This window comes from Lathyrus oleraceus, chromosome 7 (genome assembly GCF_024323335.1).
Source record: "Lathyrus oleraceus cultivar Zhongwan6 chromosome 7, CAAS_Psat_ZW6_1.0, whole genome shotgun sequence".
Taxonomy (NCBI): Eukaryota; Viridiplantae; Streptophyta; class Magnoliopsida; order Fabales; family Fabaceae; genus Lathyrus; species Lathyrus oleraceus.
This window is the reverse complement of record NC_066585.1, coordinates 113,203,391-113,275,479: the sequence shown is the minus strand read 5'-3', so window position 1 is coordinate 113,275,479 and position 72,089 is coordinate 113,203,391. Positions and strand designations below refer to the sequence as shown.

General features: G+C 36.3%; 2 protein-coding genes and 1 long non-coding RNA gene across 4 annotated transcripts; all 3 read right to left on the bottom strand.

Moving 5' to 3' along the window:
* Positions 1-45,183: 45,183 nt before the first annotated feature.
* LOC127104157 (uncharacterized) lies at positions 45,184-47,067 on the bottom strand. The gene is made up of 2 exons (XR_007794821.1): positions 46,627-47,067; positions 45,184-45,464 (listed from the first exon to the last, which is right to left on the bottom strand). It is a non-coding gene; the product is annotated as an uncharacterized LOC127104157 (long non-coding RNA).
* Positions 47,068-55,571: 8,504 nt separating this feature from the next.
* On the bottom strand, positions 55,572-59,936 carry LOC127108228 (SH3 domain-containing protein 3). Of its 2 annotated transcripts, none has more exons than XM_051045655.1 (11): positions 59,789-59,936; positions 59,607-59,693; positions 59,289-59,411; positions 59,116-59,185; positions 58,818-58,963; positions 58,328-58,429; positions 57,863-58,060; positions 57,706-57,768; positions 57,504-57,593; positions 57,058-57,132; positions 55,572-55,881 (listed from the first exon to the last, which is right to left on the bottom strand). In XM_051045655.1, exons 2-11 carry the CDS (start codon positions 59,664-59,666, stop codon positions 55,762-55,764), a joined length of 1,047 nt encoding a protein of 348 aa, XP_050901612.1. In that variant the 5' UTR covers positions 59,667-59,693; positions 59,789-59,936; the 3' UTR covers positions 55,572-55,761. The 2 variants fall into 2 exon arrangements, with proteins under 2 accessions (XP_050901612.1, XP_050901613.1); XM_051045656.1 differs by having other exon boundaries at positions 59,607-59,684; positions 59,789-59,878.
* A 536-nt stretch (positions 59,937-60,472) lies between these two features.
* LOC127108227 (uncharacterized) lies at positions 60,473-66,042 on the bottom strand. Its single transcript, XM_051045654.1, has 10 exons — positions 65,829-66,042; positions 65,574-65,746; positions 65,349-65,483; positions 64,340-64,450; positions 63,618-63,902; positions 62,894-63,093; positions 61,871-62,267; positions 61,339-61,449; positions 61,053-61,244; positions 60,473-60,966 (listed from the first exon to the last, which is right to left on the bottom strand). Exons 1-10 carry the CDS (start codon positions 65,974-65,976, stop codon positions 60,619-60,621), a joined length of 2,100 nt encoding a protein of 699 aa, XP_050901611.1. The 5' UTR covers positions 65,977-66,042; the 3' UTR covers positions 60,473-60,618.
* Positions 66,043-72,089: the final 6,047 nt, after the last annotated feature.

The following is a 72,089-nucleotide window of genomic DNA, read 5'->3' as shown; positions in this document are numbered from 1 at the left end:
ACCAGAGAGCAAAGGTTGGAGAAGAGAAGAGCTTGAAGCTCAAAGATTTGCCGGATTAATCAGGTAAGGGGGGTTTATCGTCGTTTAATGGGGATTATGGGTTAGCATAATGGGTAGTGATAAACCGTGGAATTGACCCTAATTGGGATTTGTTGAATGCTGAATAATTGTGTTGGATAAGTTGTGTTGAATCTGAAATTGAATCCGTAATTGTGTGAGTCGTGTTTTCCCGAACGTATAGTTTTCTACGGAATTGGAATCGGAGGTCCGGAAGTCCTCTAACGGCGGAAAATGCGGAGAATTCTGCATTCTGCTTTGTGTTAGCGCAGGAACTGCTGTTTTGTCTGCGTTAACCGGTTAACCCAGGGTGTTAACCGGTTAACACTGTTACGAATTGAGAATTAGTGTTGTTTTGCCTGCGTTAACCGGTTAACCCAGGGCGTTAACCGGTTAACGCTGATAAGTTTTGGGCAGTAAGCGTGTTTTGCCTGCGTTAACCGGTTAACCCAGGGCGTTAACCGGTTAACACTGTTGCAGTATGGGAAAATTGTTAATTTAAATGTTGTGTGCCTAATTGGTGGTTGCCTATATCAGTGTGTGATATGGTAGAGATTATTTTCCGCTGTTTTGAGCAGTATAGGTGTTAGTAGAGTGTGCTAATACTGTGTTCAATTATTTGAGACGATATGATGTTTTGACAAATGTGTTGATGATGTATGATGATATGCATAATGTTGTGAATGTATATATTATGCATGTATTTGTGAATGGACTGTTGTATAGCTTAGAGTATGAGCATATGTCCATTGTGGATTGTTGTTGATGTTGCATTGCTAGATGATTAGCGTGCATAGCATAGCCCTTGGGGTTGTAGCTAATTCCCATAGTGAGGAATTAGTGAGTGAATCATTGTGGATTTGTTGTTGATGTTGGCATGCTAGGTGATTAGTGTGCATAGTCTAGCCTTTGGGGCTGTAGCTAATTCCCATAGTGAGGAATTAGTGAGTGAGTCACGAGGTCTCAAATGAGTGGGACTAGTGAGCTTAGTAGCCGTATCTGGATTGATCGGTGAGCTTGAACTATATGTTCAAGAATAGTTGGTACCGCATGTGTGGGGTCTCATTGCATAATGTATGTATGGCGTATAATATGAATGGATGTATTCCAATATTATACGTGTGGTTGTGTTGACATTGAGTATGAGTATGATTGAGTTGATATTGCCGTTGCTGAATGTGTAATCTGATTTGGGTGATGAAATGTGTTATTTACTTAACATGACATGATAATTTATAATGCTTATTATATCGATTGAGGAACTCACCCTTACAACTATTTTTCAGGTAACGAGCAATGAGTTGAGTAGAAGCTAATGCTTGGAGTCTAGTGTAGTCTCCTTAGTGGGTCGTGCTCTGATAGATGTAACATCGGGATGGGATGTTTTAACTTGTTTTAAATGTTTTATTGTTGGTTATGAACCATTTTACATGTAAAGTCTTACATGATTGATGAGATTTCTATCCGCTGCGTTTTATGCAAATGCTTATGTTTTGAATTAATAAAAGAGCATGACCGTTATATTGGTGAATGGTGTGAAGTAACTGTGTGACACCCTTGATTGCATATTACTCTGTTTGACACATTGTTATTTTAATTAAATAATTGGGGTATTTAGAAGGGTGTTACATAAGTGGTATCAGAGCATAGTCGGTCGAGTCGAGTCGTAATTATTCTGTTTCCCCTGTACGGGATAGGTGTTGTGTAACCCTATCAGTACTTATTGTTTTAGCTTGTTGGGTTTTCAGAATAGAGATGGCTGGAAGAGGTAGAGATGATGCTGCGATTGCTGAGGCTCTGGGCATGCTAGCTGGAGTACTTGGGGGGAATCCGAATGTGGTGGGAATGGGAGCTGCTCGTCAACTGAGTGAGTTCCAGAAGAACAATCCTCCAATGTTCAAGGGAGCATACGATCCAGATGGCGCTCAGAAGTGGTTGAAGGAGATAGAGAGAATCTTCCGAGTGACTGAGTGTGCCGATAACCAGGAGGTCAGGTTCGGTACGCATATGCTGTCAGAAGAAGCTGATGATTGGTGGGTTGCTACCCGCACTGAGTTGGAAACTGCTGGGAATGCTGAAATCACTTGGGCTGTGTTCAGAGAGAGATTCCTGAGGAAGTACTTTCCAGAAGATGTCAGAGGAAAGAAAGAGATAGAGTTCTTAGAGTTGAAGCAGGGTAACAAGTCTGTTACGGAGTATGCTGCTAAGTTCACAGAGCTGTCGAAGTATTACACTCCCTATAATGAGGCTGCTGGAGAATTTTCGAAATGTGTGAAGTTTGAGAACGGGTTACGTCCCGAGATCAAGCAGGCTATTGGATACCAACGGATCAGAGTGTTTTCTGACTTGGTTGACTGTTGCAGGATTTTTGAACAGGATTCCAAAGCCAGAGCAGAGAGCTATCAGCAAAGGGTTGATAGGAAAGGCAAGAATCAGAATGATCGTGGAAAACCGTATGCAGCTGGCAAAGGTTTTCAGAAGCAGAGTGGGATGAAGAGGCCTAGTGGGGGAGACTCTAGCGCCCCTGCTAAGTGTTATAGATGTGGTCGGGCTGGACATCGTGTCCATGAGTGTACCAGTGCTGAGATGAAGTGTTTCAAGTGTGGCAAAGGTGGTCATTTGGCTGCAGAGTGCCGGTTGAAGACTGTAACTTGTTTCAACTGTGGAGAGGTGGGTCATATCAGTCCACAGTGTCCTAAGCCGAAGAAGGAGAATCAGTCAGGAGGCAAGGTCTTTGCCTTATCGGGTTCTGAGACTTCTGCAGATGATCGTTTGATCAGAGGTACGTGTTATATAAATGGTTTTCCTCTTGTAGCTATTATTGACACCGGTGCTACTCATTCCTTTATATCTTTGGATTGTGCTGTGAAACTTAAGATAGAGATCTGAGATGTATGGTAGTATGGTGATTGATACTCCTGCAAAGGGTTCAGTGACTACTACTTCAGTTTGCTTGGGTTGTCCTTTGAGTATTTTTGGTAGAGATTTTGGGATAGACCTTGTGTGTCTTCCACTAGTGCAGATTGACGTTATCTTGGGTATGAACTGGTTGGTGTTTAACCGGGTTTCCATCAACTGTTTTGATAAGACTGTAATATTTCCTGAGATTGAGGAAGGGAAGAGTTTGTTTCTATCAGCGAGGCAGGTGAATGAGGCAGTAGCGGATGGGGCAGAGTTGTTTATGCTGTTAGCGACTTTAGAGGCTAAAGATAAACTGGCGATTTGTGATCTAGCCGTGGTGTGTGATTTTCCTGATGTGTTTCCAGAAGAAGTGAATGAATTACCGCCAGAGCGTGAAGTTGAGTTCTCGATTGATTTGGTACCTGGTACTAGACCGATATCGATGGCTCCGTATCGTATGTGTCACACCCTGATTTTGACCCTGATATTCGTATCATCATTTCATTCATTTATTCCTCTAATGTGGTACTCCCTTTTCGTGAGTGTCAAGTGATCTCCTAGGAGCCGAAATTTTTGAAAGATCTCGAAGGGCTATTTTGTTGGATATTAAGTGGGCATGCTTAGAATTTTTGCTGCCAATTCCTTCTCGTGCTCTCAAAAATGGGATTCACTTGGAAGAAAACTACACTTCTTTCTCAGATGACACTCTGAGATGCATTTTCGGTGATCTCGTTTGAGGGCCGTGAAAATGCTGGAGGTCCTGTTTTATCCATGCTAAGATCACTCATAATGTTACTTGAGCTAGTTGCCAAAGTGACACCAAGTGCAGTTGTTTCCTGTAGTCATGTGATAGATGCACAGTTTACTTGGAATTTGGTGCATTCATCTTGGATATTGCATATAAATTACAACAAGCAAAGAGTTGTTTCGAGTTTTGCTCTTTTGTCATCTGTTTTACATCCTTTATTATTTAATGATGAGAGCATGCATCAAAGAGACTTTGAGGCCACCAGAGCAGGAAGCATCGCTCATTTAATTAATCATTCATGTGGGCCAGTTTGCTACTCAAGAGTCGTTAAGTGTTAACGGTGGCCAAACTTCTTCGTCAGCTGAATACAACATCTAGTTTGGGTTGGTTTGATCATGATGTTATTTTGGATGCCTACAAAATATTAATACCGATTTCTTTAGAAATGTGGGAGTGGAACATGCATCACTTATTTTATCACACTGTGCTTGACATGTCTTCAGAAGAAACAACTTTTGTTTATAATGCTCAGAGTTTCATTGCTATATTTTTTTGTTGAATTTTCTGCACTCATCCTTTTGCAAGTGGTAAGTAGAGAACAGGAGTTGAGTCTAATGCAAAACAATCATAGTTGTTGGACAAAATCATGCATTTAGCGCATTGCAGGGAAATTTCTCTTAAAGCATGTGGCAGATTTTTTTTGACAGTATAGCCAATTCAGTGATCCGTAAGAGAGTGAAGGCATTGTCACTGTTTAGAAATATAATAAGTACAAACAAATTGTCAGAATTCCTCTGTTGCATTATCACCAAGTATTGGAAAGTTAACAAATCTTCAAACTATTATGTTACAGAACAACATAACTGGACCAATCAGTTCAGAGTTAGGAAAACTGTCCATGTTTCAAACGCTTGATCTTTCTGATAAATTCTTCAATGGTCGTTGGCAAACATGACGCAACCTACTTTTCTTGATTTGTCATTCAACAATCTTAGTGGCAGCGTCATTCGGTATTGTTGGAAGCCTTCTGGTCTGTGCTACAGCAAGAGAAACAAACTGTCATGGAAAGAAACTCAAACCATAAAAAGGGAAGAAAACAGTTTGAAGCAACCTACAACCTTTTCCAATCAGAGCAACTTGGGCATGACCAATCGGTGATTGTAATGTAAATGCTCATTCTCCCAATGCTTGCACATGCTTTTCAAAATGGGCAAAAGTTGGGAAAGTTGGGAATCCTGCAATTATAAAGACAATCATAACCCTGCAAGAGTTAAACCAAATCTACAAACAAAAGCCAACAATTCACAGCAACTAGTCCTACCCCAAAGCCAAAACCTGCAAACCTGTAATGATTAGAAAATCGGTTAATAATTCACATAACAACAAAAAACTCTAAAAGCCAGGAAGTATCAACTGAATTACTCAATAATATTGGTGTCATTCAGTTTGAAAGTGGAGAATTTGAGCTTGCTAAACAAACTTTTAAGGAAGCTCTTAATGATGGAATTTGGCTTTCCTTCTTTAGCAAGGCGAATAAGTCTTCCATTGATGCTACTTCTACTCTTCAGTCCAAGGACATGCAATTATTTCACGACCTTGAAAGTAACGGTCATCTTGTTCAAGTACCCGGACTACATTGATGTGAATCTGAGGCTATGCTGCTACTGCAAAGGCTCGGAACAACATTTTATCGAGCATTGAACCGGTTAATGATGCCCTGAAAGTGAATGACAAGAGTCCAAATGCATTATCTATGCTGTTTGAGCTGGAATTGAAAAATGACGAGTGGGTGAAGGCAAAAGAAACTCTCCAGGCAACTAGCGATGCCACTGATAGGAAAGATTCATATGTTACACTTTCACTAAGAAAACCAGAATTACTTTGCTGCAGTTTGCAATAAAAAGAGAAATCCAAAGCTAGAAGCAACTCATTTGGAAAAGGACAAAGATGGTTACCAGAAGTGGTTGGCTGGTGACTTGGCCTCAGGAGCACGAATCTAAACCGTAGCCACCGGTGTTCATCGCTGAAGCATCAACCGCCTGCATTTCCGACCAAGTCAAGCTATCTGCAACCAGTACACCTTGAACCTCAACCTGCATCATCAAACCAATGCTCAATTTCACTGCAGTAAAGCACGAAATAATTACCAAGCAGTAAATTCCGAAATTTCCCAATTTGGGATTTGAGACAAGTCAGAGGAAGAAAGTAGGTAGGTTCACATTACCTTTCCGGAAGATAGCATCGAAGAGGACAAACTTGCTTCTGAGCATGAAAAGCATTGCTGAGAGCTTTCTCTTTTGAGCCAATTTCACTTCCAAAACCCTAAAAGCTGTGGATATAAAAAGGAAGCGAATCAGAGACGGAAAAAGGGGGGAGAAAGAAAAACGGCGAAGAGGCTTCAAAGAAAAAACCCTAAATTCCCAAATCAAAGAAAAGAACCGTTTGAAAGGAGTGAAGGAGGGAGGCTCGAGATTCGCCATTGTTGCCACCGCCGAAGGTAATCTCCTTCGTTACAACCGTTGGTTTCTTGCAATTTGAGTGAGGTTGAGGGTATTCGGGATTGAGAGCGCGAGAGAAGAGCGATGGTGAGCGAGTTTAGGAAGGTTGAGGACGAGTGATTTAGGCTAGTGTGAGCTTTTGATTGAGAGAGTTTTTTACGAGAGAGAGTGATGGAGAGGACGAGTTTGGGAGTCTGAGAGAAACGAGATTGAGAGCTTTGGGAGGGGAAGAGCTATGTTCAACGAAGCTAGTTTCTTTTTCATTTTTTTTTTATATTATTATTTACCTTAAGTGCTTAAAGTTTTTTTGGAAATTTAACTGACCTTTTAGTATTCCCAGGGGTTATTAATGTTGTTGGTTTAATAATATTTTCAAATTCCCAACCTCTAAAATCCAACAGCCATGCGGCTGGATTTTTTGGGGTAACCTAACAGTCTTTTATTTATTTATTATTATTGTTATTATTTTGGTTTTATTTCCTTTAAATTTCTTTGTTCTAATCCTTTTTGATTTATAAAGCCTAGTTGACATTGTAAATAACAACTAACACTAAGTGGCCTGGTGGAGAGGGGGTAGATCCATAGTCTTAGGTGGAGTGAGTTCGATACTAGTATGTAGCATTTTTTAGTATTTCATTTTCTTTTAGCATTTCATTTTTATTTCTTTTTAGTATTTTATTATCTTTTAGCATTTTGTTTCTTGTAATAGTTTTTTATGTCCATGTTTTTTATTAAATCCATCATGCATGCAAAACCATTTTAAAACTAAAAAAAATCATACTTTTCTCGATTTAATATCGAGCCCCCCTTTTTTTCACACCCTTGTAAGTCGATTGCTTTTTTTTAAAAAGCATCGCCGTCAACCTCACATAGCTTACTCTTGGGCTTTCTTACAATGAGCCGGTTCTCTTGCACTTACACTCATGCATTATTTGTTGTTTGGGCCCGATTTAATTATTTCATGATTTTGAATTCCCCTTTGACAAATGTACCCCACTCCCCCAATGTGTAATAATTTTGTACTTTTTATTTCTTTATTTGTTTGGTTGTTTAATTAGCTACTAACACAAGAATAAAATCAACAAATTTCAAAAATATAAAAAATATGACTCGATCCAACGTCGAGCATTTTCTCAATAAACGAACCAACTCATTTCTCCATCCTATTCCATCCCATCTCTCTCAAAACTTCATCAAATGCTTGATCCAACGTCAAGTCATTTTTCATAATAAAAACTCAAAAAATATTAATTCATATTCAAGACCTTTTCAATAAAGGTGGAAATGGAACATGATGTATATCATGCACTCCTGAGGTTAAGATTCGAGACGTATGCCTCGCCAATCTTAACTCTCGCCATCATCCAAATTTGTCCACTTTGTTTCTTCAAACACTTATCCAAATTTCTTTTAAACGTCCATCAATACTTGATCTAGGTCAAGTCATTTTCACAACAAACTCAAAACACCTAATTCTTACTTTAACATTTTTTCAATAAAGGTGGAAATGGAACATGGTGTATACCATGCACTCCTGAGGTTAAGATTCGAGACGTATGCCTCGCCAATCTTAACTCTCGCCATCATCTAAAATTGTCAATGCGGTTTCTTCAAACCCTTTCTCAATCAAATTCCAAAATACTTAATTCCTATTTTAACTTTTTTCAATAAAGATGGAAATGGAACATGGTGTATACCATGCACTCCTGAGGCTAGGATTCGAGATGTATATCTCGCTCATCCAAGTTCTCGCCATCACTCAAAATACGTCCAACCAATCAAACTTTTTCTCGCCGCCGTGCGATTAGTCAAAAACTTTTTAAAATAAAAGATATATTGTCTTAAGAGATACAAAACAATGTTTCGGCCACGATTGTTGAGTAGAGATAAATGACGCTTTTCCGAATGTAGATTTATAAATCCGTTCGATGTGTGGTATGCGTCCACTCCTCATCTGTTTTGGGTAAAACAATGTTTTAGTCGATTAATACAATATAGCTTTCGCTAAAATCGACCAACAAACAAACATTTTTCTACCCAGAACTACGTAAGCCTTGACTTCTCTTTTGAGATACGTAGGAGCAGGATTTTTAAATCTTGTCAGGCCCACTAATAAAAAACTTAGGTTTAGTCCTTCGTCAAAAATCCAAAAACATTTTCTCTTTTCTTTTGATTCTATTTATTCTTTCCCACCTAATAATTCGAAAAGCCTAACATTTAAACTAACACTAACGCACACAACTGACCTAATGGTTCCCGTTGAGTACAACGGACGTGAGGGGTGCTAATACCTTCCCCTTGCGTAATCGACTCCCGAACCCTGATATTGGTTGCGATGACCATATCTTATCCTTTCTTTTGTCCTGGGTTTTATCGATATTTCCCCTTTCCTTTTTAGGAATAAATAAAGTTCGGTGGCGACTCTGTTCAGTCCATCATTGCGAGCGTGCGATCGCGCTTCGCTTTGAAGTCGTATCCCCATTTTTTCGAGGTGCGACTGTATGTCTGCTGTTGAGTTAGCTGAATTGAAGAGTCAGCTGGAAGATCTGTTGGATAAGAAGTTTATTCGTCCGAGTGTGTCACCGTGGGGTGCACCAGTGTTATTGGTTAAGAAGAAAGAAGGTACTATGAGGTTGTGTGTGGACTACAGGCAACTGAATAAAGTGACGATCAAGAATCGGTATCCGTTACCGAGGATTGATGATTTGATGGATCAATTGGTTGGTGCGAGTGTGTTCAGCAAGATAGATTTGAGATCTGGGTATCATCAGATACGTGTGAAAACTGAGGATATTCAGAAGACTGCTTTCAGAACGAGGTATGGACATTATGAGTATTCTGTAATGCCTTTTGGTGTGACTAATGCGCCTGGAGTATTTATGGAGTACATGAATAGGATTTTCCATCCGTTCCTAGATAAGTTTGTTGTGGTGTTTATTGACGATATTTTGGTGTATTCGAAATCTGAAGAAGAGCATGCTGAGCATTTGAGAGTGGTTTTAGAAGTTCTACGAGAAAAGAAGTTATTTGCTAAACTATCCAAGTGTGAATTTTGGTTAGAAGAGGTTAGTTTTCTTGGTCATGTGATTTCAAGAGGTGGTGTTGCTGTTGATCCTTCTAAGATAGAAGCGGTGTCTAAGTGGGAAGCTCCGAAGTCTGTTGCTGAGATTCGCAGTTTCCTGGGATTGGCTGGTTACTATAGGAAATTCATTGAGGGATTTTCTAAGTTGGCGTTACCGTTGACGATGTTGACTAGAAAGGGGCAAGCATTTGTTTGGGACTCAAAATGTGAAGAAGGTTTCCAAGAGTTAAAGAGAAAGTTGACTACTGCTCCTATTCTGATATTACCGAGTCCGTCAGAATCATTTGAAGTTTACTGTGATGCTTCATTGTTGGGTTTGGGTGGTGTGTTGATGCAGAATAAGCAGGTTATAGCTTATGCTTCGAGACAACTGAGAGTTCATGAGAGGAACTACCCGACACATGATTTAGAGTTGGCAGTTGTGGTATTTGTTCTGAAATTATGGAGGCATTACTTGTATGGGTCAAGATTTGAGGTTTTCAGTGACCATAAAAGTTTAAAGTATTTGTTTGATCAGAAAGAGCTGAATATGAGACAGAGGAGATGGTTAGAATTTCTGAAGGATTATGACTTTGGTTTGAATTACCATCCGGGTAAAGCAAACGTAGTGGCTGATGCATTGAGTCGGAAATCATTGCATATGTCTATGTTAATGGTTAAGGAATTGGATTTAATTGAGCAGTTTAGAGACTTGAGTTTGGTGTGTGAGAGTACTCATAATAGTGTTAAATTGGGAATGTTGAAGTTAACGAGTGGTATTCTGGATGAGATTAGAGAGGGTCAGAAATCCGATATGCCTTTGGTTGATAAGTTGACTTTAGTGAATCAAGGTCAAGGTGGTGAATTCAGAGTTGATGAGAATGGTGTTTTGAAATTTGGTAATCGAGTGTGTATTCCGGATGTTACCGAACTTAAGAAGAATATTCTAGAAGAAGGACATCGTAGTGGCCTGAGTATTCATCCTGGAGCTACGAAGATGTATCATGATTTGAAAAAGTTATTTTGGTGGCCGGGAATGAAGAAAGAAATTGCGAGTTTTGTTTATTCCTGTTTGACTTGTCAGAAGTCAAAGATTGAGCATCAGAAGCCGTCTGGGCTAATGCAACCGTTGGCTATTCCAGAGTGGAAGTGGGATAGTATCAGTATGGATTTTGTTTCTGGTTTACCGAGGACAAGTAAGAATTGTGAAGCTATTTGGGTGATTGTTGACAGATTGACAAAGTCGGCTCATTTCATTCCGATCAGAATGGATTATCCGTTAGAGAGATTAGCCGAGTTGTATATTGAGAAGATTGTAAGTTTGCATGGTATTCCGTCGAGTATTGTTTCAGACAGAGATCCTAGATTTACATCGAAGTTCTGGGAAGGTTTGCAGAGGGCTTTGGGAACTAAGCTGAGATTGAGTTCTGCATATCATTCGCAGACTGATGGTCAGACTGAGAGGACGATTCAGTCACTGGAGGATCTTTTGAGGGCTTGTGTTTTGGAAAAGGGAGGTGCTTGGTATTGTTATTTGCCTTTGGTTGAGTTTACCTACAACAATAGTTTTCATTCGAGCATTGGTATGGCACCGTTTGAAGCTTTGTATGGTAGGAGATGTCGGACACCTTTATGTTGGTATGAGTCCGGTGAGATTGCTGTGGTTGGACCGGAGATTGTCCAACAAACTACGGAAAAGATTAAGATGATTCAGGAGAAGATGAGAATTGCTCAGAGTCGTCAGAAGAGTTATCATGATAAGAGGAGGAAGTCACTTGAGTTTCAAGAGGGAGATCATGTGTTTCTTCGTGTTACTCCGATAACTGGTGTTGGGCGAGCTTTGAAGTCGAAAAAGTTGACACCTCGATTTATTGGTCCTTATCAGATTTTGGAGAGGATAGGGGAGGTAGCCTATCGTATCGCTTTACCGCCGTCGCTTGCGAATTTGCATGAGGTTTTTCATGTGTCTCAGTTGAGGAGGTACATTCATGATCCGTCGCATGTAGTCCAAATAGATGATGTACAGGTGAGAGATAACCTGACTGTTGAAACATCACCTATGAGGATTGAGGATCGAGAGTTGAAGCAGTTGCGGGGTAAAGAGATTGCCTTGGTGAAGGTAGCTTGGGGAGGACCAGCAGGTGGCAATGTGACTTGGGAACTGGAGAGTAAGATGAAGGAGTCTTACCCAGAGTTGTTCGCTTGAGGTATGTTTTCGAGGACGAAAACTCTTTTAGTGGGGGAGAGTTGTAACACCCCGATAATAATATGGTAATTATTTAAATTAAGTTAATAATATATTTATTAATTTAATTAGATAATTGGATTATTATTATTATTATTTTGGAATTATTGAATTATTATTATTATTGGAATAATAATTATTTGAAAATATATATAAGCTGGAATAAGTAAAAAGAGTTCATTTTTGGAAAATAAGGTTTTCACGTGAAACTCAGAGAAGCGGCTGAAAGAGGCAGAGCAAGAGGAAGAACCAGAGAGCAAAGGTTGGAGAAGGGAAGAGCTTGGAGCTCAAAGATTTGCCGGATTAATCAGGTAAGGGGGGTTTATCGTCGTTTAATGGGGATTATGGGTTAGCATGTAATGGGTAGTGATAAACCGTGGAATTGACCCTAATTGGGATTTGTTGAATGCTGAATAATTGTGTTGGATAAGTTGTGTTGAATCTGAAATTGAATCCGTAATTGTGTGAGTCGTGTTTTCCCGAACGTATAGTTTTCTACGGAATTGGAATCGGAGGTCCGGAAGTCCTCTAACGGCGGAAAATGCGGAGAATTCTGCATTCTGCTTTGTGTTAGCGCAGGAACTGCTGTTTTGTCTGCGTTAACCGGTTAACCCAGGGTGTTAACCGGTTAACACTGTTACGAATTGAGAATTAGTGTTGTTTTGCCTGCGTTAACCGGTTAACCCAGGGCGTTAACCGGTTAACGCTGATAAGTTTTGGGCAGTAAGCGTGTTTTGCCTGCGTTAACCGGTTAACCCAGGGCGTTAACCGGTTAACACTGTTGCAGTATGAGAAAATTGTTAATTTAAATGTTGTGTGCCTAATTGGTGGTTGCCTATATCAGTGTGTGATATGGTAGGGATTATTTCCCGCTGTTTTGAGCAGTATAGGTGTTAGTAGAGTGTGCTAATACTGTGTTCAATTATTTGAGACGATATGATGTTTTGACAAATGTGTTGATGATGTATGATGATATGCATAATGTTGTGAATGTATATATTATGCATGTATTTGTGAATGGACTGTTGTATAGCTTAGAGTATGAGCATATGTCCATTGTGGATTGTTGTTGATGTTGCATTGCTAGATGATTAGCGTGCATAGCATAGCCCTTGGGGTTGTAGCTAATTCCCATAGTGAGGAATTAGTGAGTGAATCATTGTGGATTTGTTGTTGATGTTGGCATGCTAGGTGATTAGTGTGCATAGTCTAGCCTTTGGGGCTGTAGCTAATTCCCATAGTGAGGAATTAGTGAGTGAGTCACGAGGTCTCAAATGAGTGGGACTAGTGAGCTTAGTAGCCGTATCTGGATTGATCGGTGAGCTTGAACTATATGTTCAAGAATAGTTGGTACCGCATGTGTGGGGTCTCATTGCATAATGTATGTATGGCGTATAATATGAATGGATGTATTCCAATATTATACGTGTGGTTGTGTTGACATTGAGTATGAGTATGATTGAGTTGATATTGCCGTTGCTGAATGTGTAATCTGATTTGGGTGATGAAATGTGTTATTTACTTAACATGACATGATAATTTATAATGCTTATTATATCGATTGAGGAACTCACCCTTACAACTATTTTTCAGGTAACGAGCAATGAGTTGAGTAGAAGCTAATGCTTGGAGTCTAGTGTAGTCTCCTTAGTGGGTCGTGCTCTGATAGATGTAACATCGGGATGGGATGTTTTAACTTGTTTTAAATGTTTTATTGTTGGTTATGAACCATTTTACATGTAAAGTTTTACATGATTGATGAGATTTCTATCCGCTGCGTTTTATGCAAATGCTTATGTTTTGAATTAATAAAAGAGCATGACCGTTATATTGGTGAATGGTGTGAAGTAACTGTGTGACACCCTTGATTGCATATTACTCTGTTTGACACATTGTTATTTTAATTAAATAATTGGGGTATTTAGAAGGGTGTTACACCTGGAATCTTTCTTCATCTCTTGTTATGACCATCGGCAACATCTCTTCTTCTTCATGATTTGCAAACTTTGCATCATTTTCTTGATTATTTTATTTTTCAGGACAATCACTAGAGTAGTGACCATACTTCTGACAATTGAAACACTGAATGTGACTTTTGTCAAACTTTCGACCAATATCTCTTCCTCTACTTGCAACACCATATCTTTGGTTGCTTTGGTATGAGGACTTTCTTTGATTCGACCAGCAAGTCTAGAAGAGCCTATATTTCCTGGGAGAGTGAAAGTGATTCTTCAAGTGATAAAAGCTCAAGTTCAAGTGACAAATCAACCAAGCTTTGCTTCATGACCAACAAAAGAAGAAGAATGTAAGTCATTATAAACTTGAATCTGTTAATGAATTGTCTTATTCCCAATTACAAAAGGCTTTCCAAAATCTACATAGAGAAGTCGTAAACGCTTGAAAAAATTTAGCTTCAAATAAAAGAATTTTTTCACATTTAGAAGCTAAAATTTTAGAAACCGAAAAAGAAATGAAAGCTCTAAAGCAATTTATGGTAGATGTTCAAAAAGTTAAAAATGAGGATGAAGAACCATCTTGGTTCAGTTGTGAGACTTGTCATATTTGGCAAAAAGAAGTCAATACTCTAAAGGCCAAATTAAACAAGTCTCTAGAACCATAGGTCACTTTTGCTATAGATGCTACCAAATATAAAATGCCTTCTTATAATCCTTATAAAAGGTATAACTTTGTTGGAAAGGATCAAAATAGCAAAGGTCACTCTCCTCACAATTTAACTTGTCACTTTTGTTGCAAGAAAGGTCACACTATTGAAAAATGCAAGTTTATGAGACCTTTTGCTCCTAAAGGTGTTTTTCAATGTTTTCCCAAATGCAACCTTGATTTCACTCACCCTCAAGGATCCAATGAAGATCGGGTACCTAGTGTTGTACCCCAAAATTTTTCCTCACATTTCATCTTTTCATCAAACCCTCAACTTGAGGATCATCTACATACCCACATGCCCCATACATATGCACCAGTCATTCATTCATATCTAGTGGTTGATCAGTGTGGATTCAAAGTTATTGGCTTGAAGAACTAGGGTTTTTTAGTGGATGAAACCCTAGAGGTTTCACTGATATTCTTAGGGCCTTGTTTGGACTTCTAAACCCTAGTTGGGGCTCATATATTGAAGACCTTCTTGTAAGGCATCCTGAGCCATTCAAAGGCCTTGATTGATGAATATGTTTCTTTGAAATCCAAATCCCAGATGCCTGGAGATTTATGCTAATAAAGTTTGACTTGGGATCATGGATTGGTAGAAACCCTATCCCATGGGGGGAGGCTCCTGCCATACATCTTGTTAACTAAACCTACACACAATTCTTTTGGTCCTTTCAAGCTGATTCATGGACAGGTTTCTTGTCTATATGGTGTTAATCATCGGTCATTGGTTCTTGGGCCCGTGTTGGCATCTTTACTTTGATATTTCGGGCCTTTGGTTTGCTTTTGATTTGTCAAGAGTCTTGAACCATTTTTAGGTCATCTTTGTTGGTCCATCTATGATTCATTCATGTTTCTTATTCATATATACAAGGCCATTCCACACGAGGAATCCCTAGTTTCTAGCTTACAGCTGACTTTGGTCAACAATTGACTTTTTGGTTAACCAGTTGACCAAAGTCAACCATCCAAATTGTCATCATTCTAAACCTACCGTGCATTGTGTTCATATCATTATCATTTCATTTCAATAATTTGGTGATTAGAGCTTACTTTAGAAAATGGCATTAACCATGTTCGTTTCACTTGATTTTGTTCCATGAAACATTTCATACATATAATAAAAGGTGATCATAAAGTCATATTGAAATCATAAGTAGATTTTCAAGCCTTTTTTCATAAGCATTACATGTTTCAAGATTCCATACATCATGCTACAACAATCATGCCAATCTATCACCATTTGATTCCAATGTTTTTCAATTCAAGTCACTTTTAAGTGCATACAAACCAACACAATCCAAATGGTCAAGCCATATACAATTCCAATTATTCAATAGAACTTTCCATATTCAAATCAAACCAAATTCCATGAATAATTTCAAACCAAGTTACAATTTCACTTCCAATTCATTCTACATTTTACACTAACCAAATTCAAACATTCATTACACCATTCAAATGTCCAAATAATCATTTCATTCATTAACAATCCAATTACTTTACAATAACCATGTCAAAAAAATAACAAAGCAAAATCTCACAAACATGATCCATTTTCCATCCATAGTTCATTTCAAATCAAAATAATACATACACTCATTTCATAACATTCAATAATATTTAACTTTCAAACATTTCCAAACTCATTTTCATACATACATTTTCATGTCCAATTACATCCAATTACCATTGCATACATCCATTTTCAATTTACATCACAACAAAGATTACGATAATTACATGTCTAAGCAAACTCTTCCAAGCAATCCAATCTACACTTCATAGCCTTGCATCTAATTCCACATGATCAACATGTCCAACACGATTCAATACCTACAAAACAAATGAAACATAAGAAAGCCATGAATTCTATTTGGTGTACACATTCAAGACACCAAAGTCGAACATCTAGCATACCATAAATCAATCCAAATTGTTTTGACCTAGTCACCAATTCCCATATTCATACCAAATTGGAAAAGACCCTATCAAAAGCAAAAGAAATTAACAATCAAGGGTGGTCATTTCAAGTAACATTACTTGAGAAAATCTACAAAAACTTACATAATGGATTCCAACCATCAAAAACCAAAATGAGAATTTCACTTCATTCCCTCAAAGCTTCCAACAACCTCGAACTGGCATGAAAAACAATTCCATTTGCAACCTGCAAAACCAATTCCATAATAATTCACGTTTCCTCATTTAAACCATTGTCATCTTGATTTCAAGCATACATAATCCTTGATTCCTATAAAAACCATTACATTTCATTTTTATTCCAAAAATTATAAGAAATCTTAATGTCCTACATAGCACCACATGTCATATGCATTACAATAGCTAGCACAAAGCCAAGTAAAAAAAAAGAACTATTGCCATGAACAAGACCATGCCTAACATTAACCGCTTCACAAGAGCGTAAAACCTTGGTTGTTCATCGCCATGCCACAACCCTCACCTGTACCAGACCTTCACAATCATGGCCCTGCAGCAAGTGAACCCAATGAATTACACACATCCTGGCATACCAAGACAGCATAATACACAAATCACAACATCATAATGCAGCATCAAACCAGCAACAGCAAATCATTAACATGGCAAGACAATTAGCACTCAAGAAAAATTAGGAAGGCATGGTAAACAAAAGTGAGCAACAATAGCACACCTATCCAACAGTCAACATGGCAAGGCGATATCATATTATCCAACAGTTCACACCAGTAGGCATTAAACCGTTTTTCCAACTAACAGAAAATTGAAAAATAATCTACTTCGGAAAATTAACTCCATATGATGGATTAGAATAAGGAGTTATTCACCCAAATGGTAATATTCGAGAATTGTATTAGATACATTTGGAAGGAGTTACTACCTAAATAACTAAGTCATGTGTAATTATCCTATTACTGACTTGAAACAAAGTGAAATATGGATCTCGATCCACTAGATGATCTTCCAACGAGACATTCCGAATCAAATTTCATTTGATTTGAGTAAAATAGTGGAAGCATATTTAATTAAAGACATGATTGAATATGTTTTTAATGATACTTATATATTCACATTTTTTTATATGTATATTACCATGTCAACAAAAACATCAAGCAACATTTTGCAATCAATCATTGACAAGAAAAATTGTCTGGGACAAATTTTATGTATTGACACCGAAATTTGAGGATTATCCTCAAACATGAGAAAAAATTGTATGTCTTAGAGACACATGTTCTTGATGAGGAACCCTTTATTTCTGCTCCTAAGGCTAAAAGACCTACTTATAAGAAGCATGTTGATGATGTCAATGAAATAACCTGTCCTATTCTGGCTATCATAAACTCTGAGTTGCAAAAGCAATACGAGAACATGGCAGCGTTCGATATGATCGAACACCTAAAGATGATATATCAAGAGCAAGCTAGGAATGAGAGGTTTTAAGTTTCTAAATCCATGTTTTCAAGGAAATCTAGTAGAGGGAACCTCTGTAGGTCCCCATGTACTCAAGATGATTGACTATATGGAGAATCTTAAGAGATTGAGTTTTCCCCTCGGTAAGGAACTTGCGAATGTTTTGATACTCCAATCGTTGTCGGAGAGCTTCAGTGAGTTTGTCCTGGACTTCAATATGAATGATTTGGACAAGAATCTATCAGAGTTGTTACGCATGTTAAGAACTGCACAACATAATAAGAAATAAAAAAGAAAGGCCATTCTGATGGTTAATAATGGAAACTTTAAGAAGAAAAACAAAAGGCCCAACAAGCAGGATAGTAAAAGGAAGGTTGAAGAAGTTTCCAGGATCAAATATGCTATTCGTGGTTTGAAGCCTAGTAGAGGTATAGCAAATGAAGGCACATGCTTCTACTGCGGTAAGTTTGAACACTTGAATTTTTTTCTCCAAAGTACCTAGAAGATAAGAAGAATGGAGTAGAGAGTTCAACTTCAGATGTTTTTGTTATAGAAATAAATTATCTACTTATACATCATGGGTATTGGATACTGGATATGATTCTCACATTTGTACTAATGTTCATGGGCTAAAAAAAAGTAGAGAATCAGCAAAAGTTAAAGTATATCTATGAGTTGGCGATGGAGCAAAGTTTTCTACTTTAGCCGTAGGAACTTATGTATTTACTTTACCCAGTGGTTTAATAATTCAGTTAGAGAATTGCTATTATGTACCTGCAATTAGAAAGAATATTATTTATGTTTCTTGTTTGGACAGGTTTGGCTTTTAGTTTATGTCGCATCCGCGAAAAACAACCGGCGGGCTAAAACAAAACAAACAGAGCCGCCACCGTGCGTTATTTATCCCAAAGAGGGAAAGGAAACGCTCGAAGTAAACCTGGAAAAGACATGGTCTCGCGACCAAAGAGAGATGGGATCGGGAGTCGGTTATGCGAAGGGAAGGTATTAGCACCCCTACGCATCCGTCGTACTCGACGGGATCCACGCTCAAAAAGATAGAAGAAAGGTTGCTAAACACTGCTCAAAAGAATGCACACACACACACTGGAAACAACACAGGTGGGATAAGAGGGGAAAGGGCTCGCTAGGATATCGCATCCCATGCCTACGTATCTCATCTGGAATGAGAATCAGAGCTACCGTAGTTCGGCTCACGCACGCCGAAACAAAACACACGCACAGACGCTGAGACGTCAAAACAAACACACAAACAGGCAACATAGAAACCGAATGCCAATTGCTGGACTTACATCAGACTCCGAACCAACAAACACACACAGGAAACCAACTGCGAATCGCTGGGCTTATGTCAGACTCCACACAACAAACACCAATAGGATACGGACTGCCAATCACTGGACTTACATCCATCTCCTAACACACACAAGAAGGTTAACACACAAACAAGTTAATAGGGAGTCTGGAACTCGAGCCTAATAACTGTCAAGCAAACACACACAAAAAGAAAAAAAGGGTGCCCGGAGAGATCTCGTATGACCTCCTTCCTACGTACCTCATCTGGTATGAGGATCAGGGCAACGTAGTTCCCCTTAACAGGGGAGAAACTTTCTCCTAACCAGAGACTAGGAAATGACAAACTAGAAGGGAGACTGACTCGAGCCTAATAGTTATCATGTAATCCGCAATGGTCCTAGGTTGAGGTTTCTATCTAACTTGCACAGGCAGCAAGCTATCCTAATCAGGACAAACAAAATCACACAAACACAAGAGCAAGCACACACACTATATACAAACAGATGGGCTCACACAAGGTTAGGCCTAAGTCAAGGGGTAATGTCAACCTCGACAAACAAGCCACTGTATTAGGGTGATGTTAGCTCTTAACCCTAACATCGAGAGTTAGGGTGAAGTAGATGAAATGGGAAGTGAGGGGTGTGCCTCACAACTCTTATCCCTGGCCTGGGAGAGCTTCAGACAAATGAAAGTGGGAGTTCAGAAAGTTGGAACTCTTCTCCACATATGACTGACTCAACAAAGATCTTGGGTTAATATCCACAATGCATCAACACAAGGTGTGTGAGCAAAGTGGATGACACACTGAATAACAGGAGATGGACTACACATATCTTTTATCTGCCAATTGCCTTATCAAAGGACTTTTCCTGCTTGGCACAAACATAAACAAACACAAGCATTGCCTCTTAAGGAGGGCTTCAGACAGGTGCCTGCCCAAGTAACAGGACAGGTCTTCCAGACTACATGAAGTCAGTGAGTTATACCTCAAATGGTTAAGCAGCCAAGCAACAGCAAAAGCAAGTTCAAAGAACTTTAAGCAACTAATGTTCCTGAAAACAATCTAACTCAGTCAGTACACAACTAAAAAAAGGTCAAACAGACAGTTAATAGTCAATAGTCAACTGTACACAAGCAAACAATGCTACAATGTGCAAGGCACAAGCTCAACTCAAATGAGCTAAAATCCACCTACAAAACAAGTCAAGGTTAGTCAAGCATCAACCAAACAATCCAACTTAAGCAATGTGAATCAATCTCCTCATGGCCATATGCTTCTTATCCTGAAAACAAAGCTCAAACATAAGCACCAACCACTAGGACAAGGCCTAGGGTCAAAGAGGGAGAAATAATTCAAAACAGAACATGAAAATTGACATGAATCAAGCTCAATCAATTAAGAACATCCTTCAAAAGGTCTCATGTCAATAGCATCAACCAAATTCATTTCATAAAGCAATCATGGCAAGGCATGCAAGTTGGAACCACATTGATACAATAGAATGAACAAATCCACATTAATTCAAAAATGATTCAATAAATCTCAAGAAAAATCATGGCTAAACAGCACATATCACATGATCAACACACCAAAAATCAAAGCATTTGGATAAGTTTAAGCATGGTACTCAAATTCCATAAGGCAAGGCAAGCACAGACAAGCTCAATTAGGGCACAAAATGATACATCAACTTAGCACAAACCTAAAACAGAATTGACAAATGATAAAGACCTCAAACCAAAGCCACAATAAACTTCAAAGTGTCTAGAAACAATGTGCAAAATTTCACAATCATAGGATAAACAACCATCATTTCACAAATCATTGAAGTTCATGACTATTCCAAAGTCCACAAATGGCAATCCAGAAATAAAAATCCCAAACAAATCAGAAATGAATCCAAAATTTCCACAACAATTCATGATCAATCCTTACATCCAGAAGAAGCATCATGCAAAAAATCGCATCAATTGGCATTTATTTGGAATGGCAAAGAAAATCATCAAATTGAGCAAGCAAAGGTGTGACACACATTGTCACACCTACATTAATCAGATCATATCTCAACAACCAGAAATGCTAAAAATGCAAACTCAACACCAAAAGGTCGCTAAAGATGTCTAGTTTAAGCATGCAGAATTTCAAGAGCATTGGATTTAAACTCATCATTTCACAAAGCAAATGGCAAGCAAGGTACAAGATGGCACACATGTGAACAATCACTAAGGAAAAATATTTTTCATGCGTGCACAATTTCTGGAAAAATAGTCATAAAATACTAGACATGATGAGGAACAAGATGCAAAAATTCCCAGGCCATTTGGATCATTATTTATGGAGTTATGAATTTTCTAAGTGGATGAAAAATTAAAAAAAAACATGAACAAGCATAGCATGAATGGCATGGGATAACATGTGAAATGTAATTGGAAATATCCCCAAGCTAGGAATCGAACCGTGCCAGATTTTAAATGAGGCGCCCTTAAGTGAAACGCGCCGTTTCACTTAAGTCCATGTGGCAGTGGGAATCAATTTGGACCAATCAGTTTGACACGCAAGACTCAGTACAACCAATACATGGCCAGAAACATAAAAGCTCATGCAAACACGCGCTAACAAGATCAAAACCCTAATTCTGGAAAAATTTCAGCAATCTTCATACAGTTCTTCGTGTTCTTCATAGGCCAAGAACAAACGTTCACAGAAATTGAAAATAATCACATCATCTTGTAGATCTCTTAGCACACATCACTAATCTATCAATATTTTGTCCTAATACAACATATATCATGCAAAACGAATGGATCAAGTTTCATGTGTCAAAATTCAAATCACCATAACTATCACAATACTGCATGGAATTTAATGAAACAAAGCTCAGCATGCTCAGTGATGAAGGATCTACAACATCCATACAACTATTTCATGAATTAAGGAACTCGAGTTCTAACCTTCAAGAAGCTACAGAACTGGAACAGGTGATTTCAAGCCTTGAGAAGTCCAAACAATTGATCCTTAGCTCTTGGATGAATGAATGGATGAAGGTTTAGAGGTTAAGCTTGCACGATTTGTCCAGAATTGCCAACTGCCATTGATGGATGTATGATTCGATCTGCTTCAAATCTTGATGAAACTTGATGGATCTTGCTTCCAAAGTGTTCAATTATGCTTGTGGATGATGAATCAGTCAAGAACAAGGCAATGCTTTTGAAGAAAATTCAGAAAAGTGTGAGAGCAAAATTTGTGAAAATTTGTAGATCTGAAAATGTGATGATGTTAATCCAATTTTCTATTATGATTTCACTTATATATGATGCCTTAATCATGTTGCTAATCACAATTAAGCCAATGCAAGTGAATTAAGTGAAAACCAAGTGTTTATGCAAATGTGCAATTCACCTTATGCATGTAATGAACAATGCTACAGTGCACGAAATTCAATTGGAAATCCTTTCAAATGTTGTTTTGAACCAAATGCCAGTGGTGGGAAGTGAAAACAATGAGCCAGATTTAAATTACCACTTTCCCTCCAAAATTCAAATGGAAATGCACATATTTTTGTGATCAAAATGCATGGCATATGATGCATGAATTGGATAGTACATATCAAGAGAGAAATGTTGCAAAAAGAACCATCTCATTTGGCCTTATGGTGTGAAAGTTATGCCTTCTTGAAGTTCAAATTCACTTGGCAAAGATTGATCCATATCTCTTCAACCATACATGAGAAATTAATGTTTTTGGACTTTTTGGAAATGGGAGAACAAGATCTACAACTTTCATGTTCAACAAAATTTCATTTGAAGCATTTTTGATGATGTAATCTTGAGGAGAAAACCTTTCCATTTTTGGCAATTTTGAATTACAAGTCACTTTCTATTTTTGGAAAGTTTTGTCCTGACTTTATTTTCTTCAATGTTGATGTTTGGAATGTCAAATGAGACTTGTTTGAACATGAATGAAGTATTTCTAACCCTCTCCCACCTCCAAATCCATCAGTTGACTTTCAGTTGACTTTTTCAGTTGACAGATGACTTAGTCATGCACAGATGAATTTGAGCCTCAACCTCTTGATGAAATGGCTCAAAAATGAAACCCTAGCTTATACAAGCTCAATAAAATCATAGGATGATCCCCATCTTCATGAAGACCTCCTCTCCTTGCAAAACCCTGACTGGTATAATTCAACTGATTAGGGTTGACCAGAGGTCAAAACCCTAATCCCAAGGAACATGATCAGGAACAATGAACCTCTTGGTGATGATAATACCATGATGATGGTGATGTACCATTTCAACCAAGATAATGATCAATCTCCTTGAAGCACCAAGAAACCCTAATTGAAACATAAACTTCAGATGGCTAGTGACCAATTCATGAGACCCTCAAGCTTGAATCTTTTTAACTTCTCTATCTTCTGATAAAGACTTAGGAGGATGACTTGCTTATTGTTTCCATGATATGCAAAGATGCAATGACTAATGTCCTAAAAAATGAAATGCAGTATGTTAAGCTAGTCCCAAGAGAGGAGGGCAAATTTTGAGGTGTTACAGCTGCCCCTATTCAATCCACTGTGAACCTGTCGATATGAATAGCCTCGGCTTTCAGATGATCAGGGTGAAGAGTGATTGAATACCGAGAACAGACGAACAATTTGCACTCTGATGGGAAAATTATTAACAGGGCCTGTCAAAATCGGCAAAGAAGCAATCTCGAAAGAAGAATCCGTCTGGTACGGAGGAAGTCGGCCTGAGTACCGAAACAAAATGTTGACCTGTATACCAAAATAGATGGTAACACAGGGATAACCATGGCCTGAATGCCGCTCAGTAGTCTGAATACCTGAAACCTGGCCTGAATGCCCCCTTCGGCCTGAACACCGGAAACCTGGCCTGAATGCCGCAAGCTGCATCGATCTGAACTTCGGAAGCTTCTTCGATCTGAACATCGGAAACTGGTATGAATACCCACCTCGGCCTGAACACCGGAAACCTGGCCTAAATGCCGCAAGCTGCATCGATCTGAACTTCAGAAGCTTCTTCGATCTGAACATCGGAAACTGGTTTGAATACCCACCTCGGCCTGAACACCGGAAACCTGGCCTGAATTCCGCAAGCTGCATCGATCTGAACTTCGGAAGCTTCTTCGATCTGAACATCGGAAACTGGTATGAATACCCATCTCGGCCTGAACACCGGAAACCTGGCCTGAATGCCGCAAGCTGCATCGATCTGAACTTCGGAAGCTTCTTCGATCTGAACATCGGAAACTGGTCTGAATACCCACCTCAGCCTGAACATCGGAAACCTGGCCTGAATGCCGCAAGCTGCATCGATCTGAACTTCGGAAGCTTCTTCGATCTGAACATCGAAAAACTGGTCTGAATACCCACCTCGGCTTGAACACCGGAAACCTGGCCTGAATGTCGCAAGCTGCATCGATCTGAACTTCGGAAGCTTCTTCGATCTGAACATCGGAAAACTGGTCTGAATACCCACATCGGCCTGAACACCGGAAACCTCGTCATGCCCGTCAGCATCGGCAGCAATAAGGTAAAGTGACGAATGAGACGGCACGTGGGCCAACGACTTATGTTGGGAATAATAAGCCATGAGCATGCCATTCCTACTTAATCCACTGTGAACGAATAATCTGCGCTCAGCTGGGGATTATCTCCTTCTCTTTTCATTTCTTTTTGTTCTTTTCTTGGACCCCGAAACTTTTCTGATCATCATTCCTTCTCCGCCCGACAGAAGCCCTTCCTCCAATATCGCACTACTGGGGAATACTGTGGATTAGAATCACGACGCCAAACTCCTCGGAGTAACATCTTCACCTTCTGGCGAAACCACCTCTCAAACAATAACCACGGCTTGAGACTAACTTATGCTTGCAATGCTGATGCATGATATTTTTCAGCACAATGCTCCATAATCATGGAAATGCTACGCAATTAATTATGCAATATGCTATGCTTATCTACATGATGAATGCATAAAAAGTATCCCCCTCAAGGGACTCTTCTGGGGAGCTCGAGGCACTCTGCTGAGGAACTCATCAACACTCCAATCTCCACCCTGCTGGGGAATAACACTGCTGCTAGGGAAAGGACCACCTTTACCAAGGATGACCTCCACTGAACTCAACCCGCTTGGGGACTTCGCTGGGGAATAAACCCCTAACGCACTCTGTGGGGAAACCAACAATCTCTGACTTGCTGGGGATATAACAATCCCGACTCTGCTAGGAGAAACCAATACCAATAGATACCTCCACTGGGAAATAGCAACCTTCAGGCCTGGCTGCTGAGGAAACACCAATCTTCAACATGCTAGGGAGATAACCATCCCGACCCTGCTAGGGAAAACACAGGCCTTGAATCTGCTGGGGAGGTAACAATCCCAACTCTGCTTGGGGAAACCAAGAAAGTCTGGCGCAGAACACCCGTCGACTCGCCGAACCATGGCATTCACCGTCTAAATCCACTGTCAGCTTTCCAATTTTGAGAACTCCCAGACTCGTCTGGACTTTTCTGATTCATCACCTTGTATTCCCGACTCCTCCGTACTCGACGGAGATCGAACTCCTTGAATTCATACAAACTTTCCTGTCTTCAGACTTTGAAGAGTCTTCTTGATTAATATCCAGGATCGTCGTACGTCTCTCACCGTCTTTTCACCATTTCTCCATCCATTTGTCCTTGATCAGACTCCACGGGGATCTTTTATCAAAAGCTTCCACATCACAACCTGCAAGTGAGCGAAAACATCTAACAGCACCTGCAAAAGAGATCGTTAGATAAAAACGTGCCCCAGGCGTGTCAAGATTTCAACACTTGGGTCACTCAACCCTCCGAATAAGATTTCAAGTTTTCAATCTTATAAGCATGCATTGGAAAGGACCTGTATGTCTTAAAATGCAAAGATTCTTTATAAAAAATAACTGGATGTTTTTGCAATCAAAGCGGTAATGAAAACAAAAACAAAATTATTTGACTGAATATGCATTTTATTGATTGACAAAGTGTGGCTCAAACTGAGCAATACAAAGGAAGCAATTCCTGAAAAGAGGTAATTGCGCACAAAAGGAAAAATTTATCCTAATGGCAATGTGAAACCGCGATCTCTTCGAGTTTCAACTTGGTTACACCCCACATGTCCTCAGACTTTCCATGCTTTCTGCCTTCTGAAAAAGACGCTTCCGACTGATCCCTACCGGGGATTATCCTGGTGCCTTAACCAAAGCGCGAACGATCATGCCAGACGCAGTTGTTCGTTTCAATCCCTCTTTTGCCTGGACCTCCCTTTCGGGTTTTCAGTCCACCGGGATACCCTTTTTTGCCCAAGCCGCCTTTTCAGGTTTTCGACTTGTCGGGTGTATAATTTTTTCTTTTTATCCCTAATTTTTGCCCGAAACTTTTTTTAATTTTTTTTTCGGTTCACCGGGATGCCCATTCTTGCCTGGACTATTTTATTCTTTTCGTCTAGCGGGTCTCTTTTTACGAAGTATTTTTTAACTGCGTCCGCATTCACAGGGGATGGAAAATCTTCGCCATCCATGGTCGTCAACAACAAGGCTCCGCCAGAGAAAACCTTCTTGACCACGAATGGACCTTCATAATTGGGTGTCCACTTGCCCTTACGATCGTTTTGAGGAGGAAGGATCATTTTCAGCACCACATCTCCCACATGGTACACACGAGGTTGCACCTTTCGGTAAAAAGCACGCTTCATCCGCTGCTGGTACAACTGCCCATGACAGATGACCGCCAGCCTCTTTTCCTCAATCAGGCTCAACTCTTCATACCGGGTTCTTACCCATTCAGCCTCTTGCAACTTTACGTCCATCAGGACTCTCAAAGAGGGAATTTGAACCTCAACCGGTAATACGACTTCCACCCCATATACCAACGAGAAAGGCGTTGCCCCATTAGATATACGCACCGAGGTACGAGACCCAGGATACAAGCTTTATACTAAGCCACCATTGTTGGTGCATTCTAATGCTAGTCAGGCAGCACAAGGAATGTGGGGATCTCTTTGGCGTAACCAAAGCAGCACAAACTCCGCTTCCATTCATGTTAATGGCCCCATCAGACATCAGAATCCGTTCGGATTTAGGGTCAGGCCCCTCCTCCGGGATCGGTTCCTCACAATCTTTCGATTTGAGCACCTCGAGATGTCCTCATCAGGGAACTCAAACTTCCTTGGTTGATAATCCTCTACGGGTTTCTCGTTAAGGTGATCAGACAATACACTCCCATTGACTACCTTCTGAGAGGTATACTGAATATCGAAATCAGTCAAAATTATTTGCCCTCTTGCAACCCGTCCGGTCATTGCTGGCTCTTCAAAAATCTACTTGATCAGATCCATCTCGGAAATCCACAAAATGGTATGAACCAGCATACACTGTCTCAGTCGGCGAGCAACCTATGCCAAAGTACAGCAAGATTTCTCGAGCAGTGAATGTATTGTTTCACAGTCGGTAAACTTTTTGCTAAGGTAAATTGCATGCTCTTTTCGACCAGACTCGTCATGCTGCCCTAATACACACCCCATAGACCCCTCGAGGGCTGTCAAGTATAGGGTTTACGGTCTCTCTCCATAGGGAGGCAACAGAATCGGAGGCTCCTGCAACTTATTCTTTTATTTTTCAATGCCCCTTGGCAATCATTATTTCTCCTGACCGTTTGATCTTTTTTTCTCAACAACTTGAATATGGGTTCACACGTGGCTGTTAGGTGAGATATGAACCGTGAAATGCAGTTCGATCTACCTTAAAAGACCATGAACCTCTTTTTCTGTTTTCGGTTCAGGCATTTCTTGTATTACTTTTTTTTTTTTTTTTTTAGCAGGATCAACCTCGATTCCTCTCTTACAATGCACCCCAGCAACTTACCGGACCGCACTCTGATGGTGCACTTATCTGAATTCAACCTCCGTTTGAATTGTCTCAACTGGTCCACTCAGCTTGGCCAGATCTACCAGATGCCCCTCTTCTGTTTGGGACTTTGCTATCATGTCATCAACATAGCATTCGATTTCATGATGAATCATATCATGAAACAAAGTCACTCTGATACGTGGCACCGGCGTTCTGCTTCTCTAGAGGACAGTCTTCTCCTAATGGTAGCTTGCATATAACGACATTGGTATCCGACCCTGGCATATCCTGACACGACCAGGCGAAGGTATCCACATGCTCTTTCAACAGGGCTACCATTCTGCTCTCGAATCGCCTCTGAAGCGGCCCCAATTTCCACTTCCTTTCTGACCTCAGCGATACCCAGATTAACGATCTCAACTCGCTTTACGTGCGGCTGAATCACCTTCTCCTCTTGTTTCAACAACCTGGTTAATCTTCCAGCAGATCACAATCCTCTTCGGCTTCTTCTTTGACATGATAGATCGGATTGTCGAAGTCATACAGAGGTGTAACCGAATTTTTATCAACGAGATCAGGAGAATTATTTTTCGAAGTTGGAACGAGTCAAATCAAAAAAAGGGAAAAATGAAAACAAACATTGCCTTTTTTATTTATTTTTAAAACTGCGAAAATAAATGAAAAACAGGGAACACCGCTTTTAATGTGAAAAACATCCATTTATTAATGATGCAAAATGTTGCACAAAGAAACACATGAGGTGGCCCTTACAATGGACCATTACGTTTCGGGCAAAACGTATGGCTTTCATGCAAACAGAATTAAAAAACAGAAATATTACTCTTCAGGATGAGTGACAGTGATGATCTTTTAGGCCTTCCAATTCCTTGGTACGCACGATTTTATCCACGAGTCAAGTTCACAGTCACTGTCAGTCTCTTCACCCACCGCACAGACGCGATCTGAATCTTCAGCAATTGCACCCACCATCACCTGACCATGCGCCGGCATGGGATTAGCACCAACATTCAGTGACAGTGTAAAATTGAGGGCCTTGGAATCCACCAGGTCTTGGACAGCATGCTTAAAGGCTCTACAACCTTCAATGTTATGTCCAGATGCACCAGAATGGAATTCACACTTGGCGTTCTCATCATAATTAGAAGGCCTCTGATCTGATCTCAATGGAGCTAATGTCCTCAATTGTACCATTCCGAGATCTTTCAACTTCTTCAACAGAAGAGCATACGTCATGGGTGGCTTATCAAACTGACGATCAATCCCCTTTCCTCTCACTTGGCATCCAGCTCTTTGTGCTCTCTGTTGAGGGAACTGATGCTGCCGTGGTACAAATTGATTACCAGCAGGAATCGTTACCGCAGCAGTGTGCTGGTAGTAATGATCCCCACCGTATCCTCTCTGGGCATGGGCATACACAGCACTCGCGCCATCCTCCTTCTTATGCTGACCATTACCAAAGGATTTCTTCGATCCAGACGACGAAGCGTTTCCTGGTATTTTCCCCTTCTTCAACCAGTCTTCAATCCTCCCCACCTTCTCGGCAATTGCTTCCTGCCCCAAGGCGAACTCTTGCATGACATTGATCAACTCTCCCATCTTCTCTTTCAGCTCGAGAATGTCTGTGTTGGGTGGATTCATCATTCCTATGTCAATCAAACATGTTAGAAACTGACACCTGCAAAATAGAAGATAGTTATTATGACTCACACATGAATGCAAGGTCTATCCGTATGAGGAACACTCTGTCTTTCGATCCTGGCTTCATCGAGACGGATAATAATTCAGCAGCAACATTCTGACATCAATCGTCTGGTTTTGCCATACAGAGCAGGAAGTTATGATTTAGCAAAGATATCACCCGACCATGTGTGTGCTGTGTGAATGCACAGATAAGCAAATAAAGCTTGAAGATCAACCATTGAATGATAATAACCACTGTATACCAAAAGTGCACTACAAGTGCAAAAGTCATACATCAGGCTGATACAAATCAAATACAATTCTCCAGAATCAGAAAGAACATACAAGCAAGTGAATTCCGTCAACATGCCTGACGGTAATCCAACACATGATAACAACTGCGATAAAAGTCTAAGCTGAAGAAGGTCCTACAGACGGTTCTGCATCATCAACCATCCTGGTGAACTTCACAGCAAACCTGAGCTCAGTGTTCTCCTGCTGCAATTTCCCTATCTCCTTCTGGTGAATCTTCATCTGTCGGAAATAATGATCCCTCTCAGCAAGATAATGATCTCTCTCAACAATGATCTTCGTGTTCTCTGCTTCCTTAATCTTCAACTTTGCCTCCCACTCAGCAATAAGGGCTCTAACTCGGGTATCTCTCTGATTCTTCACAAGGACCTGTATCCTCTTCTCATCTTCAATATCCCTCAAGGCTCTGGCTAGCTTCTCCTTAGTGATGTCGTGCTCTTTTGTAGATGACTCCAATGCTTGGCTGACCTTGCTATAATAAGCGGTGTCTATCTCAAAGCGCTTCACCACGAGAGCATGTCTCTTATCCTGATCTTCCATTCTCCCTTTGATCTCCTGATTAGCCATCTGAATCCTAGCAACACTCATCTCCAATTCAGTCTTCTCTGCTTGCAGCTGATCTCTGGCTTTCTTCATCTCAAAGAACTCTTCCATGCTGACAGAAGAACGCGGCCCCTCAATCAAAGGACACCAAGGATCACCCCCAGGAAATGGTAGATGCGTGAACTCAATCCTCTTCCTAAGCCAATCGTCAAATGGAGGAAAAGACCTGCTGTTAACCTTACCAAAAGGAACCTTGCCCTTCCTCTGAATGTTACGCCATGCCCCAGACACTTGCCTCAACCGTGTCAGATTACCCTCAGCCGGGAAATAGAAAGACTCCTGAATCTCGCGCTCGAGAGGAGGAACCTCCATAGCAAACCCCATCTGTCTCCTAAGAAGCGTCGGGTTGTAATTAATGCAACCTTGAACTCCTATAAAAGGCACATTGGGAAAACTCCCACAACTGTAGATGAAATCTCGTCCGGCCACACCATTGTGAGTCCAAGCTATGTCCTTGGCTCGCAAACCCATCAACTTGGTCGCCCAATTCACAGTTTGGTCATGAAGAACAAAAACAAAGGCACCTCTAGAAGGCAAATACCCCATAAACCATTTATGCAACAGTTGAGCATAACATCTAATCAATCCCCCATGCCGTTTCTCATTCCGATTATGGATCGAGTAATAGACATCTCCAACCAGAGTAGGAATGGGATTCCTCTGTATAAACAACCTGATGGCATTAATGTCTACAAAGTCCTTCTGATTAGGAAACAGGATGGTCCCATAAATGCTCACAGCAATCAAAGCACAGACAACCCTCCAATTACCCACAACAACATGCTCCTTGGCCTTAGCCTCCAAGAAACTCAGATGAAAACCAAGCAGCTTTCCCTTCTCCTTCAAACCCCCCTTGGTCACCTCTGGGCTCAAATAAAGAGCACGAGAAATCTCAGCAACATCATGCTCCCCCTTAGTGACAAAGAAAGGAATCTGATCTCGGATCTGAATACCCAGGATGCTAGCATAGTCCTCCATCAAAGGTCCCAACAAGTAATCCGGGAAAACAAAGCACCTCAAGCCCGGGTCATAAAACTGGAGAAGAGTATGGATGACGCTCCTATCACTGTCTGTGAGCCTGAAAACCAACTTTAGAATACCACCATAATACTCACGGAACAACCCCACATGGTCAGGTGTAATCAATGCTATCATATCCCTCAACACATCAATCTCTGGATTGAAGAAACTGTAGACAACATCATCCTTCAAACCGGTCCTCATGTCTGGAACAAAGAAGTCTCTCAACCAGGATCTCGATCAAGAATGTCCCTGCATATGGATAAACATGTGTTAGATGCAGATAAATGCAAAATCTTAATGATGTTGATGTATGAATGCAATGCATTGTGCCATCCTCCAAGTCATCTAAACATTCACTGCACTGAGTCACGGTCTCTGAACTGATCACAACCATCTGAAGGAATATGTAACCACAAATCCGACTTGGGGTTCCGAAATAAACGGAACTGAATGATACATCACCATCATCACCAGAGATTCTCTGAACAGATAACCATAAGACCCTCTGAACCAGCCCAGGGAATCCTGAAATAAACGGATCCCCACTGATAAATACCACGGACAGAACTCCGGCGTCTCGGAAATAAATGTCCATAAATCCGACTTATAAATAGGACTCTGATCAACGGAACCATTAGTCACCATCAAAGTCACCATCAGAACATGCATCTGTAAGAATCAACCCTCCCCTCACAGGTGAATTCTAATCAGGTCATCCTAAGGCGGATAATGGTTTCGACAATCGGGCAAAGATACTCAACGGGTTTGCCCTTTCGGGTGTGCCGTTGTAGCTCTCTTAAGATCATCTAAACCAAAGATCCGGGAAAGATCGGTCACCGAAGTCAATAGCTCAAAAGAGGTAACCCAACCAAAGTGGAAAACCCCACAAAGGAAGAGCACTCTCAAATGAACCTCGTCCGGCTTGTGGTATTTCACGTTGCAACAATATGCTGATAAAGCAAATGAGGAACGTGAGACCACACTAATCCTAGGTGTATACTCGGGCCTGGGTTTTAGCCCCACTCAGAACACCCACCCCAAAACAGAGGAACCAACCTGTACAGAGGACAACAACATGATAGTATGATGCATGCAAATATTTATGCAAATATATACACAACATAATAATCATAAATGCAATAAATAACAGCAATAAAAGCAACCTAAACTATCCTAGAGAGCGCTAGGAGAGACTCGCTTAGGGAAGATGGACCAGCAATAGGTCAACTTCTTGTTATCCCCAGCAGAGTCGCCAGCTGTCGCATCCGCGAAAAACAACCGGCGGGCTAAAACAAAACAAACAGAGCCGCCACCGTGCGTTATTTATCACAAAGAGGGAAAGGAAACGCTCGAAATAAACCTGGAAAAGACATGGTCTCGCGACCAAAGAGAGATGGGATCGGGAGTCGGTTATGCGAAGGGAAGGTATTAGCACCCCTACGCATCCGTCGTACTCGACGGGATCCATGCTCAAAAAGATAGAAGAAAGGTTGCTAAACACTGCTCAAAAGAATGCACACACACACACACACTGGAAACAACACAGGTGGGATAAGAAGGGAAAAGGCTCGCTAGGATATCGCATCCCATGCCTACGTATCTCATCTGGAATGAGAATCAGAGCTACCGTAGTTCGGCTCACGCACGCCGAAACAAAACACACGCACAGACGCTGAGACGTCAAAACAAACACACAAACAGGCAACATGGAAACCGAATGCCAATTGCTGGACTTACATCAGACTCCAAACCAACAAACACACACAGGAAACCAACTGCCAATCGCTGGGCTTATGTTAGACTCCACACAACAAACACCAATAGGATACGGACTGCCAATCACTGGACTTACATCCATCTCCTAACACACACAAGAAGGTTAACACACAAACAAGTTAATAGGGAGTCTGGAACTCGAGCCTAATAACTGTCAAGCAAACACACACAAAAAGAAAAAAAGGGTGCCCGGAGAGATCTCGTATGACCTCCTGCCTACGTACCTCATCTGGTATGAGGATCAGGGCAACGTAGTTCCCCGTAACAGGGGAGAAACTTTCTCCTAACCAGAGACTGGGAAATGACAAACTAGAAGGGAGACTGACTCGAGCCTAATAGTTATCATGTAATCCGCAATGGTCCTAGGTTGAGGTTTCTATCTAACTTGCACAGGCAGCAAGCTATCCTAATCAGGACAAACAAAATCACACAAACACAAGAGCAAGCACACACACTATATACAAACAGATGGGCTCACACAAGGTTAGGCTTAAGTCAAGGGGTCATGTCAACCTCGACAGACAAGCCATTGTATTAGGGTGATGTTAGCTCTTAACCCTAACATCGAGAGTTAGGGTGAAGCAGATGAAATGGGAAGTGAGGGGTGTGCCTCACAGCTCTTATCCCTGGCCTGGGAGAGCTTCAGACAAATGAAAGTGGGAGTTCAGAAAGTTGGAACTCTTCTCCACATATGACTGACTCAACAAAGATCTTGGGTTAATATCCACAATGCATCAACACAAGGTGTGTGAGCAAAGTGGATGACACACTGAATAGCAGGAGATGGACTACACATCTCTTTTATCTGCCAATTGCCTTATCAAAGGACTTTTCCTGCTTGGCACAAACATAAACAAACACAAGCATTGCCTCTTAAGGAGGGCTTCAGACAGGTGCCTGCCCAAGTAACAGGACAGGTCTTCCAGACTACATGAAGTCAGTGAGTTATACCTCAAATGGTTAAGCAACCAAGCAACAGCAAAAGCAAGTTCAAAGAACTTTAAGCAACTAATATTCCTGAAAACAATCTAACTCAGTCAGTACACAACTCAAAAAAGGTCAAACAGACAGTTAATAGTCAATAGTCATTTGTACACAAGCAAACAATGCTACAATGTGCAAGGCACAAGCTAAACTCAAATGAGCTAAAAGCCACCTACAAAACAAGTCAAGGTTAGTCAAGCATCAACCAAACAATCCAACTTAAGCAATGTGAATCAATCTCCTCATGGCCATATGCTTCTTATCCTGAAAACAAAGCTCAAACATAAGCACCAACCACTAGGACAAGGCCTAGGGTCAAAGAGGGAGAAATAATTCAAAACAGAACATGAAAATTGACAAGAATCAAGCTCAATCAATTAAGAACATCCTCCAAAAGGTATCATGTCAATAGCATCAACCAAATTCATTTCATAAAGCAATCATGGCAAGGAATGCAAGTTGGAACCACATTGATACAACAGAATGAACAAATCCATATTAATTCAAAAATGATTCAATAAATCTCAAGAAAAATCATGGCTAAACAGCACAAATCACATGATCAACACACCAAAAATTAAAGCATTTGGACAAGTTTAAGCATGGTAATAAAATTCCATAAGTCAAGGCAAGCACAAACAAGCTCAATTAGGGCACAAAATGATACATCAACTTAGCACAAGCCTAAAACAGAATTGACAAATGATAAAGACCTCAAACTAAAGCCACAATAAACTTCAAAGTGTCTAGAAACAATGTGCAAAATTTCACAATCATAGGATAAACAACCATCATTTCACAAATCATTGAAGTTCATGACTATTCCAAAGTCCACAAATGGCAATCCAGAAAGAAAAATCCCAAACAAATCAGAAATGAATCCAAAAATTCCACAACAATTCATGATCAATCCTTACCTCCAGAAGAAGCACCATGCAAAAAATCACATCAATTGGCATTTATTTGGAATGGAAAAGAAAATCATCAAATTGAGCAAGCAAAGGTGTAACACACATTGTCACACCTACATTAATCAGATCATATCTCAACAACCAGAAATGCTAAAAATTCAAACTCAACACCAAAAGGTCTCTAAAGATGTCTAGTTTAAGCATGAAAAATTTCAAGAGCATTGGATTTAAACTCATCATTTCACAAAGCAAATGGCAAGCAAGGTACAAGATGGCACACATGTGAACAATCACTAAGGCAAAATATTTTTCATGCGTGCACAATTTCTGGAAAAATAGTCATAAAATACTAGACATGATGAAGAACAAGATGCATAAATTCCCAGGCCATTTGGATCATTATTTATGGAGTTATGAATTTTCTAAGTGGATGAAAAATTAAAAAAAACATGAACAAGCATAGCATGAATGGCATGGGATAACATGTGAAATGTAATTGGAAATATCCCCAAGCTAGGAATCGAACCGTGCCAGATTTTAAATGAGGCGCCCTTAAGTGAAACGCGTCGTTTCACTTAAGTCCATGTGGCAGTGGGAATCAATTTGGACCAATCAGTTTGACACGCAAGACTCAGTACAACCAATACATGGCCAGAAACATAAAAGCTCATGCAAACACGCACTAACAAGATCAAAACCCTAATTCTGGAAAAATTTCAGCAATCTTCATACAGTTCTTCGTGTTCTTCATAGGCCAAGAACAAACATTCACAGAAATTGAAAATAATCACATCATCTTGTAGATCTCTTAGCACACATCACTAATCTATCAATATTTTGTCCTAATACAACATATATCATGCAAAACGAATGGATCAAGTTTCATGTGTCAAAATTCAAATCACCATAACTATCACAATACTGCATGGAATTTAATGAAACAAAGCTCAGCATGCTCAGTGATGAAGGATCTACAACATCCATACAACTATTTCATGAATTAAGGAACTCGAGTTCTAACCTTCAAGAAGCTACAGAACTGGAACAGGTGATTTCAAGCCTTGAGAAGTCCAAACAATTGATCCTTAGCTCTTGGATGAATGAATGGATGAAGGTTTAGAGGTTAAGCTTGCACGATTTGTCCAGAATTGCCAACTGCCATTGATGGATGTATGATTCGATCTGCTTCAAATCTTGATGAAACTTGATGGATCTTGCTTCCAAAGTGTTCAATTATGCTTGTGGATGATGAATCAGTCAAGAACAAGGCAATGCTTTTGAAGAAAATTCAGAAAAGTGTGAGAGCAAAATTTGTGAAAATTTGTAGATCTGAAAATGTGATGATGTTAATCCAATTTTCTATTATGATTTCACTTATATATGATGCCTTAATCATGTTGCTAATCACAATTAAGCCAATGCAAGTGAATTAAGTGAAAACCAAGTGTTTATGCAAATGTGCAATTCACCTTATGCATGTAATGAACAATGCTACAGTGCACGAAATTCAATTGGAAATCCTTTCAAATGTTGTTTTGAACCAAATGCCAGTGGTGGGAAGTGAAAACAATGAGCCAGATTTAAATTACCACTTTCCCTCCAAAATTCAAATGGAAATGCACATATTTTTGTGATCAAAATGCATGGCATATGATGCATGAATTGGATAGTACATATCAAGAGAGAAATGTTGCAAAAAGAACCATCTCATTTGGCCTTATGGTGTGAAAGTTATGCCTTCTTGAAGTTCAAATTCACTTGGCAAAGATTGATCCATATCTCTTCAACCATACATGAGAAATTAATGTTTTTGGACTTTTTGGAAATGGGAGAACAAGATCTACAACTTTCATGTTCAACAAAATTTCATTTGAAGCATTTTTGATGATGTAATCTTGAGGAGAAAACCTTTCCATTTTTGGCAATTTTGAATTACAAGTCACTTTCTATTTTTGGAAAGTTTTGTCCTGACTTTATTTTCTTCAATGTTGATGTTTGGAATGTCAAATGAGACTTGTTTGAACATGAATGAAGTATTTCTAACCCTCTCCCACCTCCAAATCCATCAGTTGACTTTCAGTTGACTTTTTCAGTTGACAGATGACTTAGTCATGCACAGATGAATTTGAGCCTCAACCTCTTGATGAAATGGCTCAAAAATGAAACCCTAGCTTATACAAGCTCAATAAAATCATAGGATGATCCCCATCTTCATGAAGACCTCCTCTCCTTGCAAAACCCTGACTGGTATAATTCAACTGATTAGGGTTGACCAGAGGTCAAAACCCTAATCCCAAGGAACATGATCAGGAACAAGGAACCTCTTGGTGATGATAAGACCATGATGATGGTGATGTACCATTTCAACCAAGATAATGATCAATCTCCTTGAAGCACCAAGAAACCCTAATTGAAACATAAACTTCAGATGGCTAGTGACCAATTCATGAGACCCTCAAGCTTGAATCTTTTTAACTTCTCCATCTTCTGATAAAGACTTAGGAGGATAACTTGCTTATTGTTTCCATGATTTGCAAATATGCAATGACTAATGTCCTAAAAAATGAAATGCAGTATGTTAAGCTAGTCCCAAGAGAGGAGGGAAAATTTTGAGGTGTTACAGTTTATAATAAAGAACAATTATTGCTCTATTTGTTTGAATGATATATTATATGCTACTGCACAAATGAATAATGGATTATATGTCCTTGATCTTGAAATGTAATTTTATAACATTAATACTAAGGATGAAATCTAACGAGTTAAATCCATTTCACCTTTGGCATTGTCGCTTAGGGCACATAAATGAGAAACACAATTCCAAACTCCATAAAAATGGACTCTTGGAGTCTTTTGATTATGAATCATATGAGACATGCATATTTTGTTTACCTGGAAAGATGAAAAAGTCCCCATTCACAAAAAAAAAAGGTGAAAGGGAAAGTGATATTTTGGCCCTCATACATACTGATGTATGTGGACCATTAAACACACCATCCATAAGAGGTTTTTAGTACTTTATCACATTTTTTGATGGTTAGAGTATATATGATTATTTGTATTTAATGAAACACAAATATGAATCCTTTGATACACAAATATGGTTATTTGTATTTACTGTTGACAGTTGTAGCATTGCTCCTTGCTCTTGTCAAATCTCTTTCTTTTGCCTCTAAAGGTGCCATGACCACCATGTTTGTTGTAGTTGCTCTCACCCCTTTGACACGTCGAATTCTTTGAATTTTGGGACTCTTTTCCATAAAAACTCTGAAAATTTCCTTTGTTCTTTAAGGGTCATTTTCCTTTCGATCTCTTGTCCTTCTCATTGAAACAAGCTTGCAAAGCAGTTTCTGCCTTTGTCTTATTGGTATTCCTCTCCTCCATCCTTTGCTCATGAGCCTCAAGAGAACTCTGCAGCTCCTCTTTGCTCATCGTCGCAATATCCTTCGACTCCTCAATCGCTACAACTATGTTGTCGAATCTTGGTGTTAAAGAAAGCAAGATATTAGCAACAACATATTGCTTCGTAATGGTTTCTCCACACGCCTTTACTTGGTTCACCAACCGAGTGATTCTCGTTGCAAAATTGTGAATTGTTTCATTTTTCTCCATTTGAATCAATTCGAGTTGTCATTTTTGAGTTTGTAACCTCACGACCTTTGTTTTGTCAGTCTCTGCATAAGCTTTCTCTAAAATCTCTCAAGCTTGCTTCAACGAATCGCAATCATAAACCTTTTCAAAGTTTTCGCCATCAACACATTGATGAATCAAGAACAACGCTTTGTAATCCTTCTTCTTCTCTTCTTTATGCATTGCTTGTTGCGCTTCAGTAGCATTCAGAACAGGAGGAGTAACACCATTCTTGATCACCTCAAGAACATCTTGGTAGCCAAACAACACCTTCATTTGGTTGCATCACTTGTCGTAGTTCTTCGCATCAAGAATGGGTAAATTTGCAGGGATTCTTTCATTAGAAACGGAATTCATGTTGCACACTAGGTGTTTGTGGATCTGAACCAAACTCTTGATGTCAAATGTTAGAACAAACAACCATACGATTGGTGAAACAATGGTGGAGTAATTTTGGATGTGGAGAGTGAAAAAGGAGAATTGAGAGAGAGAGAGAGAGAGAGAGAGAGAGAGAGAGAGAGAGTTGAGGGTGAGATGTTATACCTACATTAACCAGGGTGAGATCTCACTCTAAACACTTATATACATGTTACACAATGATTGAAATGCAATTTGATCAAGTATAATAGCATAAAATACAAAAAGTCGGGTTTGTAATTGGTTACACGTTTTGGTGTAACCGATTACACCTGACACTGAAAAACTAAGAAATTAATTCAGCTTCAGTAATAACCGGTTACACCATTTCTGATAACCGATTACACCTTCGAGAACTTCAAATTTCTGCCACTGTAAAGCATATCAACATCATCTGTAATCGATTACACACCCGTAATAACCGATTATAATACTTGAATTACTTTCATAAACTTCAACACAAAGTGTGTTAGTTCATGGTCTCTCTTCTTCCTACATATTGGATTGTTGATCAAAAAACTCTAAGATACCTAAGTGGCGCAGTCAATGGTCTCACTTTGCTTCCCTCTGATGCTCATAACAAGTTCTCCTTTAAAGTATATAGCGATGGTGATTGAGCTAGTGAAATTGATTGCAGTATATCCACTTTTGGCTCATGGACAAACCTAATCTCCTGAAGCACCAAGAAACAATCTCTAATTGCTAGACCCAAGGCAAATGTCAAATATCAAGCACTAGCACACATTACTTCTATGGCTAGAATAAGGGGTGTTCATGGTTCATGAATTGCACTGAACAAAATCACATTTGTAGTTCAGTTCAGTTTATAATAACCATTTCAACAAAAATGCAATTAACTGCTAAAATGGTTTCAATTTAGTTTAAAAGTAGTTTATAATCAGTTTGTGTTTATAAACAAGTTTAAACTCAGTCTGCAATTATAAACCAAATTTATAAGTTGAACTCTTTTAAAATCAATTTTTTTAATTTCATAAAAAATAATTAATTTAAAATTGTTTTTTTATAATATTTGATTTTTTTTAATTATTTATAGAAAAAGTTATATTTTTTATTTTTCTGGAAAAAAAGAAAAATAATCGGAATAATTTTTTAAAAAATTTTTGGCAAAACAAATTCAGAATAATTTTTTTTCCAGAAAAATAACAATTTCAGAATAAAAATTATATTTTCTTTCAATATAAAAAGTTTTAGAATAATAAATTTTATAATTTATGGAAAAAAACTTTTTTATTCCGAAATTTTTATTTAAAAAAAACATATTTTTCCATAATTCTTTTTATTTAAAAAACAATAATTTTTTATTTTTTTGAAAAAATATTTTTTTTTTCAAATTATATTATATTTTTTTAGTGAATAAGCAAATTTTATTTTCATAAAAAAAATATTTTTTTCAAAGTTTATTTTATGGAATACAATTTTTTTTTCTAAAAAACTATACTTTTTATTTTAAATTTTCAATAAAATCTTTTTTATTTTTCATAATTATAAATATTTTTTAATTTCTATTTTTTTTTCACTCTCAATAATTCTTCTTCTTTTTATATAAAAACATATTTATATAATTAAAGTAGTTTATAAAAGAAACCGGGTTATTAAGTGATTTTTAAATTGAATTAGAATTATTTTACTTAAATGGTTCAATTCATTAACCATTCAAGTAGTCAGTGGCGGAACTCAGGGGGGACGTGGGAAGGCCACGACCACCCCTCAACTTTTTATTTTTTTTAATTCATATATATTAAATTACTAAAACATCCTTATTTTAAATTAATTTTTTTTTTCATTCAAAGTTAGGTTAAAATACAGATAAGGTAAAAAGCTCATACCTTTCCTTTCTTTTTCATATGGGTTTGCTACCGGCATCAGAATAGGAACAGATTAAAGTGATCGGCATCTAACAGGTAAAAAACTTTATTCATTCTTCTTTTATAAAAAGTAACAAATTAAAGTGATAGCTTGATTTGTGTTTTTGAGATTTTTAGGATTTTTCTTTCTTAATGTGTTAAAATAATCTATATGAGGTTTATTAAGGCAATTCATAACACTATAATTTACAAATATAGTTATACACTGTAATAAGGTTTATTTAATGATTGTTGCTGCTAATTTCTAATAGTGAAGTTACCGGTATTTGAAAATGGATTAAAGTTTATTAATTAAGTTTATTAATTTTTTTCTCTTTTAATTTTTATGTTCTCTAAATTGATTTTTGGATCTGATATGATATTATAGGAAGAGTAAAGATGAATAATAGGAAAATTGATTCTTTTTTCAAAAGGAAAGCATGTGAAATTGAAAGAGAAGAGAGAGATGAAGAAATTATAATCCCGACATCCGAATCTGAAACAGTTCTTGAGAATCCAACAATTGAAGAGCATCATGGTTTTGAAAATTCTTTGGAGCACGATCCAGGAAAGCGTCCTCCGATTTGGCAATATTCACCAAATCAAGTGGATGCAATACGAAGAGCTTATCTAAAATGGGGTTCATATCAAATTCATTTAGAAAACTATCATTTGTCCGGTAACGAGGATCATCCGAGAAGGTTTCAACATACTTGATTTAGCATATATCCATCATGGTTAGAATATTCACCATATGAAGATGTCGCATATTGCTTACCATGTTACCTTTTTAGCAAAAAAACTCAGTGGACGTCCCGGATCACTTGTCTTTATTTCTATGGGTTTTAGAAATTGGAAGTTAGGAATGGAAAACATTGTTCCTTTCTTAAACACATAGGGAAGGATCCTTACTCACCACACAACAATGCAATGAAAGCTTGTCAAGACTTGTTGAATCAAGATGGTCATATTAGAAATGTTATTCAAGTGCAAAGTTCAAGTCAAAGAATGAATAATCAGTTACGACTCAAGACTTCAATTGACATTGTTCGTTGGTTAACACTACAAGCTTGTGCTTTTAGGGGTCACGACGAAAGTAGCAAATCAAGAAATCAAGGTAACTTTCTTGAGTTATTGAAACTTTTAGCATCCTACAATGATGAAGTTGCAAAAGTTGTGTTGGAAAATGCTACACAAAATTGCAAGTATACTTCACATCAAATTCAAAAAGAGCTCTTGCAAATTCTTTCTAGTAGGGTGAAAAAGAGTATTCGTGAGGAAACTGGTGATTCCAAATTTTGTATCGTTGTTGATAAAGCTCGTGATGAGTCAAAAAAGGAACAAATGGCTCTTGTATTAAGATTTGTTGATAAAGTTGGTTTAATACAAGAGAGATTTTTTGATGTGGCACATGTTAAAGACACCACATGTTTAACTCTTAAGGAAGCAATATGTGATATACTTTCTCGATATAACCTTGATGTTTCTAACATTCGTGGTCAAGGGTATCATGGTGCTAGCAATATGAGAGGAGAGTGAAATGGTTTACAAGCCCTCTTTATGAAGGATTGTCCTTATGCATACTATGTTCATTGTTTTGCTCATCGATTGCAACTTGCATTAGTTACATCATCAAGAGAAGTCAAACCTGTTCATAAATTTTTTGAGAAGCTGATCTTTGTTGTGAATGTTGTTTGTTCTTCTACAAAGCGTCATGATGAGTTACAAGCTGCCCAATTAGAAGAAATTGCTTATTTGTTAGAGATTGATGAGATTGTAACTGGTAAAGATGTAAATCAAGTTGATACATTGAAACGAGCTGGAGATACTCGTTGGGGATCACATTACGATTCAATTTCTAGCTTGATAAACATGTATGAAGCAACTTGTTTAGTTTTAAAAAAAATTGCAAAAGATAGAGGGAGTTATGCTACACGTGAGGATGCAGATAGTTATTACAATTACTTGAAGGCATTTGATTTTATATTTATTTTGCACTTGATGAAAGAAATCATGGGAATAACAGATATGCTTTGTCAAGCCTTACAAAAAAAAATCAAGATGTAGTTAATGCTATGAACTTGGTTCGTTCAACAGAACATCTTATTCAAGGTTTGAGAGAAAATGGTTGGGATATATTGTTTACTAAAGTGGTATCTTTTTGTGAAAAACATGGTATTGAGATTCCTGATCTTAATGATGTTCATTCAACAACAAGATTTGGACGCTTCCGTCTTGAAGAGAATCAAGTCACAATTCAACATTACTTTAAAGTTGAAATCTTTTTCACTACCATTGACAAACAGTTACGAGAGTTGAATAGCAGATTCAGTGAGCATACAATGGATTTGTTAACTCTTTCTTGTTCTTTATCTCCTAAGGATGGATATAAAGCTTTTAGCATTGATAATATTTGTTCTTTAGTTGAAAAATATTATCCTATGAATTTTAGTGATCAAGAGAAGAAGAATTTGCAATTTCAACTCAAACATTTTCTATTTGTTGCTTGTCAAGCATCAAACTTGAATAATTTATCAACTATTCAAGAACTATGTTCATGTTTGGTTGCATCTGGACAGGCTGAAACTTACTTCTTGATTGATAGACTACTTCGTCTTATCATGACTCTTCCCGTTTCTACGGCCACAACTGAGAAGTCTTTTTCAGCAATGAAAATTATTAAGACTAAGTTGAGAAATAAGATGGATGATGAGTTTCTTGGAGATAGCATGACAGTATATATTGAAAGAGAGATTAGTGCAAGCATTAGATCGGAGTCAATTATTGACGATTTCAAGTCACTCGGAATGCGTAAAGCATTACTCTAAGGTAATTTTAAGTCATGTAATTTAAATTTTTAGTAATTAACTTTGTATTTATTTTAACTTTAATGTTTTATTTAAAATACTATTTATATTTTATTTATAATCTTTATTTTACGTTAGTGGTCATCCCAAATTTTTTTATCTGGCTCCGCCACTGCAAGTAGTTCAATTATTTTATAGTGTCATGCAATTCGATTTAAGAATATAATTTGATTACCTATATATTTTTGCACACCCATAAACTAGAACCCCTCGTATTTGAGCTATGCATTTCTTTCTTTGGGTTGAAGTACTTTTTATGATGTTTGTTTTCATCGATACAAAATATATTCCTTAAAATTTAAGATTGAAAATAAAAATACTTATTTTTGTTAGAAGGGAGTACATAATTGTTCCCTGAAAAAATTATGCCCATGAAATAATTTTTCTCATGATTAATGGCTTTTTAATTGTGTGAGAATCTTTTATTCCTGGTGGCTACCATCAAATTTTATGTAAAAATAGTTGGTTATCTCCATTATTATCCATTACTATGTACAATTTTATTTTTATAATAATTATTTTTATCTATAATTATTATTACTACTATTCATTTTAAAAAATTTAAAACTGAAAGATTTCTGGAATTTAAGATACTACCTAAGCAGTTTTTATAAAATCTTAATCTGGGAAAATGATTCCTAAAATTAATTTTTTTATATTGTGAAACAAACGTCCCCTTTAGGAAATTTAACTTTAGCTTCTAAATGTCAAGTATGTAAGTAAAAAAAACACTTATTTTTCTTGTCAACAATTATAACAAAAAAAACTTTATTTCATTTAAGTTTTTTATTTTAAAATATAAAAAAAATTAAAATGTTAGTTACATTTAATTAATTTTCTTCCATTTTTCCATAACCAACAACCAATCGAAATTATTTTTTATATTTATTAAAATTTATTAAAAAAAACTAACACAAATAACATAACTCTAAATAATTATGTTTGTGATTTCTTAATAAGTGAAAAATAATGACTTATGGTGGGAGTAGATCGTAGCAAATATGAAGCATAATCTCATGTTTGGCCTGTGTCAGCTCCAATGAAAAGGGCCACACACTTTTTTTGGTTTAGTAGACAACACTGCTTGTGTTTGACATGTTTTTAAGCACAAGAAGTGTTTTGAGATGATAGAAGCAAGGTTGTTATTTGATTAAGGCATCAAAGAGACTACTCATGTTAGCATTATGCTTTCAAGAAAGAGATACAAATGCAGAGAAAACTTGCAAAAGATGTAAGATACCTTCTCCAAGGATTAGGTAATGGTACCAATCTTCCTTTGTGATTCTCACATCATTGAAACTTAAAAAGAAAGAAGAAACTAATGGCATAAAAATATGAGATGTTCAAGAGATCACTATATCTATATAGCGAATTGATGTACAACAAATGATTGATCCAGACTACATCAAATCATAATGTACAAAAAATTCAATATAAGTACATAATAGTAATTAAACTATCTGGACCGATGGCTTCATTCCCAATACCGCAACTTCATTACCGTCAAATGATGATAAATTTTTCATGTGTTACACTCCGCGTGGATTGAATCCTTGTTGCAGCATGCACCATTGGTTTTTCCAAACCTAGAATTCATTAGAAGTTGTTAGGAAAAACTTTCAAGGATGAAGCAAATTGATGAGCAAATCAAGACAGTAATGGCAGGTAATAGAAGATCAAGACCAGATGGTTTGCTTCAAATTTTTCATTCTAACACAATGATTATTGAAATCCTTGAAAGTGAAGAACACCAGAGCCCATAACACAATTCTACTTAAGCAGTTAGTACTACCAAAACTTGAGTGACTGCTTTTTTACCACAATACACAACAAAACCAGGGCCATTTTTAAGGGCGTGCAAGACGTGCTACCGCACAGGGCCTCTATTTGCATTGTCATGGTTAAGTTGTGACTAACCTAAACAAGGCCTCCAAAAACTTGAGACGGTGGCTCTGAACAAAACCACTCTCCTAAATACCTATGCTGCATTATGGCATAGAGCACCCTAATAGCAACCTACCGGCTGTTACATATACTCATTGAGCAGGAAAACCATTACACAATAGCACCACAGCCACTGCTTAACAAAACTATGGAATTTGATACAGAAGACTCAATTTTTAATATCTAGGAATGAGCTACAAAAATGAAAGTGTATTTACAAGAAAATAGTCCAAATGAATCTGATGTCAAAATCCTCATCTCTTGATTGACAAAAAAAACAGAAGAATATGGCAACTAAAAGTATTCCATCTTTCTAGTTTTCCTAATATTAGAGACTGTAAAAGAGAATCTTGAAAAGAATGCTTTCAAATTTCAATCAGTAAATTGTGCAACAAGAGAAAGCCTATAAAAGCAACCCAAATCAACTCCATTCAAGATTACAAATATGCAATACATTGGGCACAAGAGAACTCTCTCTTCAAATGTCCAATCAACTCTCTCTCTCTCTCTTCTAAAACAGCACAAACATTTCTAGAAGCAAGTGACATCTCCTAAAAGCAACACAATGAAATGAATCACTCACTAACTATATTAACCCAAAAAATTAGTATTGCTTGCAAACAACAATATAAAACCAAAACATTTCTACACCACATTCCATCCATTATACATCAGCAACAACAATATAAAAACCTATGAACCCTTTTTCCTAAGATCCATTTATGTGAGTTTCTTAGTTGTTGAGAAAAAGATGGTAAGATCCAAAACCCTATGAGAATAGAAAATGGGTAAAAACTGTAGTACCTTTTAAGCGGAAAACATGCGTTGGGGAGGTGGATATGGAAAATGCCATGGCAAGAGTGTGCATTAAGTGAAGGTAGCGGATTGGTAAACTTGTAGAGAGAGAGAGGTGAGAGTATTATATTAGTGGCATAGGCATAGGTTGTTTTATTTCCGTATTCCGAGGTAATTAAAATTGGTTAGTGAAAATGAAAAGGCAGACGTTTGGTTTCTGTTGTTGTGTGCTGACATGATGGCACGAACTTGGATTTCCCGCAATTGATTTAACTTAACACTAATGTGAAACAACTAAACAACACTTTCTTTTAATGCTTAATGCAACTCACACACACAACAATAAAGTGTTTAGATTTGGTAACAAAAGTGTTAAGATTTGGTTACTCTCTAAAGCCCGGAGTATCAAACATTAGTTTACCACAAGCTTTTAAAACTCCCACAGAACATGTCGGCTAGTCCGGCTCAGACCAAAATTGGCATGGTGACCCCTTTCATATATGGGTGGTAAAACGAATCAATCCGAATCATATGTTTTACTTTTGCTCATATTTTTTTGAATCAAAGCTTTTAGCATCGTATTCTTTAATGTGCATGTCTAATCCGTTTCATTTTTTTAGCTTTTGCGGACCTAAAGGTTTCATTTTTTTCACCTATAAATTGATCTAAATAAATGATTTGATTTATGAATCAATTGATGAAATTAAAAATTGATATAACTCATCTTAATAAAATTATCTTCAAAAATAAGGAGTAGCACTCTATATAGGATCGATCGAGGATAAGGCGGATTAAATTATTGTCTTGGGCATTCAAGAAAATTTCATTTTTATAGCCTCTAAAGAAAACTAAACATTAGTAGAGAATATTTGTTTTTTTTGTTTTTTTTATTAGAACTAATAATTTTTTTAATTATTTGAGTATTTTAAAATATGATTTTGTTTGTTTTTTCTTCTTTAAGAGTTAATAGTTTCTTTTTAATTATTTTGTTATTTATAAATAAAAAACAATGTTACTATTTAATTTTAATATCAACTTAATATTTAATTTTATAGTTAAATATATTTTTTTTTTAAATTTTTTTAATCTTTATCTTGCATTAAATATAAAATACAAATATTTTATATGAACTAAAATTATATTAATTTATAATTTTAATATAAATAGATTTATTGATTATAAATTATATTATTAATTTTCTTTTTAATTTTAATTTTGTAAAATTTATTATGTTACTCTTCCTTATATAAAAGATATCTAAAATATTAACAAATAAAAGATTTTAGTTTAATAAAAATAATACAAAAAAGGTTACAACGTCCTAGAAAAAAAGCCATTTTTTTATTCCTAAAGTCGTTCATTTAAGAGATAACTCAATCCTAATAAAAAAACATAAATATCTAAAAATATCATTTTAATATTTGCTTTAGGTCTCATATTTTGTCGAAACTTAGAACGATTTAGTTGCGAGTCCTGAATCTAAGTTCGTCTAAAACTACTGACTCTTCCTTTTAAAATAGAGTTTTCTTTCAGCATTTCACTATGGGCTTTAGAATTGACTACATGTATCTCTTTCGGATTCTTACATCTTTGTTGAAGCTTCGGACCCTTTTCACAAATTTCGGCCAAAGATCATTTTAATTCAAAAATAGTAAATACCTCGTCATAATTTGATCCTGGTTCTACTTTAGAAGTGTTGGCCTTAAATGCCATATAAGCTTGTTTCTCTTTAAAAGACACCTACAAAGTCATCTTCTTTAACTTGAAGAGCTTTGGTCTTCAGAACCACATGCATGTATTTCCTCTGAGGCTCATCTTCTTCAAGCTTCATCTCGTGACTCCTTATAGAGCTTACAAGCTCTTCCAGAGTTGTGTTATTCAAATCCTTTAACACCTTGAGCGTTGTCATCATTGGCATTCATTTCTTTGACAGTCTTCTCATTATTTTCTTTAGGTGGTATGCAGTGGTATAACCCTTATTTAAGACTTTAAAGCTAGCTACAAGAGTTTGAAATCTTGAGAATATTTCCTCAACCATTTCATCCTCTTCCATCTTGAAGGCTTCATACTTCTAGATTAAATCCAAGGCCTTAGTTTCCTTAACTTGCTTATTTCCTTCACGAGTCATTCTTAAAGAATCAAATATAGACTTAACAGAGTCTTTATTTATAATATTTTCATACTCTGAATAGGAAATAGCACACAACAAAATATTTATGGATCTATGATGATTCTTTTGATCCTTCTTTTGTTGCTCATTTATCTAATTTTTTTCAAGCGTTGCACCATTAGCATCCATATGATGTGTGTCGCCATTTATAATCATATCCCATAAATCTGCATCTTAGCCAAGAAAGAAACTTTATGTTTTGTATTTCCAGTACTCAAATTTATCTCCATCAAAATTGGAGGTGTGGCAAAATAATAATATTTATCATTATTTGTATGTGACATTTTGTGTTTCAAGAAATGGATATTTTTCTGACACAGTTAAGTGTTTGACACAACGAGTCAATACCAGAATCGGAGCTCTGATACCAATTGAAACTTCAAAAAATACAAGAAAGGGTGGGGGTTTGAATTGGATTTCTATATTAAAAAACTTTTTGCAATCCAAGAACTCAAACATCAAAGATAAGTCAAGGATAAACAACACAAGTATTTTTATCATGGTTCGCTGTTAACGAAGCTACGTCTAGTCCATCCACCTGAGTGATTTGCCTTCTCAATAAGGACTTAATCTGATAATCAAATTGATTACAAAAACTCAAAGATAATTTGTCTAAGACTTCTTGAGAATTCTGACTATAACTTAGTCTCTCAAAGAAATACAACTCAAAGACTAATTGTCAATGACTTATTGAGAATTTTAACTAACTTAGTCTCTCAAGAAAATTAACAATTGTTAATCAAGATAATTGTGTTTACAAAGATGCTTTTTACTAAGTATAATACACACAATAAAATTTAGGTTTTACACTAGAGAATATTTGAAATGAATCTCAAAGAGTTTCTTTTGTTATCTCTTTCTTGAAGATGAATTTCTTTATTGAATCTTCTTCATCATGAAGTTTCTTTAAGTTCTGCGCACAGGTTTTCTATCATTTTTTGTTCTTCTTCAGTCATGCATCGTCATTCTTTCACAGTTCCTTTGTCCTCATTTTATAGGAGAAAAAATGATACATTTAGAGGATAGAATTGGAAACTTCTTCAATAACACACCACAATTGTAAAACAGGTAGGTTCAACCGTCAATCATGGGTAGAGGTCAGAAAATATTTTTATAGCCATTTGCAGTACAATCCTTTTTATTTAGTAGCTTAACTTGTAATGTTCACTTAGATTATTCATTCTTTCTTTTTCTCTAAAACATTGGCTTATCATAGGAGAGATTAAAAATATGTTAAGAGATCAGAGCTTTGAGAATAGAATTCAGAGTCTAAAGAAAATGAGACTTGAATGAATCATATTATATCAGAATTGATTTTTTCAGAAGTGTTGACTAGTGAAAACCATAGTTGACTTTAACTTCAAAACTACTTCAAGTGATCACATTGGTTCTGATTCAGATGACGTTCAAAGTTCAGAATCTCTTTTATCATAGTCTAGAGTTTATATATTCATAGTCTCTCTAAGACTAGAGTTTAAGTATGATTTTATCAACTTTATCCAGTGTCTTGGCTTGTTCAGAGTCATCTTTACTCCGCTTTTAACTTAATCAGATTTAGCTTTACTTAGCTTTTATCATGTCCAGAGCCTGCACACTCAACAAACTATTAGGGACAAAAATTGTTCATTTACACTTTATTATCATCAAAACTTAAGGATAGTTCTAGAATCAAACTTATTCCAACACCTTTGTGGTTGAAAGAGACCATAAGGATAGAACAAAAACAAAATCTGTAGAATTTGTTGGACCTACTAACGTGCATAAACAAACTCGTGTCGAACCAAATGTTGAACCCTCCAGGGCATTGCATGGTGAACATCCCTCTTAGAAGACTGTAGTTGACCTACCTATACTGGATCATTGTATGGATAATGTCTTGCATGGAAATCTTGTCTTATATTGTGACATGAAATCCTAAGATGAAGGGGATAAATGTCAAGGCAAGAAAAGTAAGGAAGAAGATCATAATGAAGTAGAAGAATATGTTCCTATTGTAGAGATTGTAAAAAGGATCATTGCTGGTATCAACAAATCTCATAAAGAGACTAGGGATGTATTGGATGTGGATGAAGAAACAGAAACATACGAGGATCATATTGAAGAAAGGTCTCTTGCTACAAAAGAAAAGGAAAAGAATAAAGAAAAAGTTGTAACTACTAAGTCCCCTATGAAGGAAACAATGATATCTACTAAAAAGTTTAGAGCAAGATGGAGTAAGGTAGAAAGTAATCATGTTGAGAAGAAGACTCTCAAGAGAAAACTAGTGGTATCTAGTGACTCTGAGTATGATATTGAAGCAGATACCCTATACATCGTGCCCTCATCCAGGAAAATGATTGGAGGAAGCAAATTTCTTGTTAATGTTCCTACTACTCCTCTTAACAGCGTGTTCTTTCATACTGAATGAAATGTTCAAAAATGGAAATATGCATGTCAGAGAAGGGTTGCCCTTGAAAGGGAGATAAGTAAGGATTCTCTTGGAGGTCATTAAGCTTTAAAATTACTCAAGGAATCTTGTCTAATGAAAACAGTGTCACATATTGGACCATGCTATGAAAAGTTAGTTATGGAATTCATTGTCAATTTCTCTCTTGAGTGCAATGATAAAGGGAGTGGGGAATTTAGGAAAGCATTTGTTAGAGTGTGTTGTGTGAAGTTCTCCCCATAAGTCATCAATGACTATCTAGGTAGAAGCAAGTTGACTAAAACTGATGAAATCCCCTCCTTGGACAAAATTGCTCTAGTCATCAATGCAAATCAAATCAAGGAATGGCCTATAAAAGACCTTCTCTCTACTATTAAACTGAGTGTGAAGTATGTAGTACTTAACATGATTGGTGCATTCAACTAGGCTCCCACTAACCATAGCTCAAACATATTGTATAGCTTGGCTAAATTGATTTATCAAATTTGGACCAATGCCAAAATTCCCTTTTGGGAATATGTTTTTGACCAAACCATGAAGCATGCAGACTCTTTTGTTATTAAGCTCCCTTTCCTTGCTTAATCACAAGAACCATTCTAAAATAGCATTCAAACATCATCAAGCATACAAATGTAAAGAGAAAGAAACTTGATCCTATGACCTTTGAGTATAGGCTCATGTCCTATACTTTAATTTGACTAAGAGCTAAGGTCAAACTGTTAATGGAGGGTCATTTGTATTTTCAAAAACCACCAAACAAGTTGTGTTATATGAGCTAGTGAAAATGTAAAATGCTATGCAAACTTAAATTATTCAAAGTACAAAGAGAAGGAATCAAGTTGATGAGCTTATCAAACTGATTCACCGTGTAAAGGAGGTAGAAGAAGACACTGGATGTGAAGAAGAAGATTTGGGAAATGAAAAAGAAGAGGAAAGTTCTGAATAATAAATCTTTGGAAGGAAAGATGTATGTCACGATGAGCTAGATATCTGGTAGAACAAAGGCATATCTATTGAAGCTGGATATTGAATATTGTTTTTTTTTTCTCTTAGTTTTTGTTTCTTGTTGTGGTGTAATGATTAACTTCTTTGTACTCTTCGACATTTGGCTCAAATGCTAATAGGTTGTTTTTCTCATGATTTGATTGTGTATATGCTAACATACTAAACTATGCATGACTGACCTCTAGGTGTTATTTTGATGTACTAACCATTTGCCAAATTATGACAAAAAGGGGGAGTAGTATGGTGTTGTTGAGGTAACACGTGTATTTGTTTAATATTGACCATCTGAGTAAGTACTAATGATGTGCTCACCTGATGGAGCATCGAACAAGACATCTTGCTAAGGTAACACATGTATTTGTTTAGTATTGAACATTTGGGTAAGTACTAAGGATGTGCTCACATGTTGGAGCATCGGGCAAGACATGTGATCCTTTTTGGAGTGATCAGTTGTGCTAGTAGTATTTTGCATATCTTGATACTAACTACTAACTATTTGTGTTATGCATGACTAAGTATGTGAATGATTGAATGTTGATAATTGTTAGTTGGTAGGGTTGTATGCCACTAACTATGATTTAATTGAGATTTGTGCATGACTATGTTGTGAATGATTGCATGTTTGTCAGATTAGTTTGGAGCATTATTTTGTGTGGCATGCATCTATGCTACTGATTTTCCGTTGTTGTGATATAACTCTGATGAAAGCAGTTGTTGATGAAATTGTATGCTCTGGTTGTCTTTTGTTGAATGTCACTTGTTCTAATTGAATGAGTGATATCTATCTTAAAGAGTTGCTTTGCCATAATTTTTCAAAGGGGGGATTGTTGTTCCTTTTTGATTTGCTGCATTTTGCAAAACAACAACATAGAGAAGTGTTCAAGTTTGCCAACATGCTTCAAGAAGACTTTCTGGTGCATAAAAGACACGCGTTGAACGCGATATCACAACATGTGGGTACAACATTTAGGCCTTATTCAACAGGTCAGATTACTGCATTTTTGAACAAATTTTCTATTGAAGATTCAGTTAGATTTTATTGTTTTTATTTAGCAATGTGATTATATGATTTATTGGACAACTGTGAAGATCAAATCAAATTTAAATGTGATTTAAATTTGAATTGTAATCAATCCAAATCATATCTTTCTGTTGGAGATATTTATGGAACAAATAATATTCAACTGATTGTGCAAAGATTCTAGACGAAATTAAAGCTAATTTCCAAGGAGAAAAGTTCATAATATTTTTGCTATATAACGAGCTCAAGATCTACATAGGAAAGCAATCAATATCCATTGAAGATTTAGATTGCTAGGATTTAGAGTCCTTGTTATTGTTGTATGTACACCACACTATGTTTCAGTAACTTAGCATAGTCATAGGTTTGTCTAGTTGAGCTTTATTGATCATTGATAATTGGGCTAAACATTAATCCCTAGAATTTAGTGATTGAGAGAAAGTGATAGGGGTTCTCAAATTTAAGGAGAGTCCAAAATAAATAGTCATTGAGTAATGTTAGGAAGATGCATTAAATAACACAAAGCTTGTTGTTGCTTGTAAGACTACTTGTACTAAACTACTATACTGAATTTCCTTTCTTGGGTTGGAAGTCATCCCTCTAGACGTATGTGTTGTTGCATCGAATTGGTTTTCCAACTATTGTGTTCTTTATCATTTTTCCACTCAATCATCTTATACAACTGTATATGTGTTAATTGTGGTGATTCTGGTTTAACTTGTCGAACCAGCTGTCTAGGACATCGTGTTCGACATTTGTTCCCTGAGGAATATAATTTCAGAAAGGTAACTCAAAATATAAGGTTGAAGGCAATAAAGCAAATAAGGAAACCAAAAATCAAAGCTTTGAAGCTTGAAATAGGCGGTAACGTTATTCCGGTAAAATGCTCACAAAGAAGAGAAGAAACTCAGAAGAAACAATGGAAACTCAGTGTACAAGATTGCGAAAAAGTTTTTCTACATTCTCTCTATCCTTATATAGACAAAGATAATTGGGCGGACCAGATTAAAAGTAAGAGGCAAGCATGGATCAACAGTCAGATTTCGCATTATGAACATAATCGAACTCAAGTGCTCTCTAGTGTACAATAAACTACGTCACGTCACTCCACAGCTTTTCAGGTCACACGTCAAAGAAAAACTAGAAATATTTCGATGATGGGACTGTATTAAATGCGTGTGTTCTCCGTTATATTTTGGCAAAACTAAAGCAGTACATGTCAGTCGACGCCTGAACAACCATTTTCAAGGGCCGACCACAACTACTAAAAGACCCCTTAACATCCAGAATACCCGACGAGTCTTGGGGAAAACTTTTCTATATTGACCAAAGGCCTAAGGACCCACTTCTCTGCACCGACAAAGGCCTAATAACACGAGGCCCGTTTATTCCACCTGTCCCATCAAGCCCAAGATATAAATAATTTCATAAAGATTTTTCAAGTATCCAATCTCTAATTTTCACTCTCATTACGATTATCTCAAATTCTAAACTAACTTGAGCATTTGAGTACTAACCATGCATATAGCTCATTCAAATTTTAATTTTAAGATCTCAACTCTATATTTTAACATACTTTAAGGGTTGGTCTATATAGACTAGTCCATTTTCACGACTTTAATGGTGATAAGTCAAATTATTTAAAGTAATATTACATGTAGCTTTAAAACAATTGTTTTTCTTCTTATTAATAGCCTTTTTCTTGCTAATTTTATTGAACTTTATTTTAAATAAACGATAAAATATCTTTTTATTTTCACGTGTTCTATATTTTGTGTTTGTAAAAGAATTCCAAATTTTACGTTAAATATAAAATATTTTAATTTAAATAAAAAATTATGTGTAGGGATATCACTTCCACACTAGTATATAACATATTCAGTTATTGTAGAATTAAAAACAAATAACATGTTAAGTTAACGGTATTTAATTTGATTCAAAATTCACAATTTGCATACATATTGTCATATCCACACACATTCAATTGCTCCAAGTATTAGATTTTCTCATATTTGATTTGATTGTACCTTTTATCCAATGTCTGTTATGAAATATAATTGAACATATATAAAGATATACGTAATTAAATTCTAAAAAAAAAAACTTGCATCCAAAAGTAAGTTTGACAAAAAATGATAAAACAGAAATGTAAGCTTGAGATGAAATATGTGACACATGATAAATGCGTAAAATCTCTTTTACATTGCAAGTCTTATATGGGCGCAAATCCAAATTATTTTTTCAACTATGCAGGAATACAAATTGAACTGTTATATATTAGTGCAACTGTTATATGGATGCAAATTCAAATGAAAATTGATTGGACCCACAAATGAAGCATCAATAGGCACTACCATAAAGCATGTGACTTCAAAATCCAAATCCTATTATCCTTCATTCAACCAACAGGCATTACCATAAAACATTGAAAAAAGATACATGTATTTCAATCAATTACAAAATATAAAGTTAAAATAGTGCATGTGACAAAGCAAAGAATGACTGGGACAGGAGGAGAAGAAACTAGTAAACTTCACCAGCCAAGTTGCTAGAGGGGATTCTCTGTCGTTTTTCCACGTAGCCAGAAGGAAACCACCCTCCTTTACCGTTGCATTCTCCTTCTGACCACCCTGTTTGGCTCACCTGTGTAACATTTTAGAATTTCGGTAAACGTAGAGACCCGGAAAGAGTGTAAGATCAAATCCAATTCATCAACTAAATTTCATTATTTATGATAGTGGTAGAAGCAACAATTGGTGGCAACAGACAAGATATTCATTTTCCCCGTTTGCACAAGAGGTCAGGTTTTATAGAACATGGCAATTCAAGACAGGAAAAAGACTCAAAATACATTTGCATGCGTGGATGACCATCATTTGAAATGCATGAGAAATTTGAGCACACAAGAGAATAGAACTCTCCGATTTAGAAATGGAAAACTTATGGCTCAATCATAAACGGTGGATTAATAGTAGTTTATTGGAATTCGGATATGATTATCCACGCCACAAAGGGGTCTTAATATGTCTTCATGCTTTTCTTTTTTCATTAATTACTCAAGAGAACAATGTCCTCGTCAATTCAATCGAACTTCTCAGCTATACAATTAGTTATCTACCGAAACAAGTCTTCAAAAAGGGCATTCCTGCTAAGGTAACAATTTTCACCACACAAACTACTATTATTTTGGTGGTTCTGGACCTAGATTTGTGGGCAATCTCCTTGATATCAAAGTACAACAACAACTAAGCTTTATCCCACTAAATGGGATCGGCTACATAGATCAACTTCCGCCATAATGTTCTATCCAGGATCATGCTTCTAACCAAATCGTTAATCTCGAGGTCTTTCTTAATAACTTCTCTTATAGTTTTGCTAGGTCTTCCTCTATCTCTAATTGTTTGACTCCTCTTCATCTGATCTACTCTCCTTACCACATAATCTCATTGATAGATATCAAAGTAACCAACATAAAAGTCATCTAAATGGAAATGTGATAGAAACCAACTAATATATAAAAGAAAATAGGGAAAATCCCTTTGAATTATAGAATAGTACCGCAGAACTTCGAGGGTCTGCACCTCCCAATGCCAAAATGACCCATTTTCCTTCCAATTCCATTTATTCTAAACCTAAACACTCTTAACTAATAATATAATAATTCTAATAATTACCCACTAACTCTCCTAAAATTTAATATCGGTTACAAAATGTTTCCAAAGAAAGTGTCAATCCTTTCTTTTCCAATCTCCTGGCCTATTTGAGGAATTTTGTATATAAAAAAGTATAAATAAATAGGATAATGAGATGAAAATACACCTTCCTCACGACAATAAAATCACCCTTTGAAAAGCTCAGTTCATTTTCTGATTCAGCATCATAAGGATGCACTGCCTGCAAAAGATGCACCATGCACCAACGATCAGTTGATGAAGAAAATAATTACACAGGTTATTGTTCACACAAGGCCTGATTCACATTGTCAGAACCATGTGATTCCAAAAACAAAGGAGTGAAATTAATCAGTCGGATCTAAACAAACTAAGCAAGTAAAAATACAAAGGAGTGAAGTTAATCAATCAGTTGATGATAAGGATTTGTTGGATGATCATGATCTTAATAACGATGTCAGATATGATATGATAATGAAATGAGCACCATCGTCAACAACAAAAACAATTGTTGCAACAACAATAATAACAACAGCAACCACATAACAATAACAATAGTAGTCATCATCTTAGGTTTAGATAAATGCAGCATACCTCAGCCAAGAAGTACATTGTTTTCTCTGAGCCATTCTGGAAAAGAACGGCTGGAGGGGCTGATTCTTTCTTCTGTCTATCAGAGACAATCTGAGAGAAAGCTCCAAATGTTTACAAGCATAGAAATAAAATCAAACAAAAAGAAAAATATATAATAGATCATTATTAAAAAAAACTCAATATCAGGATGGTTGGTTTTCACCTCAGTTTCAATTTCACCAAAAATAGCTGCAACTCTTGAATGAAAAGTCTTCTCTGATTCGACCTAAAAAATCATAAGCAAGATCATTAAAATAAAAGTCCAAACTAATTACATGTTTGGCATAGGTTGATGTAATAACAATCACGTATTATCATACCATAGCAACAAGCCTTTGAAAAGTCAGTCTCTGTTGTTGTGCATCAACAGCAGCCAATGCAGCTGAAGCTTCTTTACCTAGAACTGCCATGTTTGCTTTCAGCTCCTGCATCTTAGCTTCTGCAGCATGGAGTTTGGCAACATGCTCGGCAGTTTGAGATTCCCTGACCCGTGCTTGTCTTCTAGAAATCTCCTCTTTCTAAATGAATTTTGAGAACCAATTTGACTAATAAGATTCAGAAGAACTAAAAACTCCAAAATGAAGTGATTCAAATAAATTCCCTCCCCCTATCTCCTTTTAGAAAAAGATATTTGTTTCAGTTTTTCCAGTTTTAAAATGCAACAAAGTTAATATGAATTCAAACTTTCACTGTTTGTTCCATACATGAGTTACGGAATCAAATTGTATCAAGTTACGGCTTGACTTAAGATAGAGATTGCAAATTCATTCCAAACAATGACTTACTTGTGTCTCTGCTTCTTGTCTCATCCGACTATACCGCTGAGCAAGATGACGAGCATCCTCCAAAGGTGGGCCGATAATCATTTGTCTCAAAGGATCCAAAACCTGGAAACTGAAACCATTTGATTCATGCTTCTCTCCTCTAATTTTACAATAATGTGAGTAGTAGATTACCTCCCTCAAGGATTTCAAATATAAAAAAGGCCTCTTATGGTATCAAACAAATCAATATCCATGATATATATTTGAACATGTGCAGAAGAGTGTCGAGAAAGGTATGTAATTATGTATGTTCGATAAGAATTAAAAACAGGGGACCATATAGGTTTTCAAAGTAAGAGGTCACTACGATATTTCAACAGCTTAACAGATGTTGGTATAATTTAACCTGACATATAAATCTTTTTTGCAAAAGCAATTTGACAATTCTAAAAGATCACATGTTGAACTTCCATTAAAACTTGTACACCAAGACAACATATTAAAAGTTGACCTGGGAAGATAAAAGCCGGTTCAATTCTTCGTGCTCCTTTTCTACATGCTTGCGAGCATCACCATAAACTGATGCTGCTTTAGCCAATATGTTGTCACTGTTGTTCTCTGCTCCGTATCTACAGCACTCCTCAGAAAGTTTTGTTCCTGTCTACCAAAACTATTGTTAATGAGGATTTACTCACAAACCACTAGTGAATAAACAAAACTGTACAGTGATTCTAATTCCAACACATGCCATCACGACTCATCAGAGTAAACTGAATTTGCAGGAAAAACAAACAAAATCTAACTTTCACCTGTTTCAATATGCTTATAAGCTATAGCCGTAAATGTTTCTGCTGCTTTAACAATTTCTTTTTGGAAATCCTGGATCAGATGATAGTTTTGAGCATGTCAATATGCTTATAAGTTACTAGTATAACCTATAGCAAGCTAATGATTAATCTAGAAAAGAACAGAAAATGTATACCCTGCCGGCACGGGTAGCCCTGTACAACTTCTCCATATGTTGATGTCTCTGCAATTCAACCTCATCAATAACCACAACATCCGAGCTCTCGTATCCGCTACCGCTGAACTGTTTAATTACAGCCTGGTAAAACAAGTATATAAACTTAGATCACAAACTGAATCCAAACATCAAGCTCTACAGCAACAAAGAAACACCGCATCTTGATGGACCTAAATCCAACTCATACAGCAGCAATTTCAAATGCGTATCAGAAAAATGAATCGCAATGAAAAAAAATCCATTGCCAATTTCGGCAAGGGAAGCGTAAACCCGAACCTGTTGTTGTTTGGCAACTTGGTCTCTTAACTTGCTAGCTTGTTTCCTGAAAGCGTCCATGGCATGCGATTTTGTATTCTGACGGTACTGGTGCAGATAGAAATAGAAATCAGATCCAATGTTATATGAGAAACTCAATCAAAGAATTAGAAATTGATTTCACGCGCTCGCTAGCTACTTACAATAAGCTCCCAAGTCTCAACAGAGTGAAGGATTCAGTTTCTTCTTTTGAAAAAGGAGACAGCGAATGAGTGAAAAAATTACAAAAATATAAATTGTTCTTTTATTCTTTATTCATTTTCTGTTTTTTAATTAATAGATTTTTTTAAGCAAATAATGAATATGGGATATAAATGAGTAACGTAGTTGCAATTTCTAATACCAGTATATAGTTAGTTTATAAAAAAATTCCTTTCAAAAAAATTATGAATTTGCAGAAGTTCGTTAGAAAAGATTATAAATTTTGTATTTCTTTTGTTTAGTCATGAACATTTAAACAGGTATAATATTTATTTATATTTAAGTTGATATATTTATAAATTAACAATTAAAAAATAAAATAAAAATGTAATTTTACACTTTTTCTGTGAAAAATATTAGTACTACATTATTCTCATTTTGAATATTGTAGACAATTTTGACGTCATGTAGGAAGCTATTAGATTTATAGCTAACATTTCTTATTGTCCTCCAAAAGAATAGGAGAGGTTCTTCTAAAAATCAAGAAGTTAATTTTAATATTTCATTCTTAAATCCAAAGAAGTTAAAAGTTATAATCAACCCTTGACATTTGGTTAAAGTCCCAATGAGTGAAAACCAAGTCCATCGCTTCTATTCTACTAAAAACTCCCTTTCATGAAATAGGGTTAAGTTCCTGCCTCATATAAACTTATAATTCCATGGATTTAAAAGAAAATCAAATACCATATGCATGCATGTCTTTTTACTCTACCTGGGTAATTCTGAAGCATTATCTCATATATCATCTCATCACTAAATATAGTTTATGGTTTTATTCTCTAACCTCCACTATACAAACCTTATCCAATGGACATGCATTTAAGAAACTATATACACTACAAGACAGCTCATATGAGTTTGGGGTGGCCGAGGTAACTGTTATCCAATCTTCGTCAACATTCTCAACATAGGAATTTGTCTTTGGGATTGCATCAAATTGAGGTTTGTATATCTGCTTTGTTATCTTCTTTACAAAATCCATAGACAATATCATGTCAAAATTTTCATCTGGATCAGCTTTTGTAGGTGTAATCTGTATCCCAATTTTGGCTTCCCGCGAATGAACCAACCCAAGAAGAAGTGAGTTTCCACCAACAGCTGTTTTGCATGGACAGCATAACTGCAAAAATGCACAATACAAATGAACCACAACGGGTAAATACAAAATCAGCATTGATTTCGATGTAGGGGAAAATATAATCTAACCTCGACGTACTCAACGCCCATGTTAATAAGATTATCAGCAATGTTATGTTTTGGAAACAAGCTAATAAATCCTCCCGGTCCAACGGGAGATTGGAGTATTTCCCAAGGCGACTTCATTAAAATCTTGTATTTGTTGTGTCCTTCTGGCGAAGTCCTAACAACTGGAAGCTTCTCTTCCTCCAAAAAGAATACCTGCAAGAGACATATGACACTGACAAATTTTAATATCCGTCTAGTCTAACCAACTTAATGCAAAATACAAGAAAGATTGTTGTCATTACGTAACCTTTTCAGAGTCAAATGCAAAGTGATTGTTCCTGGCAAACAGATTTCTTACTGACTGAATTTGTTGGGCTGAGGAAATCAAAATTAAAGGCACAGATGCACGATCTTTGACCTGCAAAAGAGGAAAATGCATTAGATGATCACAAGCTTTTTCATATAATCTTGTAGTCTAGTCACTCCCAAAAGACACTTGGCTAGATAAACCTCACAAATCAGCTTAACTTAAATCATCTTATTTTGACCACCCACGATTAATAAGAAATACCATCAAAGTAGAAAAGGCAGAACCATAAGATAGAAGATAGTAAATTTCGCTTTAAAATAGTGGAAATGAGATGAGCAAGAAGAACAGAACATTAAGATGGTTTATTTTTTGTGATTTCTGAATATTTTTTAAACAGAATCTTGTTTGGTTAAAATTAACTTATAATATAAAATCCATCTAAAGGGCCAACTAGATTTTTGCAGTAATGAATTTTCACCGGGAGGATGTTTAGCAAAAACAAAAAGAAAAAACATCACAATTACACAACCTTTACAAACTTTTCGTGATCACGTAGTAAGTTTTGAAACACGGGTAGTGTTGAAGTTTCAGTTGCTTCGTTTTCAACAACATCAGGATCATAGACACATCCTTCATTCTCTTTTTCATTTAAGAGCAAGACAATAGCCATCTTGCCCTTAGAAATTAGCTCAAGTCCCTTCTCTTCCATATTCATGAAACTTCTAACCAATTTATCTTTACTTTCATTTAAGGAAGACCTTTCTGATATGTGTAACTTAGAAATTAGCTCAAGTCCCTTCTCTTGCATATTGACAATATCTCTAACCACTCTGTCTTTACTTCCAGTTAAGAAAGACTTTTCTGATATGTGTATAGTACTTATACGCTTTTCTTGCACAGCACTGACCAACTCAGCTGCATTCCATCTGATTTAAAAAAGTTAAAATTCAAATAAAAATTCACCCGATGTAAAAGAAAATTTTCTTTTGTCAATAAAACAGTCTGTAATGGTGACACAAACACAGAAGCCAGAAAAAATAAATGAAATATTTAGCAAGGAAACAAATTGAATAGTTAAATTAGAAGATGCTAGCATGTCCTATCATTTCTATAGGCAGAGATGAGTAATCATGTCTGAAATCTAGTACTTCAATAAACAGTCAATACAAATAGAATAGAAATGTACAAAATGACATGTTAAAGATGAACTACAGAAATAATTTCTCTTTTTCTTTTTTAGGGATGAGAGATAAGGGTGTTACTCAATAATTTGTTTGCATATGAGCCTCAGTTGGGGAGAAGTTTGTAAAATTGTGCATGAGATGGTTTGGGCATGTGAGGAGAAGACTAATAGAATCTCCAGTTAGAAAGAGTTTATCAAATTAGGATAACTAAATAATTAGATGTATGGGTAGACCAAAAAATAATAATAAGCGGCTTTGCTAAACAATTTGTTTTGGATAGAACACAACAACATTGTTTGATTCGTGTTGTGGACCCTACTCTGTGGGGGAAAAAAACTTTGGATGTTATAGTTGTTACATTTACTTGCCTTTTGGATGGTTGTTCAAGACTTTGTAAGGCATCCTGAAGCAATCTGGAGTTTACGCCAACAATCTGATCACTAAGCAAGCTACATTGTTCTTTCTCTCCGCATTGAAATCCATGAAATACATGCCGCTGATCCATTTCACCAAGTTTCTTTTTTGCTGCTATGAGACGCCTTTGGAACTTTTTCCTTTCTTTCCAATCCTTAAAATTATCAACAAAAAAAAAAATCGGTATTTGTAACTATTTAAGAATTTGAATCAATTACACATGGTGAAAAACACCCAATCAAACATAGACATCACATCAGAGAAACCATTCATAAGAAAATTTAGAATCCAAATGATACAAGTGCAGTCATTGGGTTGAATAGCAGAACCATTGAAGCATGGACGCCTCAGGATAAGGCCTGCCGCGGTGTCCAAAACTCACATGTGTCGTATGATATGACACATGTCGGACAATTCAGACAAGTGTCTTCAAGAAAATATTTTTGGGGTTGAGTTTTAGGAACATTGTGCTTTACTATGAAGGAGAAAAAGGCCAGATAAACATAAATATTATAAAACAAAAGCTCAATGGCAAAAACACCCGTCAACCCTCAATTTTCCTTTAAAAAGTTAAAGATCGAGAAAGATAACAGGGAATCAGGAATAAGCACAAAACTTCAAACATACTGACAATGAAAATTCCTAAAGGCCACAATGTAATAGGAGAATCTGGCTTACAAGTTGGCGCCTTTCTTTTTTGGACCTATCATCAAATTGTAAGTTTAACTCCAGAAGTCCCTTGGGAGGTGTAATATGCATTTCTCTACTATTCATATCAACGTCTGGAACGATTGCTTCAACAAAAGGCAGCAAAAGAAGCTGACCAGATGCTTCTATGTCTTCTGGCTTTGGCTTGCCATTTTTATCAAGCACGTCAAAAGATGAATCAAGTGAAATTTGTAGCAGATCGTTTCCTCCATTATTGAAAACATTAATGACAGTTCCCAAAAGTTGTCCATTTTCCTAATAAAAAGTATGGTCAACACCTTCAAATAGTTCATAATAAGGATTAAAACTAATAACAAGGCGACAAAATACCAAGGTAGAAGAATAAAATATTATACAAAAGGATTTAGCCTATTAAATCATTGGTACAAATGAATGGCTAGCACTCAGATATTTATCTACAAAAAGCTCCATGGAAAAAGGATTAACCTAGTGTTCCATGGAAGACTATAAATTAATATGGCAAACAATTGTCATTTCTTTCACAAAAGCCTGCCAAGGAGAATTACCAAGTTAATAGCAGACAACAAAAATATAAAAGAATAACATTTCAAGAAGAAAATTAATTTTGTTTAACTTAAGGTGATGCCTTGGCAAAAGCTAAAATAGCAAATAAGCACAGGGAAAGTAGTTTGTTTGCCCATATGCACACATGATTCATGATTATCACAAACCTTCATGAAAACTCTCATCCCATTGAGATCATGTGCATAAAATTCACCATCTTCGAGTTCAGGCTTGTCTTCTTCCGTGACAAGCAAGGTAGCACCAATAAGCATCTTAGCCTGCACGCTGTGTTGATTAGTCAAGACCAAAAAGCATGAACAAGGACATCATATATAATCAAACAGGCCATGGCAAAATAGTAGAGTTGAATTCTCCATTTGCAACTATGAGTGCTAGATTCCATGAGTCCCAAATGAGGAGAAGACAGGAGACAATTACTTTGACAAAGTATAACATCTATGTTTGGCATCACAGCGTCAAACTGACTTTGAAAGATGATTGAACCAAACATAAATTCACAAAAATGCTCCTTTTTTCTCAAATTAATGTGTGCCAGCCAACAGACTAGTAATTAACACATTTAACGTATGTTTGGATACACGGTGGAATAGTGCCAGACACACATTTCGCCCAGAAACTACACTTTGTAGCTTCTCATTTCCACGGTGAAAGTGCATTGGGACATGATTTTATTGATGCAAACGCCAATCCAAACATACGCTTAGTACTTTATAGAGTGATTCATCCTAATTTGGGATTCACAAAATATGGGGGAAAACGGGAAAAAAGAAAAGTGGTTTAATTTTCAATTCCATAGTGCTAGTACAAAATTGACAATAAAAGCATAATTTCCATATGAGAAATGAGTAATGAACAAACACTCTCTAAACTAAAACACTATTTTATGTAAAGTTGTTTTTTTTATTAGGTGAAATTCACTTGTGTTTCATCAAATGGAAAATAAATCACTAATTTAGTCTTTAAATATCATTCCATCAAATTTAGTTCCTAAACAATATACTCCATATAATAAGTAATTAAGTGGATTATCATATTTTATAAGGATTAAATTGATGGATTTCATAGACTATATATAGGTCTGATTATTTTTGAATATTTTAAGAACTAAATTGAAGAGAGAGTGATACTTTTAAGATTAAAAATGATTATTATTACCTTTTCCACTGAATCAATTCCTCTGAATTTGATTATCCAACAATTCTGTCCAGAGTGTTCCCTACCTTCCTCAAGCTCAACTTCCTTGACAGTTTCTCCACCCATACCCTTCTGCTTCAACCATCTTCTCCCAGGCTAGTAAATGAAACAACACTTCAATAATATTAATCAACTGCATTTCAAACCACAAACACATACACAAGAATTTGAAAACATAAATATTACCGTGGAAAATCGTAGTTGAGGAAAATCGGTGTTATGTTTGACACGAACATCGCCTCGAAAACCATGAACACCGGATACATAACCAATATCAATGAACCGCGGTTCATTGTGGCCGTTAGAAAGACCAGTTTCAACAACAACGGCTTCGTTGTGGGTAGTTACAGCTTTAACAACTGGAAACAAAGTGAAATAAGTAAGTGAACTTCCCAAACAAAACCTAACAAATGTGTGGGAATGGATAAGAATGGTTCGTACCTGGGGTTTGGGGAAGAGAGTGGAAAGGAATAGGGACGTGTTTGGGTGGGGAAAAGGGTTTGAAACGGAAAGTGTAATTGATTCCAAGTGAGGGAGGGATAAGAGGGTGAAACGCGCGTTGAGAGGTTGTGAAAGCGGGTATCTGCATCTTCTGCTTCTGCTCTAGTGCTTCTTGCTCGATTGAGCTTTTATGCGGTTATATATTTAGTTAGTTTTTTTATATGAGTATTTAGTTACAGTTTATCTGCGATAAGTATTTAATGAATCATATTTAACTGATTAAATTGAAGATTATAGGTTATAATTTGTCTTACAATTTTATCAAATACTCTTTTAAAAAAGAGAAGAAAAACCAATTTAAGTATTCTCCTTCAAAAGAATTATTTTGATAGTTGAATGGTCTTTGAAAAGATTTAGTATCAAATGGAGAAATTTTATCAAGAAAATAATAGGAAGAAAAAAGCTTCATCCAATAGAAATGATGAAATCTCAACAAACTATATCTTGAAAGAATTGACTTCAAAGAGAAATCTAGAATAATCAACATCGGGTAGAGTTTTTGAAAAATCTTCTTACAATAAAGAAGATGAACAGTTTTTTTGAAAATTTATCGTGAAGAAGATGAATGTGAGACAATAAAATTGTCATAAAAAAATTATTTAAATTAAACGCTAAATTAAACAAGGAACGTGATAAAATTGAAAAGTGTAACATATATCTTAAATAATACATTGAATTTCTTGAAAATAATAATGAAATGCTTAAGTATGAAATTATTAATATTAGAAAACAAGTTGGAACGTGTGAGACTTGTGTCTCAATGAAAAATGAAGTAAATGATTTGCATGAAATCCTAAGTAAATTTACTAAGGAGAAAGAAAACATATTTTTGATTTTATCAAATCACGTGTCTTCCTTAAATAAAAGTGTACTAGGGTTTAAATCTAGTAGGTCACGTATTAAAGGGTTAAATAAGAAAAAAATCAATCGTCTTGCTTGGAAATACTCTTACTGTGATAGATTTGAAAACTTAGAGTCATTTAATTTTAACAAATTAAGAAGATCTAAAGGAAGAAAATCTATACCTCTTAGAACTACTAACACATCCGAACCCAATAAAACTTGGGTACCAAAGGTGAAAATCTAATATTTTTTGCACGAATACTTTACATATTTAATGAAGTCGTATTACGTATTAAAAGAAGTTGTGCAAAGTAAAATGTGTGAATAAGACATGTGCATCCTTCTTACCTTGATTTTAATAAGACAAAAGCATGTCTTATAAGAAAGATCAAAGAAGAAAAAGATTGGAAAAGATTGAAATCAAAGTATTAAGTTTGCATAATTTTGGATTTCAATGGAATTGGACCATAGACCAACAAGATACAATGTGTAATTTAGTTGTTATAAGCTTTATGTGCTCAATAATTAATCATAAAATTTTAAGCATACATAAGTTTCAAGTTGCATTTTTAACTTAGAAAAAATTCAAAAAAAAAATGTGTATGGTATTTTAGATCAAACTCTAACCTCAACAAGGTTCGATAGGAGTTATGCATGTTGTAGTCGAAGTCTATTCAAGCATGTTGTCGAAATATGTTAGCTTATTATTTAAGTTAGCATGTGGAATTGGGTCAGTATGTTGGATCAATTGTTTAGTATATTAATTGAAAGCTAGAGTTTATTTTTCTTGTAAATAGCATACTAGTTCTCACATCTCCATCAAACCCTGATAATCTTATTCAGGTAGAGAAAGTAGCGTGGTTGAGATTTAATTGTAAACATTATAACTCAATGTGTAATTGAATCAAGAATCCAGCTTTTACCACTTTGAATTATTCTTTTTCTTCTCTTTTCTCTTTTACTTTACTTTATGGTGTTCTTGTTAATCAAGAAATCGATCATACTCTATTTTCTGGACATCGATTTCATAACAAATTGGTGTGGTAAGCATGGAGGAGAAGATGTTGTCTCTAAAGAATGAGATTGAAAAATTCACTTGTCTGGATGATTTTGGTTTGTGGTGCTTTAAAATGCAATCCATACTAGTTCAATAGGGTTTGTTAGGAACGTTAAAAGGATCGAAAATTATAGATATTTCCCTAACTGAGAAGGAGAAGATGACGTTGATCAAGAAAGCCCACAATACCATTATATTGAGCCTTTGTGATAAGGTTCTCCGGCAGGTTTCGAGTGAGAAAACTGAAGTTGGAGCGTGGACGGAACTATAAGGTTTGTATATGACCATATCTTTGGTCAATCGACTATACATGAAGCAAGATTTGTATTCATTCAAGATGAGTGAAGACAAAGTCTTGGTTGAGTAGTTGGATATGTTCAACAAGTTGATTTTTGATCTTGAAATATCGAGGTCAAGATTGATGATGAAGATTAAGTGTTGTTGTTATTGTGTGCTTTACCAATACCGCATATTCACTTCAAAGAAAGCCTCTTGTTTGAAAGAGATTCGTTGACCTTTGAATAAGTCCAATCAGCCTTGTACTTTAAGGATCTGAACAAACAAAAGGAGCACATGCCATCGACAATTGGTGAAGGATTGTCCGTAAAAGGAAAATTCACAAAGAAAGATGGTAGATTTGAGAAGAAGAAAGGTAAGGTTCTATAAAATTATTATGGTGGTAATGATCTTACAATTATGTGTTATCACTGTAAGGAGGATCACACAAGAAAGGTTTTCCTCGGTCGATTGAATACTCATGGTGGAAAGGATAATGATAATGTAGTTGTTGTGCAAGATGATTATGAATCATCTGATGTCCTGGTGGTTTCAAGCAGCGACTCTAGCAAGGATTGGATTATGGACTCAGAGTGCACTCAGCACATGAGTCCAAACAAATATGTGTTTGAGGAACTATGTGATCAAGATGGTGGATCAGTGTTGTCGGGAAATAATAAAGCCTGCAAAATTGCATGTATTAGATATGTAAGATTCAAGCTCCATGATGAGTCAATAAGGTTATTGACTGATGTCAGGTATGTACCTGAACTTAAGAGGGATTTGATTTCTCTTGGTGAATTTGACAAGAAAGGATATGTGTTCAAATGAGAGCAAAGTATCTAAACGATAATGAATGGGTCAAAGGAAGTCTTGAGAGGAATCAAGAGGAAAGGCATGTATACTCTTGAGGCTGAGGTTGTAAGTAGTTCAGCAAATGTGTCATCCACAAAACCTGTGTCGAAGATTGAGTTGTGGCACAAGCGACTTGGCCATGTCGGTGGAAGAGGCATGGTCAAATTGTCGAAACAAAATATGTTATGTGGTGACAAGGTCGAAAAACTGAAGTTCTGTTAACCTTGTGTATTTGGTAAATCTTGTAGGGTGAATTTTGGCAAAGGTAAACAAAGAACACATGGATCCCTTGATTATATCCATGTTGATCTTTGAGGGGCTGCAAGAAATCCTTTACACTCAGGTGCAATGTATTTCCTATCCATAGTTGATGATTATTCTAGAAAGTTTTAGGTATTCATTCAGAATACTAAGGATGAGACTTTTGAAAATTTTAGAAGTTAGAAGACTTTGGTCGAAGACCAAACTGACGGGAAGGTCAAGAGGTTGAGGACCAACAATGGTCTTGAATTTTGAAATGAGGTTTTCTATAACTATTATGTTGCGTTTGATATTGCAAGGCACATAACTACTGCAGGTACTCCCTAACAAAACGGTATGGTTGGAAGGTTTAATTGAACCATTATGGAAAGAGTGAGGTGCATGTTGGTTAGTGCGGGATTAAATAAGGTTTTTTCGGATGAGGCAGTCATGACTGTAACTTACTTGATAAATAGGTGTCCCTCGACTGCCTTGGGATGAAAACACTCGAAGAAGTTTGGTCGAAACATCCACCTAATTTCAACAGACTTGGAATATTTAGTTGCTTACTCCATGCTCACATTAGGTAAGACAATGTTAAACCTAGAGCTCTGAGATGTATGTTCTTTGGATACTCTGAAGGAGTCAAAGTTTATAGGTTGTTATAACATCCATATACTTTTATATACAATAAATTTATCATGTTAGTAATTTTATTATTTATGCAACAAAATGTCTTATGTAAGAAGTGATATTTTAATATTTGAATATATATCACTAATTTTAATTATTTATTTTATAAATAATTATCTTGATAAATTAGTAATACTACAATCAACCTTGATTATTTGTGTATTCACTATGTTGTAGTAATTTTATATATATTTATTGAATTTAATAATTAATATTAAATGTCAACATTAAATTTATATTTTAATATTTTAATAATTTTATAAATATAATAGTATTTTAATATGTGTATTTTAATAAACAACATTTTAATTATAAGAGATTATGATAAATGAATAAAAATGTATTTAATTTAAATTGATCTTGTGTGATAAATAAATAAAGTATGAATTAGTAAATCAAAAGTCCAAGTCCATGAGTCAATTATCAAATAAAAGAAAAAGGTTATTAAAATAAGAATATAAATAATTAAGTTACAATTTTGTTTGACCATTCTTGCATCAATACTAAAATATTGTAATCTTCATTCTAATTTCATACCGTTCTATCTCACATAACTGATTTTCTTATCTCTTATCAAGTTTAATTTCTTATATCGTCGAGAACCTTTCACTTTCAAGAAGGTCATCTTGGTTAAAAGAAGTTTATTATACCAAGTTAAGATATAGATAGAATATAGTGTGGGAAAGAGGAACCAATTTATTTGTTGGTAGAAAAATCTCCTTGAAACCGAGTATTCTTGGAAAAATAAATATAAATAGTACAACATAGTGCATTAATGTTATAATAGTGATTTTGAGTAATATAAGCACTTGGTTTCAATTGATGTGGAAAAGCTTGTTTGAGAGATCCTCTCCAATTTGTTGTTAAGTACTCCCTCTGTCCCATATTATAAGCAAATTTCACCTTTTTAGATTCATTAAATAATTAATGTATCTAGTCTATATATAGATTAGATACATTCATTATTTAATGAATCTAGAAAGGTGAAATTTGCTTATAATATGGGACGGAGGGAGTATGTGAAAGGAGGCCAAAAGGAGAAAGAAACTAGAGAATACACAAGAACAATAAGTAAGACGTAATAAAGAAAATCTGGTTCCATGTCAAATAAGTTGTGCACAAAAGTTTCTTTGTTTCAACCCAAATTTAAATATGTTATTCATATCAATTAATTAGTTAAATTCTTATATTAATTTTATTTTATATCATTATAAACATTGTTTTTCTTGATTTGATTAAGAATGATGTTTTATTCGTATCTTCATCACTGAAACTTTTATTTGCGTGAAACCAATGCCAAAACGATCGAGTAAGCTATAGTTTTATCAAGTTTGAATTTGGTTTTGGGATAATTTTATTTTATCTAATTTTGAATTTGTTATTTTTAGTGTATTTTAATATCGTATTTTTAAATATTTATTCATAAATGATTAAAAACGATTGGAGGATGAGGAGTCAACAAAGCAAAAATTATCCATGTGGACTCGAATCAATATGTGAAAGCATGATAAAGATAGGATTTTGCTCGTGGTAACCTTTAAATGAGATTGGGAAGGAAATCGTTTAAGGTAAGGGCACTTCCCCGTACAAATTATAATGAAACTAAGGGTTAGGTATTATAGAATAAAATTATTTAATGCATAATTGTCCTAAAGAGAAAAGATAATTGAAATATAATTATATTTGATATGAATAATAGTTTTATATATTGTGGTTTGAGTGTGCTGATATGATGTGGGTGAAACATTGTGTTGTTTGTGATCTGTTATTATTATATGCGGTCACAATGTGAATTAGATGAATTATACTTATGTGATATGGATGTAACTTTGTTTTGTTTGTGATTTGTTATTGTTATGTGTCGTTGTGAGGTAAATGGATTACAATTGGAGATTGTTGATTATGTGAAATGATTTTTAAGATGATATGTTTCATGATGTGATACTATATGGTTATATGATTACCTAAGTGTTAGGATTTGCCTAAGTGGCGGGATTTGTATTTGCATCATCATGGCATATGTATTTTTGTGTGATGCCTTAGTGGCATGTTATTTTTCCCATTGTCATGGGATGAATTCTATGTGGTGCCTTAGTAGCAGGATGATTATATCTGGATCATGTAGTTCTAAGAGCATACATATTCATACTATCGCACCTCAAAAAATGATAATGCGATCCCTCGCGATGGAACGCGAAAAAAATGTTGTTCGAAACAGAGTCGCCACCGAACTTTAT

Excerpts from the sequence above, each read along its gene's own strand:
- LOC127108227 (XM_051045654.1), bottom strand. The coding sequence starts at position 65,976 with ATGCAGATACCCGCTTTCACAACCTCTCAACGCGCGTTTCACCCTCTT. Across the intron at positions 61,245-61,338 it reads TTGCATTTGACTCTGAAAAG|GTATTCTTTTTGGAGGAAGA; the intron begins GTTACGTAATGA and ends TGTCTCTTGCAG. Across the intron at positions 60,967-61,052 it reads TGGGCGTTGAGTACGTCGAG|TTATGCTGTCCATGCAAAAC; the intron begins GTTAGATTATAT and ends GCATTTTTGCAG.
- LOC127108228 (XM_051045655.1), bottom strand. The coding sequence starts at position 59,666 with ATGGACGCTTTCAGGAAACAAGCTAGCAAGTTAAGAGACCAAGTTGCC. Across the intron at positions 59,186-59,288 it reads GGGCTACCCGTGCCGGCAGG|GATTTCCAAAAAGAAATTGT; the intron begins GTATACATTTTC and ends CATCTGATCCAG. Across the intron at positions 58,061-58,327 it reads GACAAGAAGCAGAGACACAA|AAAGAGGAGATTTCTAGAAG; the intron begins GTAAGTCATTGT and ends AAATTCATTTAG.